At 46.0% G+C, this 71,926-nt stretch overlaps 1 protein-coding gene across 2 annotated transcripts; it reads right to left on the reverse strand.

Annotated features, from left to right (window-relative positions):
• Window positions 1–7,339: 7,339 nt before the first annotated feature.
• On the reverse strand, window positions 7,340–38,364 carry HEATR6 (HEAT repeat containing 6). 2 transcript variants are annotated; one of them, XM_075904787.1, is made up of 20 exons: window positions 38,122–38,364; window positions 32,474–32,581; window positions 31,937–32,077; window positions 29,868–29,983; window positions 25,924–26,038; window positions 25,498–25,599; window positions 24,778–24,915; window positions 23,393–23,688; window positions 22,806–22,983; window positions 20,331–20,537; window positions 19,665–19,764; window positions 18,636–18,988; window positions 17,775–17,897; window positions 15,615–15,701; window positions 14,604–14,738; window positions 13,101–13,223; window positions 11,677–11,801; window positions 10,448–10,544; window positions 9,380–9,584; window positions 7,340–8,216 (listed from the first exon to the last, which is right to left on the reverse strand). In XM_075904787.1, exons 1-20 carry the CDS (start codon window positions 38,332–38,334, stop codon window positions 7,669–7,671), a joined length of 3,510 nt encoding a protein of 1,169 aa, XP_075760902.1. In that variant the 5' UTR covers window positions 38,335–38,364; the 3' UTR covers window positions 7,340–7,668. The 2 variants fall into 2 exon arrangements, with proteins under 2 accessions (XP_075760902.1, XP_075760903.1); XM_075904788.1 differs by lacking the exons at window positions 31,937–32,077; window positions 32,474–32,581; window positions 38,122–38,364 and adding an exon at window positions 30,363–31,560.
• Between the last annotated feature and the right edge of the window lie 33,562 nt (window positions 38,365–71,926).

Raw genomic sequence — 71,926 nt, forward strand, 5'->3', positions numbered from 1 at the left:
TTAAAGGGGATACGTTATAAAAGTGTTGAGAGCAACTGGTGTAGCCAACATTCCTGCCGTCCTATAAAGTTTGTATACAGCCACCAGTGCTAGGTCTCAGTGTTTTCTGTGCTGTTATTTAGCTCTAATTTACCCCTAAAGCTGTGTCTACACTGGCACGTTCTTGCGCGAAAACGGCCGCTCTTGCGCAAAAACATGCCGCCTGTCTACACTGGTCACGTGTTCTTGCGCAAGTAAACTGACGTACTGTAGAAAATCAGGGCTCCTTGCGCGAGAACTCTGACGCTCCCTCTCAGGAAGAAGCCCTCTTGCACAAGAGCTCTTCCGGAAGAGGCCAGTGGACAGGCAACGTGAATTTCTTGCGCAAGAAGCCCCTATGGTTAAAAAGGCCATCAGAGCTTTCTTGCGCAAGAGAGCATCTACACTGCCATGGATGCTCCTGCGCAAAAGCACCTCTCTTGCACAAATGCACATGCCAGTGTAGACGCTCTCTCCACAAAAGAGTTCTTGTGCAAGAATCAGAGGGGTAGCCGTGTTAGTCTGAATCTGCAAAAGCGACGAGGAGTCCTGTGGCACCTTATAGACTAACTGAAGTGTAGGAGCATAAGCTTTCGTGGGCAAAGACCCACTTCGTCAGATGCATGTGCATCTGACGAAGTGGGTCTTTGCCCACGAAAGCTTATGCTCCTACACTTCAGTTAGTCTATAAGGTGCCACAGGACTCCTCGTCGCTTGTGCAAGAAGCTGCCAGTGTAGATGTAGCCTAAATGTCTTCTAAGAGGCCAGGAAGCAGTGGAAGTGTTGGTAATGCTGCTAGACAATGTTGACCTCTCATGATTCAGCAAATTCTCTAGTTCGGCACCCGTCAGGTCCTGAGGGTGCCAGACTAGTGAGGTTCAACCCGTGTTTTAGAAAAGCTCTCTTTTGAAGATAAAAATAAGCTTATCACTCGTATTGAGGACAATTAGCAGGTCCATAACCCCAGGGTACCATGTGTATTCTGGAAATAGGAAAAAATCTAGGCATGCTGAGAATAAAAACACTGCCGCCAAGTTTTTGCCATATCGGCTGCGCTGACCCAGATGATTAGCGAAGGGCTGCAAATGTTCTTTTGTGCTGGTTACTATCGTCTTTCCCCTGGCTCGCTTGTTTCGCTCAGCCACCTGTTACCTCTCATCATTTAGGCCTTGTGTATGCTGCTGGTGGTGTGGCGGGTGCGCTGCTGTATGCTGCAGCGAAATGCAAACTGCATCCCTGCTGCAGCGAGTCGTGACACGTGGCAATGAAAGGCTTTGGCGATGGGGAGGAAGAGGAAAAAGGCTTTGGCAGCAGCAGTTTGGCTGCTGCGCACCCTCTGCTCTTGTCTTTCCCTGCAGTGAGGAAAAGCTCCAGCACCGGAGAGGCAGCAAGACACTAGCTGTGGGATGCACAATTCAGGACATAGAGAACTGAGGAGCGTGCGTATGTCCTAAGGATCTCACGTATCTTTACCCTGCTAGTCTAAGCAACGCCTCCCCATCTACACTGTCATTTATACCCAGGCTAGTGGGTGAGCAGTATCTGTACTCAACCTGCCACTCAAAGCATAGAGTGCAAGGGCTGGATTTGTCTGGGTACGGAGGCACCTAAAGAAGTAGTGAGCCCCCTCTTGTGCTTTGCAAATGCCCCGAGGCACCCAACCAAGTGCACTCCCTGCCTTTGAAAATGTGGCCTGAAGCTCTATGGGGCAGGAGTGATCACTTACTGCAGGCATATGCAGCGTCTTGCACAAAGGGTTCCCATTCTGTGCAGTGCAGTGGTAAAGAGATACTGCTTCCAAAGGCTGAGGAAGGGTTGAGGAAGGAGGAAAACTAGGCACCGGTGGGCACATTCCAGAGGCATCTCTTACAGACACCTGCACAGAAATATGCAGCTCTGGATTAACGTTCCTCTGGGATTCGCTGGTACAACTTTTTCACCTGAAAGGGAACTGAAGCCCTGCCTCACCACCTTATTTTGAAAACAGGGGACGCTCCAAAGAGACCACTCACGTCTAGTTTGCAATCTGTGTAGATTCTTAGCACTACAGTAACAGCTCCTAGCTTCTAAAGGAAGCCAGTCATGGGCTTTTAAATAAGCTGTGGATGTTTCCTCTGGTCTCAAACTTGGCATGTAATGAAGTGGCAGTTCTCTAGCAGTTTTGGCCTCTCTCCCCAACACCAGGGCTGTGTCTACACTGGGCCACTTATTCCGGAAAATCAGCCGCTTTTCCAGAATAAGCTGCAAGCTGTCTACACTGGCCCTTGAATTTCCGGAAAAGCAACGATGCTCTACTGTACAAAATCAGCCGCTATTCCGGAAAAACTATTCTGCTCCCGCTCGGGCATAAGTCCTTATTCCGGAACACTGTTCCGGAAAAGGGCCAGTGTAGACAGCCCAGTAGTCTTTTCCGGAAAAAAGCCCCGATCGCGAAAATGGCTCTTTTCCGGAAAAGCGCGTCTACATTGGCCACAGATGCTTTTCCGGAAAAAGGGCTTTTCCGGAAAAGCAGCCTGCCAATGTAGACACTCCTTTTCCGGAAAAACTGAAAACGGAATAGTATTCCGTTTTAAGCATTTCCGGAAATTCATGCCAGTGTAGACACAGCCCAGGTGTTTAAGGTGTCCATAACTCCACCTATTTTTCTGCCTGAATCAATGCTGGTAGAGCAAGTCAAGGGAAAGATTCTGGAGGCAGGGATGTCTTATTCTACGTCCCGTACTGGTCTACTGCACTCAGCACTCAAAGGCTATGTCTACACTCGCAGCTTCTTGCACAAGTATGGCCATTCTTGCGCAAGAATCCACAGAGCGTCCACACTGCCCGCCCGCTCTTGCGCAAGATTTACAGTACGGCGTGGCAAGAGAGCTTCTTGCGCAAGAGCTATGCTCTTGTATAACAGGTGTAAGCCCTCTTGCACAGGAGCTCTTGCACAAGATGGCAGCGTGGAGGCTGGGCAGAAATTTCTTGTGCAAGAAAGCCCCATGGCTAAAATGGCCATCAGAGCTTTCTTGCGCAAGAGCGCGTCCACACTGCCATGAGCGCTCTTACGCAAAAGCACAGCTCACACATGGCAGTGTGGATGTTTTCTTGCGCAAGACCTCTTGCACAAGAACCCTTGCACAAGATGTTCTTGTGCAAGAAGCTGCCAGTGTAGACCTAGCCAAACAGGGTCAGCTCAACCATATAAGTGAACAAGGCGGTCACCTTGGGTGTCAGGCTTTAAGGGGTGCCAAAAACTGAGCCAATGGGAGTGGCAGGGGAAAAGTCTGCAGGCGAACGCTTCCCTGAACTGTTGTTCCCCCAGCTGGGCGGGAGAGGAGAGGGGGAACAGGAGGATGCAGAGCCTCTTCCTCTCCCCACCAGGAAGAGCTGGCCATACAGGCACTTTAGCCTTGGTTCCTCCATTGCTTTCCCCAAATTACTGAATGGGAGGGGTAGGACAAGTCATAGTTTGCCTTGGGTGCCAAAAACCCTTGGAGCCAACCCTGCACTCAAACCTCTAGTGGGGCTGAGTGGCTTTCGCCACATGCAAGTTGCAAGTACTTGGGATGTGTCCTGGAAGTTGTCTGTTCAGACACATGGTATGGGTCCCACTGTGAGCCTATAACTAATAAAATAGTTGAAATGTTTGTGCAGCTGTTTCGGGGGTGGGGGGGAGGTTAAGCCAATGGCTCCTTTGAAATACGACCTTTGATCAAACACTCACCTGTAGCTAAGTGTAAAAAACAGAGCAGCACTAATCTCAAGTCCTATTCTGGGTCTCCAGATTCTGCCCATGAGCCGAGGACCTGATCCAGGAGGTGTCCTGTGTCACACTGTACATTTCAACCCCCACAAATAAATAACGGTCTTTGAGCACAGAGGCCAGGATATTTTATGGATGTCATAATCTGATGCTATATTTCCACCCACCTTGAAGCTCTTATGCTGTCAAAGACGTGTAAAGGGCTTTACTGTTAATGCAACTGAGATTGTTGGTCAGCCTACTTTCTAGATTATCCCACTCTCTAGATTGAGGGCATGTCACACTGCATCTTTATCTTTGAAACAGTCACAAATCCTTCGTGGGTCTCAGTATAGCCCCCTGGCGTGTCCAATCGATTTTAAAAATAAACTAAATAGAGAGAGAACATAGGTTTCTACATGTGAGATGAGAATCCTACAGGCATACAGCCCAAAGTTTAGAGGGAAACTATGGAAAAAACAAGAATAAAACTTCATGCGTTTCCTGTAGGCTTGTCTACACTACCACAGACCATTGACCAAAATTACACAACTTCAACTACATGAATAATGTAGCTGAAGTCAGCATACTTAAGTCTGCTTACCGCAGTATCTTCACAGTGAAAATTCAACATCTGGTCTCCCACGACTCCACCTACTCTTCGCATTTTGATGGAGTACAAGAGTCGATGGGAGAGTGCTCGGTGGTCAATTTATCGTGTCTATGCTAGACGTTATAAATAAACCTACACTGGATCGATCACCACCCTCAATCCAGGAGGTAGTGAAGACATGCCCTCAATCTAGAGAGTGGGATAATCTAGAAAGTAGGCTGACCAACAATCTCAGTTGCATTAACAGTAAAGCCCTTTACACGTCTTTGACAGCATAAGAGCTTCAAGGTGGGTGGAAATATAGCATCAGATTATGACATCCATAAAATATCCTGGCCTCTGCGCTCAAAGACCATTATTTATTTGACCATTCTATCCTGGTGACTAAGGATTAATATGCTTCACAGAAATAATTTTTGGTCTGCAGCAGTGCAGTTTAACATACTCTTTCCCAGACATCTGCTGAGTATATCAATGCTTTTTCATCAACCATGAATGTAAACCAGCCACTGCAATGTTTGTTTCTGCTGCACCAGAGTCAGAGGGAGAAAATTCAGCAATTGCGATTGGGAATTTAAAATAAAATGAGCTTGTCAAAGCTGCCTAGAAGCTCTATATATCCAGTTCCATTCATATGAACAGGAACTGGGCATTCAAGTCACTTTAAGGCCGGCTGCTTTGAAAATAGTATAGATTCTATGAAGAGAAAAATGTTTTCACAGCTGTAATGAGGATGGTATAATGTACTCCCAAGGTATATAAAATATACATTGGTTAATGCATAGCCCCCCAACCTGTTTGAGACCTGCAAAAAGCTAGGTATTCGGTACTCTGAGGTGGGGAAAAAGAGGAATTATTTTGGGGAAGTTTTATGGCCTGAGTAATACAAGTCAGTGGCCATTGGAGATATATCTACTAGCAATTGAAGATTGCCTACAATGGTATGTAGCCTGTCTCATTATACCATTCCTGCCAAACACTTATCTTGAAACAAGTTAAGATTTTTGTCCCCACTGCTCCTCCCGGAAGGCTGTTCTAGAACTTCGCTCCTCTGACGGTTAGAAACCTTCATCTAATTTCAAGCCTAAACCTGTGGGTGGCCAAATTATACCCCTTTGTGCCTGCACTCACATTGGCATGTAACTTAAATAATTTCTCTCCCTTCCTGGTATTTATCCCGTGGGTGTATTTATAGACAGCAGTCCTCTCTCCCCTCAGACTTCTTTTGATTAGGCCAAACAAGCCAAGCTCTTTGAGTCTCCTCTGATAAAGTAAGTTTTCCCATTCCTCAGATCATCCTAGCAGCCCTTCTCCACACCTGTTCCAGTTTGAATTCACTGTGAAAATGAATATACAGAAAATATGAGGAGTTATATGTATATACTCTAAAAATGATGTTCTGTACGTAAAAAGCAAGTCACTCAAAAGTATCTTGTGTTGGACAAACTTATCCAGCCAGGAACTAGAAGTCACTTATCTGTATGGTGGACAATTGTATATTATTCAATAGGAGTCTATTTGCACATTAAGTCAAATGCTAATGAGTTGGCAGAGACTTCAGAAGGAAATTAACAGGAAGCAGTAAACAGGTGGGGAGGGGAACAGATCCTATTTTTAGATGTGCATCAAAGATTACTTCTGGTATATTTGGGGGCTGCAGAAAGACAGCCTTGTGTTCCTTCAGCCTATGAGGACAAGCCACCTGCAGGCTTGATCTTATGAGAAGGGATCTCAGCAATACTCGAAGAAGTTGGGCAAAGGGACTTGGAGTAAGCAATCTTAAAGACATGGAGGAATGTCTTGTTAGTTAAGTTTCGGCTCAAGAAATCGTGTTATGATTTTGTTTTCTATGGAGCCATTTGTTTCTTGTACTCTCACTATGCCTCCAATATCTGGTCTTTGACAAACTTATTCTTGTTTTCACCGTATCCAGGTGTGTGATGTGTTAAGAAATGTGAGTTAAATCTTAGAAGCTGATGTGTCCCATCCCTTTGGGAACAGTGTATCTAAGAGTTCTTGCGTGTTCACTGGAATATGGGCTGAACCTCCAGAGGGATGCCCGGGGGTGATGTTTGCCTATTGCTAGCCTGCAAAGGGAGCAGCCGTGTTGTGTTGCCAGAGGCTGGTGGTTTCAGGAAGCTGATCCACAGCAGGCACAGACAAGAAGGGTAGGTGGGGCTCATGTGCCTCACAGCCCTGGGTACACCTCTTCCCTTGGAAGCATCTCACACAGCTGTGCCCATCTAAAATACAGGTGATTAGCTAGCCAATGGGGAAGACAGTCAGTACAGCAGTCCAGTTCTAAGGTAGAGACCTGTACCTATTCTCCATACATACTCCATAATAAAAGTAACTAAATAATAATTGGTATTCAAGAGTTGATATGTCCTGTTAAATCACTGCATGGGAACAGAATCCGGAAGACAAAGTAACAGTGCTCAAGCACGCAACATGTACAGAGATTATACCTGGGGTTCTCAATACAGCCTAAAGGAGTTAGCCTCCCAAATCCTCTATGCCAAAACCTCAGCCCAGATTCTATGAACATGGTCACCCTTCAAGAAACCAGTTGCAGCTCTCAGGCAAGTAGGGTAGCATCTTGGCTGATGTACGGCATTATCAAACCTGGGACTACAAGTTCCAAACTCAGGTAGGAGTTATTTTGGGGGTATTGGTGAGATCAGTGTCTGTGCACAGGTGAAACAGTCCACTTGTGCAGGAAGAGGGTGAGTGTGTGAATTGATTTGCATCACGCTGCTATTCAAGTATTCCAACTGATATCTGAGTTTATTGCATGACTGTAATGAATGTGACAAAATATACCATGCTGAGAAAAGGCCATCAACTCTTTATATTTATGATCAGAGTTCCAGAAAAGTTAATGCAGACATTACCAATTCTGCCAGTGTCCTTTGTGGGCAAGCTTTTGAAGATAGCAGCCGACGGTGATAAAAGATTTTGGAAATAAGCTCATAAAAGGCTCTGTTCTTATAAAATATTCAGAGAGTAAAAAAGGCATTTGTTTTCAGAGTGATATCAGATCACTTACCAGCCAAAACAAATGGAGATAATTTACAATGAATTTAACAGTAGGGAAGTAAATGAGATTAAATGGGTTTTTTTCCTCAGCTTTGTAAAATTTTTCTCAAGAGTTTCAACTGATTCAAGTAAGTTTGAAATAAATGTTTTAATGTTGCCAATAGGAAACCTCTCTCCTGGACATCTTGCATACATGAAAGTGAGGTAGTCTACCTCTGTATATCATCAGAAGGCATAATTTACTGGTCATTAAAGCAATGGTTTTCTCTTCCTAAGCCTCTGTTAGTTCAGTGGAGTTGATGTGGTTTGTCAAGATACCTTCTAAATAAGCAGCTACTGCAACTCTAGTTTTGCCTTCTGACAGCTCCTCAATACCACAAATATGCTCAATAGCTGTTTTCAGCATTCTCTCTCTTTCCCGGGAGTTTGTGTGTATTCCTGCTTCATCTTCAACACCTGATTTCATATATTGCAAGATATAGGATCTGATCACATCCCCATTTTCTGCTATTGTTTTCCTAATGAATGGCAGGTCTGTGCTATTTGCCAAGCTTAACAAATGAATCAGGGCCTGGCAGATCTGCGTTCTTAGGCTGGCACTGTATTTGAACTCGAGAAAGTCCTCAGTATCTTCACTCTTCTGCAGAGCTATAACCAATGCACTCCAGATCTGGGAGAACTGGTCGGTGGTTCCGTAGCGCTCCCTTTTGGTTGGGATGGAGAGCGCCATGGCAGATTTGATTCGAACTTTGAAATTCTTGCATGACTTCACCACTGATGTAAGAGCATTATAGGCTTGTGCGGTCCAAGGAGCTTCTCCTAAGAAGCACGCAAAGTTGCAGTCAATAAAACATACCAAGTCAATGTTACAAAAGCCACTGTCAGAAAAGTTTACATTACACCTCACCAAACTTGTCTTCATTTGAAAACTCAAGATTTTTCCCATAAACATAAAACCTATCAACAGTTTTTTGATGTATTGAAATAAAAAAAGAAAATCTAGCTTTTTCCTCTATGTCTGAAAAATATACTTAAGGGACACTACACTGAGACTCCTGTTGTGTTGCTTTTATAGAACATTCTTCCAGCTAATTAGAACAATACTTTTTGAAGTTCAATTATTGAGTAGATGCCACTTATTACAAGGCAGAGACCTTAATTTGTTTTGTTTTAGTTTCTCTGAAGGACAAAATTTATTAGGAGTCCAACATTTTTTCCATTATCCTTAGTCACTAAACCTCATATGTAGCACCGCTATTGCCCAGATCTTTCAAACACACACTAACTTAAACTTTACTATTGTGAATACCCATATTTAAATTAAGGTAGTAAAGCTAAGCATATATGGAAGTGTTTTCAGGAACACGATCTATTTAAGTGCACACAGACATTCTGGGCCAGATTCTGCCTATGGGATGTGAGGGAAATTTCAAACACTTTGAGGTTATTTTTTAAAAAAAATATCAAACATGCATATGCTAGATCAGCCGTGGCCAACCCACAGCTCGCAAGCCACATTCGGCTCTTCTCCCCGCCCTCCCGAAAGTGTGGCTCATGAAGCTGCCCCCGTGGCTCGTGAAAAGCTGTCTCTGCACCCCTGAAAAAGACCCCTGACTCCCTGTGCTCACCAGGGCAGGGGAGCCATCCGGCACGGCCATTCAAAATTGCGTCTTCAAGATGGCGGCAGCTGGCAGGAGCCTCATGTGGCCAAAAAACCTTTAACCGTGTTTCTTAAAGGGGCAGTCCTTTTTTTCTTTTTTTTCTCTTGACAACATCCCCTCCCCCACCAGCTCTTTGAACTATATGCACAACTATTTTGGCTCTTTGCCTGTAACGGGTTGGCCACCCCCGTGCTAGATCTATTCTTAGTTTAAAAAAAAAAAAAAAAAAAAAACTCTTAAGATTCTCTTTTGCAAGCACATTGTGCATTCCCAGCCAAAGAGGTCTGTGAAAAAAAAAATTAAAAGTAAGATTTTACTTACCAAGTGGCAAGGCAGGGTTTTTAAATACGTTTCCTAGTGCATAACATGCATTCCACCGTACTTTCATGGTGGCCTCACCCTGGACAGTAGAAATAAGGGCCTGAATGGATTCCTTAATGGCTTCACTAAATCTGGGTTTTACTATGTGATATGGTTGAAGGAAATGAAGCAAATTTCCTAGGGCCCGGACTGCATTGCTCTTTACCTGAAAAACAAAGCAAAAATTATATTTTCAATGTATACACATACATCTGTCAAGATCTCTTGGTGCATATACAAAAGTAAATGCATGCATATGGTACTGAAATAAATTAATTTTAGTTATTTTAAAAAAAAAAAAAGCCAACTGTCCAAAAAACAACCCCTTAAACTGCCTCTTCAAAAAGTTCCTGGGAAAATAAGACAGGCTTTACAAAATGAGCAGAACTTTAACCAACTTAGGCTGTGTCCAACTGACAAGAAAAAGCTACACTTTGTACTTTACTCAGGGTATGTCTTCACTAGGGGGGAGGATTGATGCTGTGGTGATCGATCCACCGGGGTTTGATTTAGCAGGTTTGACCCACTAAATCAAACCTCTGATCATTTTCCCATCAACCTTGGAACTCCACCAGAACAGGATGAGTAAGGGGAATCAATAGGAGAGTTTCTTTTGTCATCCTGACATGGTGTGAACCCTGTGGAAAGTAGATCTAAGCTACGTCGATTTGAGTTATGCTACTAAAGTAACTCAAATTGCATACCTTAGACTGACTTGTCCCCACACTGTAAATAACTAGATGCCAGCAGTTTCTATCTTCAAATGAGACAGATTAATATAAAATAAAATAATGTAAATGGTGGATATGGATTATGGTAATAATGCCAGTGGAGTCTCAATAGGTTTTGCAGTAGCTTCTAGGATTTGTTTATATGTAAGTGCTACTGTCAACTTCCCCAGTTATGCCATTCTTAGAAATTACTCAAATGAAACACATTGTATTAAATAGTCAAAAGCAAGTAAAGAGTTGTTTTAACTTTTGCCTTTATGCTTAGATTTATTCCTTTCCCTGCCCCACTCCAGCGAACCTTGTCTTTGTCCTTGGTTGCTTCAGTTGCTGACCGTAACATTTTCAATAGCAGGAGATCTGAGAATTCCTCTTGGAAGCTCTGCCCCATCACTTCCCTAGCAAAATAAGGATCCAGGATCAGAGCAGGCAGAAACAGGAGAGACCACAACAGAGCAAAGATAAGATATAGTTCCCCTATATACGATAAATAACTAAGTTGATAATACTCTTGATTTTAACTAAAATGCTGTGATGGAGGATAAACACAATATAGTATATATCATCACTGCAGGAAAGCCTGCTGGTAGTGAAATAAGACTAATGAAATACAGACATCAATAACCTGCTATCTGAAAGACAGAAAACAGTGTAGGAATCAATGGTAAATTTTCAAGTGGTAAAAAGATAATTGCAAGCTGGTCCATCATTCAGCACGAAGATGAGTTGATTAAGAAATATATTTATGATCCTATTTATCATTTCAAGGAATATTCAATTAAATCAAAATGTAAAAAATACAAAAAGAATAAAAGGAAATCTCATTCTTATGCCATACAGAGGCTGTGGAACAAATTGCTCCAAGATATGAAACGAAGAGTTTAATGGTATTAAAAAATGGATTAGATCTGGATAATAAAGTCATCCACGAGTTACAGATGATAGGAATACAAACCCTCATGCTTTAAGGTACAAGACAACCTCTAATTAAGAGCATCTAGGAAGAAGAATCCAGTATAGGCACATTAATCTAGAATTGCCCTCAACCAGGTTCTTGCACCTTTCTCCAATATTTATGGTATGGAACAGTCAAATACAACTAGGGTAAGTCTAGACTGCAAGGCTATTTCGGGATACCAGAACTACCTGAAATAGCTACCCCACATCCAAGGAACGTGTCCGCTATTTTGAAATAATTTTTGAAATAACAGATGCACTATTTCGGTATTCCTGTAAACCTTGTTCCCTGAGGAATAAGGGATGTCCTGAAATAGTGCTTTATTTCGAAATTTGGCACCGTGTAGACGCACCAAATTTCGAAATAGCCTATTTCAAAATAAAATTAAAAAAAAAGATACACAATTTGCATATCTTATTTCGATTTTAGAGTGCAGTCTAGAGATACCCCTACACTGATCTATTTGGACCATTGGTCTAACCAGGTATGGCAATTCATATATTATTTGGAGACAAATAATAAAGCTCTCAAGCTATTTTTCAAGTTTTATTAGCCAAAATGTTGCTACCTACATGTTAACAATCAGCGTGTCTGTCAGGTTGCCTAAGGACCAGGCTGCTTTGGCACGGACGTTGGGAGACTTGTCATGGAGGGAATTCAGGACTGCATTTGCTGTGTCAGCAACAAACATCACATCCTAGAGAATTAGAAGTTTTGTCATTTTTTTATGCATAACATTTTTTTTTAAAATGGAGGATTTCCTTAGCTCTGTACATGTCATTGTATTTAGTCACAGTGAAATCTGCAAAGACCAGCTATATTAAAGCAAACTTCCATGCTAAATAAAAACTTGAGATACTTTTAATTTTTTTTATTTTATGTTCCCAGTACAGCTTTATTTGATCTCTAGTTAACAACCTACCTCTACAAGGTGTCCAAATTTGCTCCTCTCTTGAGTGATTGCTTCTACATGATTTCACTGCATATTTTAATTTCAATGGTACTTTGATTTAAGCATAATTACTTGGACTGCCAATCTCGTACTCATCAAATGCCATTGTTGAAAAAGTAATTGCTTCTCCAAACTCCCTGTTGAGATGTCTCTCTAATCTTCTCTTTTGTGGCATGTTATATTTCGTTTCCATTTCCTTGCCTGTGATTAAAGCTTTTCTTTCCAAATATTTTAACTAAAATTTCAACTTCAGCTACTATTCAAATTTGTCAAAATATTCACCCATCTAAGACTTTTCAACCATGTTGCAAAAATAATGGAACCGCCTATGGCAACCATGGCTCCATAATGTAGTTTAGTCCATCTGCACAGCTGCAAATTCACATACACTTCCCCCAGGTCCCCTGTAGGCTGTGCTGATGGGAGTCTGTATCAAACACAGCTTTACAGTACACAGGGACAGACTCGGGATGAGATGTGCTGTGCCTCTTAGAAACACAGCACAGAACTCACAGTCCTGTCAGGCGCTAGCATCACTTTTAACTAACTTTGCACCGTCCCCGTTCTGGGCTGCTCAAGACTTGTCTAAGTCACAACTAACTGTCCTCAGCTGCTCATGGGCCTCCACACCGCCTGAAAACTCTGTAGCACTATGTGCTGTGACCCTATTCCTGACATGCCCCTCTTGCTCCAGCCCCAAGCCCCCTACGCAAGGCCTTGTGTAGGAGTCGTCTGCCCTATAGCTGCCTTCTGCAGTTCCTGCTCTGAGGCAATCTCTCCCAGCCAGATGCAAGGCTTTTAAAGCTTCCTCATACCCCTTTCACCTGACAAAGGGGCTGGAGCGGGGGGCGAGGACTTTACACGGCACCTCCATGCCACATTTCACACAGAAATACTGGACAGGTTCAAATGCCTATAGTGCCCATAGAACAGAGTGCGCAGTGTTGGTAGAAGTTCCACAAAGAAACCTCATGTTCAACAGCTTGCTGCTCACCAAACACATTGTTAAAAGCTTGAGAAAGATCATAATGGCCCATCGCTAACCTGCCTAAGACACGAGAAGAGGATGTAGACTCCAAGGGCTCGTGCAGCGGCAGCTTTCACCAGTGGATTCTCACTGTGAGTCAGCCCCAAAAGTAGCGTGATGCACAGTATCTGCCGGTCATCCTGCAGTTAGCAACGGGAACAGAGACACATTCTTTAAAAGAGAACAGCGGTGACAATATCGTGCTGCAAAGCCCACTCTTGGGGGGGGGGGGGGGGGAAGAAAAGCTAAGAAATCATGTGTGTTTAAAAAAAATAAATACCAGGAGTCTACAGAAGCAATGAGAACTTCCTGCATTCCTGTACAGGAAATAAGCAGAAGAGCTGACTAGCATTTGGATGCCACACAGGAAACAGGAGTACTCCCAACTCTGAACATAAATTATATGGCTGGTAGACAGAGTACTGTTGATTTCACCAACCTGTATCTTTTGTTATACAATGACAACCGGCTACGGCCTGTGTGCTAGGAGGAAAAGAAGCAACAGAAAGGACTGGGGCACACATAGGTTCACTGCCCACCTGGATAGAACAGGAACTATTGTAATTGTAGGAGACCCAACATGCCATGAGACAGTGTCACTCTTCAGTGCAAAAACATTAAAGAAGGATCACAGAGCACATTAAAATTCACACTGTAGAGTTTGTGAGGATACAAGTCTGCAGCCAAGTCAACTGTACTGCACCCCAGCAGTAGGGCAATGACTGACACCAAAGTCTGAAAGGGAAGTGGGATCAAAGTACAGAGGTATGAGGTACACTCTGTGCTTGGAGAAGCCGGACCAACTGAATTCCAGGGACACTGCTGCATTAGCAGTTCCTCTTTAAGTGAGACCTGGCAGAGTTCTCTGAATCATGAAGGGCACAGTGACATGAATGGAGCTGCACAATACAGTGGCTATTTGCTGCCAAGGCTTTAAAGTACAGAAGCATATTTCACGGGGTAAAATGAGAGCAATGCCATCAGATTCAGTTGCAATGGAGAAAGCAAACATTATAGGTTCAGCTACATTTTGCTAGCCAGCCAAGTGGGGGGGGGGGGGGGGGCAGAGAAGTGTGTGAACAACATCAGTCTACTGCCTTCAGTTTAGCTGTCTGCATGCTTCGCTGAACTTTATCAGCAAAATAGCAATATCTTCCCCATCTCACCCACAGAATAAGATTCTAAAGGCCATTCTTCTCCATGCAACACAACTGAGCTATTCAACCATGTCATTAATATGCAAGGCCTTGAAACAGTCTAGTGCTTGCTTGTGTAGCCATCTCCTAAAATACCTTTACAATCAAACTTTTTGAATATTCCCAAGCAGGCCTTTTTCAATCTTAATTGTTCATGGTTTATACAGGGAACTTTAATGTGAAAAAATATGAAGACTGCATGACATTAAAAAAAAAGTAGTGACCATATGAATTTACCATCGTTTCAACAGTAATATAGTTAGCGGGATAAAACCAGAAGACATAATATTTAAAAAGACACAATCAAGAGAGGGCATTTGTTACCTGCAGAATGCTAAAAGCTTCTGGTAAAATAGAAGAAAGAGCATCACAGGCACTTGTCTGAAGCGTAGGATGTTGAGCATTCTGAAGGGCACCAGGTAAAGGGCCATTTAGCATCATAGTCCAAAAAGTTACAACCTGTGGTGGAGAAACTGTTTACCAACTGAAACTATTAAACCACTGATGCTGATGTCAGATGAGCTTGACAATATTGCCCACATCTCTGATCCTGAAATGGACTGTCTTTTCTAAGACCATCTTTGAAACACACCTAGTATCACAACAGTGGGTATAAACAAGCAGGAAATTTACTATTACGACAGTTGGAAATCTCAAAATAGTTATTATGCTCTATCCTGAAGTTGTACAAATAATGTTTTGACTCTCCCTGTTTGTTTCATTTGTTTTATTAACATTCCATAAAATATTTTTTAAATAGCCTTCAGTACACAGAAAGAGTATTTAACAGACATGCATTATTGCCAGAAGCACAATTTCTCAACTTCAATGAGCGTGTCAAAGAAATAGCCCAAATGGATTTTTCTGTGATCACACACACTTGGTATAGCCTCTTCAAGTTTAAAATATCTAATTCAAGTAATCACACAAGAGATGCCCGTAACTCGTCGTCACTTCCTTAAATTAGCTTGATATTTACCAGGAGGTTTACTCAGCTTTGACAAAGATTGTCATAACTGTCTTAGCATAGAACACACGAATACCATCTTAAAAGAATGAGTATGAACCACAGCAGTTCCTGTCAGCTCATTTTAATAGGAGCAAACAGCTTATCACAATAAAATCCTACAATCTATGCTTGTTTGTAGATTTTTACAGTATCATAGTTTGCTGCTCAGTGTATACCATACCAGTATCTAAAGATACTTTGTACTTCCCCTCTACCTCAGTTTTACATTAGATTGTTATATCTACATTCAGGGCCAATAAGTTTTCAGATTTCAAGACATGAATCTTCATTAAGTGTAATCCCATCTCAAAAGCCCATATACTTACCAAGTTAACAGGTACTCTCTGACTGACAGAAATGGTTGAATCTGGTTTATGCTGTTGTATTATGCCTGTGCCCAGCTCCTCCAGAAGCTGCCAAGAAAAAGAAAATGAACTGGCTCCTTATCAAAGCAAACTCCATTATTATTTGACTATAGAAATATTTAGCACAAACCTCCGTCATTTACACAATGAATGAAATCTGTAATTTAATGTTATTTTACATTACACTCTATGACTGCTAGCTCAAAGTTAGTGGAAAAGTTCTTCTTAAATAAAGTCTCCAAGGAGGGCAACATAGTAAACTTCTCTGCCGAGATAGAAATGTCTTATGGTTCCCGAACAAATGGAAACTTCCATATCTCCCACATCAGCTGTCGTGGGAGTAATAAATAAGGGTCCATTTCTGGATTGCTTCCACAGCTAGAGCTCCCACTGAATTCAATGGAATTATGAGTGTGAAAAGAATGATTTACTGGACAGAGTAGGGTTTTGCACAATACGCTGCTGTATGGAGAAAGGAAAGGTCTTGTCTGTGTGTACTGTATGAAGTAAACGCACAGAAGCACATTCAGAGTTCTCCCTCTATACCAGCGTTTCCCAAACTATGAGCCGCGGCCCAGTACTGGTCTGTGGCAAAAAAAAAAATACCAGGCCTCAGCATGGCTGCCGGGGTGTTCCAGGCTCCCAGAGTGCCCGTGCGGCACCAGATCCCCCAAATCCTGGGCTGGGCGGAGGATGCAGCCAGATGTTCTGGGCTCCTCGCAGAGGCATAGAGAGGGGGACCAATGGGAGCTCCCCAGGTGCCACACTAGGGGAGCTCCAGGCTGGGCTGCGGGGGAGGTGTGGGGTGCTGGGCTCACCTGGGCTGCAGGAAGAGAGAGGTACTGGGAACCCGGCACTGGGACTCAAGGGGAGGGACAGGGAATCAGTGCTGGGCTCAGCATGTCTGTGCGGTTTGGGGGGGAGGTGCAGGGAAACGGAGCTCAGCTGGGCTGCGAGAGTGAAGAGCTGCGGGGTGCTGGGCTGAGCTGCGGCAGGGGGGAGGTGCGGAGCTCAGAGATCAGTTTGGCTGCAGGAGGAGGGAGGTGCCAGGAGGCCGGGGCTAGACTCAAGGGGAGGGAGGGGCAGGAAATCAGAGCTGGGCTCAGCAGTTCTGCGGGGCTTGGGGGGAGGTTCAGGGAAACGGGGCTCAGCTGTGCTGTGGGGGAGGCACGCAAGGAACCAGTGCAGGGCTCAACTGGGCTGAGGTGGATGGGGGAAGGCATAGGGAACAGAAGGGCAGCTCAGCTGAGCTGTGAGGGGCTGCAAGAAACTGATGCTGCACTCCCTTGGTTTATGGGGGATGGTTTTGGGGGAGGTGCAGGGAACTAGAGGGGGTGGACAGCTCAGCTGGGTTGCAAAGAAGCCTAGTGGGGAGGAGAGGGAACCAGGAGCCCTGAAATGACCTCTCCTGGTCCAAAAAATCCCTCTTCTGGGACCAGTCAGGTCCAGAAGGTGCCAGACCAGAGAGGTCCAACTTCTACCTAAGTCCCCTCCTTGTACCCTCCCTTCTAGCCAGATACCCTACCCCCAATATGCTCCTGCTCCCACCTCCTGGAATGCCCATGCTGCGCTGGGTCCCCCAAGCCCTGGCCCAGGCTGGGCGGAGGATACAGCTGGGTGAAACAGTGAAAATGTATTCATTTTTAATTCTTTTTTTTATATGCGTTTATATTTTTGGACTGCAAAAAACAGCTCTGAAAAAAAAGGGTTCCAACTAAAGTAAAAAGTTTGGGAAATGCTGGTCTAGCCAGCTTTCTATACATTTTACAGTCCATTTATCCAATCTATATTTCCTTAACTTGCTGGCAAAAATATTGTGGGTGACCATATCAAAAGCTTTGCTAATGCTAGCACTGGGGGCTCTGGGAGGACCAGAAACAATTTGCATATTCACCATTTGCTTAATGAATATGCAAATCTGCAAATGAATGTTACCGGTCCTCCAAAAGCTCACGAATGGATTTACTGGTCCCAATGTCAAAAAGTTTGGGAACCCCTGCTATATACAATTCTCTTGGATTATAAAGATATTTTCACATCAAGCTTAACTACAAATACTTTAAAGCATGCGTACAGAGCAGCATTCAGTAAAAAGCTATCTGCATTTCTCCATGCTCTTACTTTGGCACCATGGAGCTGGATGGATGGATCTGTTTCTTCCATGCATTTGCAAGCCACCTCTCCAAGCTCTAATAAATAGCTCTGAGCCACAGGGAAATAACCCTTCACAAGAAGTGCCAAGACCTGCAGATAATGAAAAGGAAAAAATAAATACTGAATTCTAATTTACCAACATGAAAAAGAAAAAACAATATTTTAGTCAATACAGTAACCATACACTAAACTAACATGAGAGCTAGAAAGTACAACATAAACTAGTGAACACAAAAGATATTTGAACCCTAGGATCTTGTTTCATAGAACAAGACAAAAGCACTATCAAACAAGAACTTGCAATAAATTAATTATTCACATTTAAAGTAGCTCTCCTGAAGCTAACTACTACCTAAGCAAAAGAGAATCTGTGAAACTGACAAGCCCTGGCTCTCCTATAGTTTGGCTGTCCTGGTTAATGAAGCCAGCTATGACAAGCATCCATTTCTCTGGCAAGGAAATGAGGCAGCTTAATTTCCTTAGGATGGAAGTGACAAAATTATACTTTTCTGCACTGTTACATCAAGAAAAACCAAAGGTGAGTTCGTGAGTCTCAATCTTACATGGTGCTTCATTCAGGCCAAAGTCATCTTTTGCTATCATTTCACCGATAGATCTTTCTAGTCAAGATTTAACTTATATTCAACACCGGAAATAGAGGTTTACATAGAGAACACTCCCAATTCTTACTACATACATTCATGCCCCATCATCAGACAAGATAACTAAATGACGAGGGCAGCAGAACCAGCTGATACTGGTAAAATTTGATATTTATTCTTAGTTTCATACATTTAGTTAGCTCTTCTAGCACTTGTTCATTCCTACCTGTAAAGATTCCAGTCGAACAGGAGATGGTTCATAGACGGTACCAGCTGTGAAGCTAGCATCGCTATCGGAATAGGAATCCTCTCTGGGCAGAACAGCAGTGGAGATACAAAGACGTATGAGCCAGCAGGGTTCCAAAGATGAACTCTCCCAATTCCCTGTGGGTTCCCCTTGTGTGGGTGGTGCTCTTCTCCACCACTCAGAGGAACTTAAGCGATGAGGAGTTGCTGTACCGCTATTACTTAGCCCTGAAGAATTGGGTTGTTGCAGAAGTAACTGAACCTCTGGTGAAGGAGCTTGAGCGGACACAACAGCGCCCAACAACGTGAGACTAGAAACCCGAACGTTAACATCTGTTAAAGACAATATGGGGGAAAAAATTTGTAAAGGGTAAACATCACTAAGTGGTGATGTTACTTACACTGTTACCAATCATAAAATGTTGTTCTTTAAAAAAAATGCTAGTAATTAAGAATTTGAGCTGAGTTAAGATGCAGGTTCAAACTCTGTAAACTGGGATTCTCTGGTCCAGAAACTTCCAAAGTCCAGAATGGATGTTGCAAGACCATAGCGTCCCAGTGGAGCGCCAGCAGCGGGGAGCCCTGTGGGACCAGCAAGGTAGCAGGCTGACGGCAGTGCCACTCAGCACCTGGCATCAGGACTGCCCTGTGGGGCTGGGAGACCCAGCACATGGCTGCGTGGTGGAGCTGGGAGCCGTGGCAGTGGTGTGCGGTTGTCCAGAGAGGCCCGGAGCTGCAGTGCGTAGCTGCCTGGCAGGGCCGGAAACCACAGCAGCAGCAGCTGCCCAGGAGGGCAGCAGAGCCAACAGGAGGTGGGGAGCTAGTAGGCTAGGCTGGGGGGGGGGGGGGGGAAGAGGGCTGGGGGCAGGAGAGGCAGAAATGACCTCCCCTGGTCCGGCAAAATCCCTCATAAAGGACCAGTCAGAGGTACCAAGGGTGCCGGATCAGGAAGGTGCAACCAATGTAACATATACAGAGAGAAAAGGATCCACCCCAGTGCAATGCAAACCTTTATGATGAACATATGGCTTTATCTGGTTCCAAACTCTTGTCAATAGACCAGGTTTTAAACGGCTATACGGTGCATTCGATACCAAATTTGCAAGGCACTAAAACACATAAGAGATCACTGCATGAGAGGTGATAGAGGCCAAGCTGAAAATGATTTGTCCTATGATTTAGGTCATTTAGATAGCAATGTTGATTGTATTTGCAAATAACTGAAGACAGTTGCACAGTATTTGAAAATTTGACCCAAAAACTGTGCTTCGAAAATAATTACTATGATCACATATGACCAATCATAAAAATCGAGATATGGAAGGAATATTTTAAATTAAAAACTCAAATCAAAATTACCATTAAAAAAGAAACAAAACCTTTACAATTATTATTCGATAGTGAGTTCTACAGCATTATTTTGTACATCTGCTCAGCACAGAAGCCATAAGGGAAATACAGAAACAAGAAAACTGTGTTTGAGAGATACAATGAGACTTTCCAGGCAGAATCAATATGGCAAGCCTTGTAAGGATGAAAAACAACTGCTATTGTGAGCCAGGCAGATCTCTGGATTTCTGCATAATCACCCTGTCTCAGTCTTGTCTGTAAAGGACGAGGCCTGCTTTCAAGGTCATTAGAAAATTATAAGCATGTTCAAAGTAAGTGTAAGTACCTTGATGATTTGTGTAAGGGTTTGTGAGGAGGATTCTGCCACCAGGGCTAGCAGCAGACAGCGGTGCAACTCCCTGATGCTGGAAGCAATAGTTACAGAGAAAGGGGTAAAAGCTCTTTTATGGTCATGTGCATCTTCAGCAACAGAAAGAAACTGCTTAGAACCTTCCAAGATGGCTGAGAGAACTTGAAGAGCACAGGCACGAGTCTGAAATGATACAATAATTTCAATTCTGTTTCAATCAAAGAAACAATGGGAAAATGTCAACCCTTCCTTTTCCTGCTTCTTCTCACTGTGTGTGTGTGTGTTACGCAGCAGCTTTCTCCTCACTAGGAAAAAAAGACACTATGTGTGTACGGACCACAGGATATGCTAAAATCAGGGGACTCGGCTCTCTGAAGCATGACAGTCTTTTGCAACTCACTAAAGACAGAATGTCCTTAGTCTCTTCCCAAAAAAAGCACATTAGTATGCAGAGTACATACTCTGTTAACAGCACAAATATTATGACTGCAGGTCAACAGCAGATATTCACAGGCATGGCTTTGCAACTCACTTATCCACCATTCCTTTTCATTACTGGGGTATTAGGATTCAACACCTTATCTGCTGAGGTTTCCTTGGATTCTCCTATCAAAAGCTTTTAAATGTTCGGCTCTTTACCATTCAGCATCATCACAGACCTTCACATCTGGAATTCAGGGCACCTTAAAATGCATAATTCTCGACCTAGAACTTTTCCATGCATCAACTATTGGGTTGTAATCACTATGGAAAAGTGCCCATCCATCACAATATGCCTGTCTTTTTAAGGGGTTGTTTTAATATCAGTACTTTCCAGCTCTTCTAAGCTCCTCCTCTAGAAACAAACTGAGATACAGGCAGTCCCCGGGTTACGTACAAGATAGGGACTATAGGTTTGTTCTTAAGTTGAATTTGTATGTAAGTCGGAACTGGCTCCAGATTCAGCCGCTGCTGAAACTGATCAGCGGCTGACTACAGGAAGCCCTAGGCAGAGTTGCTCTGCCCCCGGCTTCCTGGAATCAGCCGCTGATCAGTTTCAACAGCGGCTGAATCTGGACTCCTGGGACAGAACAGCTAGGGTGCTGCCGGGTAGGTCCCCGCAGGACCAACCCGGCAGCACCCCAGCTGCTCTACCCCAGGCGTCCCGCAACAAAAGCCTGGTCTGCTGGGGGGGGGGGGGCGCACTAGCTGCGCCCCCTCCTCCCCCAGCAGACCAGGGAGACCCGAGCCAAGCGGCGGAGGCACAGAGATCCCGCCGCCTCTGCGGCTTTGCTCCTGTCTCCCTGCAGTGCTGGGGGGGAGTCCCCCCCAGCACAGCAGGGAGACCCGAGGAAAGCCGCACAGGCGGCAGACCCCGGAGCAAAGCTGCACAGGCGGCGGGGTCCCCCAGCTCTGCGGCTTTGCTCCTGTCTCCCTGCTGCGCATTAGCTGTGCACAGCAGGGAGACAGGAGCAAAGCCGTAGAGGCGGGGGATCCCGCCGCCTGTGTAGCTTTGCTCTGGGGCAAAGGAGCAAAGCCGCGCGGGCAGCGGGGTCCCGCCGCCTGTGTGGCTTTGCTCAGGTATCCCTGCTGTGCACAGCTAATGCACAGCGGGGAGACAGGAGCAAAGCCGCAGAGCCGGGGGACCCCCCAGCACACCAGGGAGACCCGGAGCAGCTTTTCTTGCCCCGGAGGACACGGTGGCAGGACCGCTGCGCTCTGGGCGGTCCCGCCGCCCGCAAGCTCCGGGGCGAGAAAAGCCCCGTTCGTAAGTGCGGATCCAACTTATGTAAGTCGGGGACTGCCTGTATTTGAAATTCATTTCTATTCCATTTCAGTTGCCTTCCTTTGTATAGCATTCCATTTATTTATCCTGTGTGAGTAAAGTGTCGTCATTTCTCAACTGGAAGGAACCATCACCACTTTTTGAACCACTTAGGGCTTGTCTATTCCACATTATTGGACATTCCACATTATTTCCCCACGTGGACTTTTTGAGTATACGGTAAGAGTGCATACTAGCTTAATGCATTTTGAAAGTGTATGACACTAAACCTCCAGAGGGCAGTCTTAGTGTGCAAAAAGACTGTCCACATGTAGAACTAGTGCAGAGCAGCTACTGAGCTTTAAATTCATACTTTAATGCACACTTTCCTGTATAGACAAATTCTTAACATAGTGTGAAATTTTTTCTTTATCTCTTCCAATTTGATCAACCCTTTTCATACATTTTGGAAACTCTTTGGTCACCTCAATGACTCTTCTGTAAGAAAAATAAGTTTAACGCCAATAATCTGATCTCATAATTTTAGAGTCTATATACATACCAGATCCTTTGTTATGCTAACAATGCACCCTCTCTTAGTCCTGTGGTACACTGAGAAAGGCCATAAAGATCAGGGAAGGCAAATCTGAAGACTAGAACTTGAAATAAAATAAAATAAAAGCTTTCAGGACAAAAAATTCCCTTACCTTTGGAGAGGGATCCTTCAAAGCAATAGTCATCAAGGATACAGACTGTGGGCTGCCTATGCCAGGTGTGTCAGGAACAAATGCTGACCAGTAGCCATAAAGAACTTTTTTTTCTATTGATTTGATAGTGGAAAGCAAACAGGCTAAAGCCCCTTGACGAACTTTGGCTTGATATGACCTTTAATGAAATAAAAAGACGAATTAATAGCAGCTCTGAAAAATAACTAATTTGACTTCATTTATTCAGGTTATTGACTAGCTATAAGAACTCCAAGTAGAACAGCTAAGTCCAAAAAGAAAAAGAGAAAAGAGAGCATCAGTTTACTTACAGACTACTACTAATTACCACTTTTCAATTGTCTTAGTTAATAAATATATAAATCACATTAAATAATTTCTCTAAGAGTTTCAAGACTCCAGTGCTGGGACTGTGTGAGTGGGGAAGGGAGTAAAACACTGCACATGTGCTAAACTGGTGCCTTATCTAAAAAAAGGACAAAAACTATCATTTAACATGCCACACAATCATGAGTGTTATGAACAACATATGATTTGCTTCATTGCTTTACGTTTACATGAACAATAACCTCATTTTGCTTTGTATTCCACCTTCAGCATCAGAATACTCCGACTCACTGCTGCTGATCCTTTTCCAGGTGGGACAGCATGATGATAAGTGACCCTTTCCAGCAGGCATATATGCAGCATCTAATGTACGATTCCAGGGATTTAGACAAGAACTGCTTTGTGCATTGCCTGAATGTAACTGAAATACGCCCATTCCATGGATTGCTCCATCTCCTACATCACCTTCCAATTCTTCTTTCACTTCTTCCCCCAACTGTCCTTTCTTTTGTTTCCCCTTGGACTTTTTTCTTCTGGTCTGTGTCAAGAGGAGGGAAAAACCACAAAGGACAGATTAAAGTAAGAATTTTGCCACCAGAAAACATTTTATTATCCTGCAAATCCAGATCACATTTGAGAAACAGAGAGACACTAAAATCCCCAAAAGTAGCATGAATGAATAAACTTTAGCATGTTTATTACTTAAGTTCACCAATATGGAGTTGCACATTTTATAAGTAGCTAGATGGCTTATTTGAGATAGACAGATTAACTTTAGCCAGTCAAAGAAAAAGTTTGGGTCTCTGGTATTTAGTTACTGTTATGAAATAGTGTTAAATAAATGAATTATACATAGATTAAGATCTGATTGTTTCAATGCATTTCAGCTTGCATACTCGGTTTATTAATAAAGAAAAAATAAATGTAATATTAACAATTTAATGTCCAAGAGGTACATGTTATAAGACATTTTTGTTTAGAAAAAAGTATTTTATATTAAGATACTTAGCAGGAGGATATCTTTTCAAGTGATTTATGTAAGGGTTCCTGTATCTCGTTTAGATTTATAGGAGATACTCATTAACTTTAAAAGATTACAAGCTAACAAAATGACTCTATAGCTTTATTTTCTATAATGTCTTTCATGTAATCTATAACCCAAAATACTTTACAAAGTAAAAAAATAAACAAAGGGAAAGAGAAATGGATACACACAAACAAGAAAGAAACATTTTTAGATAAGCTTAACTTCTCCAGGAAGACGTGATTGTGTGTTAGAAAAGAAGTAGTGTAACTTGCGATACAAAGTGCCACAGCTAGTATGCCACCATCAGTCCCACATTTGCAGGTCACAAATTCTTGACTACAAATGCATAACTAATGCACACAACGAAAGTCTATCAAATCAATCTCCGCAAAACCCTCTGTTCTAATCATTTGACTTTGCAGAGCAATTTATTATTCAGCACAGAGATTTATAATCAATACCATTAAGGTAAGCAATGTGAAATACACCACATGCTGAGAAGAGGAAGAAACTTTCAGCCATTAACACTATAACAGGAAATACATAGTCAAAACAGATAGACATAAACAAAAATCAACACATTGTGTAATTTACGTTTACCCCTGTTTGCTTAATGGTGCTCAATTCCAACTGTTCCTGTTTGACAGGCGATCTTCCATCATACTGAGGAAGTGGAGTTGGGTACAAGACTGCAGGCACTTCCACGTTCAGTCCAGGAAGCCCATAGTATATGCATTTCTAGAAGAGTAACAAAAAACAGCCTTCTGGTCCATTTGCATGTGCAAAGAATTGTCATATATTCAAGCAGTCACCAATTGTTTTCCGTTTACTTTACAACTTTCTTTTCTGTATCTTGTCTCCCTAAGCTCACACCCAAGCTGCTAATGGCAGATAAATAAGCATGAGGAGAATCTACTAGCCTAATAAAATACCTCAACAGTAATTCTGATTCTCCAAGTGGACATATTTTGGCAACTGAATTGAATTATTTCTAGAAGGATTTTAACAAGGGTCCATCACTGAAGCTAATGGGAGACTTGCCTTTTAACCATCAAGGCATTGCCATCACTTTCTTTGTGAGAGGAAATACGAGTGAGAGAACTGATGGCTTTATTATACTCTAGAGAGAACTTTTTCACTTTCTCCAATGTCTTTCATTTCCTTTTCTATATTATCCTCCTAAACCACACATCAGCTTGCCATGTGATTTTTTTTTCCCTGTCTTCTCTCTTATCTGTTTCCATGTAAAGTGGGATAGGAGGAGCATACACTATACAGTCCATCTCTCTATAAGTGGATTTAAACCAAGAAACCATTCACCTTTAATACAGCAAGAAGAGACCCAAGCTCATCAATCTGAATTAGCTTCATCTTCCCACCATTTAAGAGTGACTGGATACCTTTCAGAGCATTCTGTAACAACTGAAAATAACATAGAATTAGCCAACCACACAAATATAGCATATTTCAACTTATGAATTTCACACTTTATACAGTCCAAAACAACATAACTGTTTAGCACCACTGAGGTATTTGGAACAACCAACTAGAGCTGAAAGATATTAGTGAAGTCTCAGCTGACAATATTGCAAATCACAAGGCATGTACATCCTTTGCCAAACAGGAAGTCTTTTGATTTGCAGTAAGTCTTTTATAATCAATTTTAAAAGTTGTCTAGATGTCGCACTGCAAGACGTAGTATAACTTTATAATTAGCGTATTTCAGCAGGTTAGACTCAAACATACCATACAAAAGGTGATGTCATCTATATCGGAGGCTTTTGAAGACTGTAACACGTTTAGGAAAGTTTGAAAGCACAGACTTCTGTAAGAGTCATCTAAGTATGGCTGTCCAGGCACACTAAAATGAAAGCAGATATATGGCTCTCAATAAATGTTAGCCAAGCTCAGATCTATGCCTCCCTAGCATAGCAGAGACATGGAATAGATCTGCATTTTGGCACCTATGAAGGATGAAACTCTGGTGCTAGAAAAACCATCTGGAAACACTGGTTACTAAAATCTCAGTACACCTGCTTACATTTATTCTAACTTCTAGCTTTTCCTGTCTTATTAAAGTGAATTCCTATGCTTGGTTTTTCAGGCCGCAAGGATGTGCAGGATGATATCAATAGAAGCAGTGTCACAATTCTGCTGGGAATGTCCTCAGACACGGGTGCATTGATCCCACTGAATTAATGAATCTGCATGTGTATATACTGGGATACAATTTAGCCCTCAATATGATCTTGACTTTTCCATTTTCTTTCATTTCCGCAAAAACATAGCCAGCCTTAATGCAGTGAAAAATTGACCTTTTTTATTTACATTGTTATTTTCATTACTAAATGAATACGAGGAAGGTGATCACTACACCAATTCAACCTGAGCTACCTAAATATCAGCTTACCATCTCATGACCATTCCTGTAGTTGCTCTAGATTCATTAAACAATTTTTTTTGTGCTGGATCCCTAACAAGCTGGTGCCCCTATGTTTAATTACCTCAATTCAGCTGTGTGCAAGTTTGATAATGTTCAGAATAAGATTCAAATATTGCAAGTGATTTTCCCAAGAGTAGAATCCAATTAGAAAAATCACATTCAAAACTGCCAGATGCTGCACTTTGCTCTGGTCTAAGTAAGTCTTTTGACTTCATGCAGGACCTCAGAACACTCTTCCTTTTTAAAGATCCCATTCAGTGACACGTCATATCTTCCTAACTGCAAAACTCTTTAGAGCAGGTCCAAATTCCTGCTGGCTTAGATTGAGTGTTTATTCAGTTTAAGTTTGTCATAGACAAACAAGAAAAAGCTTCCTTCTTTATCTGAATAGTTTAGTGAAGGTTTTTGGATGCACAGTAAAACTCCAATAGTCCGGCATCCAACTTTACGGCTCTCCCGATAGTCCGGCATCAAAATGGCAAGGATCCAGGACAAGCCAGCTGTTCTGCATGTGACTCAGTCACAGCTCTCCTCTCTACCCATCCTACATGCCGGGCTTGAACCACTCTTCTGAGAGCCCCTCTCATGCATGGCAGGCAGGGAAGTGGCCAAGGCTGCCTGGTGCTGGGCCAGGAGCCGAGGGCTGAAGCCTGGGTGGATGGAGCACTGAGGCCAGGAAAGCTTGGCGCTCGCAGGCTGGGCTCAGGGAAATGCAAGCTCGCCACACTGGCTGGGCTGGCAACGTTCCACAGGTGGGTCTCCTGTGAAGAGCTGGGCCGATGCTGGGGAGCGGAGGAGTAGAGGTGAGTCAGGGAGGCACCTGGTGAGAGGGGAAGGGGGGTCGGCGAGTGCAAGGGGGCAAGCGTGGGGAGTGTGGGGGGCACGGCACAGGTGGGGGTTGGGAGTCAGATACTAAAACTCGCCAAAACCAGCGCGCTGCACAAGGCAGGCGTGGCTACAGGGATCTTGCGCTTCAGCTGCAGCAGGGCGGCACTGCGCTGAACCTCAGGCCAGGGCTGGTGGCGCTCAGGGCTCTGTGTGGGATGGGAAGGTGGGGGCAGCACCTCTGGCTGGGCTGGGTGCTTGGGGAACCTGGCTGCACACCACAGGCTGGTGTGGCTGGGCTCCTTGCACAACTGGAGCAAGCCCACACTGAGAGCTGCGCACTGGCAGCAGCAAACCGCTTGGCTCACGGGCAGGGACTGAAGCTGTTATAACAGTACCTCCCAATAATCCAGCACCACCTAGGTCCCTCAAGTGCCAGATTAGCAGAAGTGTACTGTACTAAGATCTTAGAATAGTGATAGAAATGTAGCCGTGTTAGTCTGGGGTATTTGAAGCAAAATGCAGGACAATGTAGCACTTTAAAGACTAACAAGATGGTTTATTAGATGATGAGCTTTCGTGGGCCAGACCCACTTCCTCAGATCAAATAGTGGAAGAAAGTAGTCACAACCATATATACCAAAGGATACAATTAAAAAAAATGAACAAATATGAAAAGGACAAATCACATTGCAGAACAGGAGGGGGATGCAGGCGCGGGGAGGGAGGGGGGAGGAAGGAAGGTAAGTGTCTGTGAATTGATGATATTAGAGGTAGGGAGAGTGGGATGTTTGTGAGTTAATGGTATTAGAGGTGATAATTGGGGAAACTGTCTTGGTAATGGGTGAGATAGTTCAAATGTTTGTTAAGTCCTTGTTGGCAAGTGTCGAATTTTAACATGAATGACAGTTCAGAGGATTCCCTTTCAAGTGCAGATGTAAAAGGTCTTTGTAGCAGAATGCAGGTGGTTAAGGCATTGAGAGAGTGTCCTTTCTGGTTAAAATGGCAAGAAACTGTTTTCTCTTTGTGATCTTGTCTGATATCTGTTTTGTGGGCATTAATCCTTTGGCGAAGTGTCTGAGATGTTTGTCCAATGTACATAGCAGACGGACACTTTCGGCACATGATAGCATAGATTATATTTCTGGATGCGCAGGAATATGTGTTCTTGAGTTATAAGATCAAGAACACATATTCCTGCGCATCCAGAAATATAATCTATGCTATCATGTGCCGAAAGTGTCCGTCTGCTATGTACATTGGACAAACATCTCAGACACTTCGCCAAAGGATTAATGCCCACAAAACAGATATCAGACAAGATCACAAAGAGAAAACAGTTTCTTGCCATTTTAACCAGAAAGGACACTCTCTCAATGACTTAACCACCTGCATTCTGCTACAAAGACCTTTTACATCTGCACTTGAAAGGGAATCCTCTGAACTGTCATTCATGTTAAAATTCGACACTTGCCAACAAGGACTTAAACATTTGAACTATCTCACCCATTACCAAGACAGTTTCCCCAATTATCACCTCTAATACCATTAACTCACAAACATCCCACTCTCCCAACCTCTAATATCATCAATTCACAGACACTTACCTTCCTTCCTCCCCCCTCCCCCCCCCCCCCGCGCCTGCATCCCCCTCCTGTTCTGCAATGTGATTTGTCCTTTTCATATTTGTTCATTTTTTTTAATTGTATCCTTTGGTATATATGGTTGTGACTACTTTCTTCCACTATTTGATCTGAGGAAGTGGGTCTGGCCCACGAAAGCTCATCATCTAATAAACCATCTTGTTAGTCTTTAAAGTGCTACATTGTCCTGTACTAAGATCTTGTTCTGCTACCAACTTATTAATTCTTGGAATCTTATAACAAACCTTTCATAGACCAACCATTCCAGTGCCATAGATAATCCCAATGCAAGATGCAATCAATTATTTCATAAACATTAACCACCACCACCTTAACTCACTGATTATGGTTGCACAGACCAGGTAGCACAATATACCCATCTTTCCCTCCCTCCTTCGATTAAATGTCCTTGGAAATCATTTTAGTTTTTGGAAACTGAGAATTCCGAGTTTTCCCCAAATGAGTATAACAATACCTAGGAGCACTGCAAGTTTCTACTTTCACACCCAGAAGTCATGTTTATAATACCCAGGGTGTAACACAACACAAAGCTGCAAGGGGGGAAAAAAACTCCTTTTGGCTTTCATCAAAAGGCACAGTCCCACTAGAGTCAATGGGACTACTCAAGGAAATGGAACCCATTTACATGGCCCTGAAACCATCAGGTTGATCTTGCTTTTACTGTGTTTAGCAGGAATGAACAGGCTGGTTGTCAGCATTTTCAGACACCCACTTTAAAAGCACCCATAGAAACCTCTTGAAAAAACTTTATGTAATACCTCAGACATAGATTTGCCATGCTGTGTACTGATGCCCTCCTGAGTTCCACATCAGGCTGAGCAGGATCACTGAACTGTACCAAGAGTCCGCTCTTCCCCAACAAATCCGGGAGATACTAAAATAAACCATCAACAGTTACTATGTGGCAACCAGATACACAGTCAGGTCTGGTGAATGCAAATCAATTGGCAAATTCCCTTTTTACTTCAGAAATAGCCAATGTGATATAAATCAAGCTACTCCTTATCTCTTATAGCTAGATATAAATATAGCAACTATACAGTAGGTTGGACAGATATTCAAACAGAACTAAGATTTAAATGCCCTCCGATTAGAAATTATGTTAATTGGCAAAGTTGTCATTCATTATTACACAGACATTGGTCACGATTCTATAGTTAAGACGGAGCTCCATTTTGTATTTAAGCAGGGATTCAACCTCCTTGTTTTGTATGACAAATATTCAGCACCCTTCCCCAACTTACAGCACTTGCCTTTTGGGTACAGAATGAATTTTTGAGCATTTAAAAGTAAATCCATTAGTTTATAAAGTAAAATTAATTTTAAAATGTGTTAAGAAATTTAGTGTAAATCAGTCTTTTCTCTGTCCCAAAAGATCTTAACAATGGAACAACACAGACTTCACATTTTGCAGTTAATTAAAGTTACTTAATAACTTGTACACTGTTTATATTTGAAGACACTAGGTTGTAATTAAACTAAGTTATTATCGATGGCTGTACTTAATTGCTAAGATTATACAGGCTATACACAGCTCAAGCCAACTGTTCAGGAACTCAGAGGTATCATTGTGACATCACAGGTAATGTGCCCCATCAATGCCTTTTTTCTACAGTTAGTTTGCCAGCAAAAATGCTATTGGTTGTAATGAGTCACTGGTGTCAAAGGGTAAGACTACACTTGCCTACATTTGCATCCCTAGTTCGAACTAGGGTACAAGTGTAGACATACCCAAGGAGATTGCACGGGTGTCAGGTGTTCAGTGGTAGGCAACTTGGTGCAGCTGTCGCTGCTCTTTAAAGAATCCATAACTTCATGCTAACTTTGGCACCAGTGCTAGAAAGGCTGTCATAGCACTGCTATTCTTACTCCATTGTACACTGAGGGTTTGATCCTGCTGCTGCGTGAATCTCAGGTTGCCGCTGAGTGCACGGAGCCCCAAGTGAGCATGCTGAACACCCTGCAGATAAGTGCATAATCCAAAAATCAAGTCTGCACCGGAATCTGCCCTGGTAGCAAGAAATGGGCTTTTACAGGGAGGCGATATGCATGCTGCAGACAGGCATACGGCTCCAGTGCAAGAAGGACACTTCTGTCTAGGATCAGCTCTCCATCTGGCTGAGATAGTGACACCATCAGCCAGCCAGACATGCCTGTTTCACACAGCACTGGTCTCATCAACACAATGCTCTAAAACAATACGTCAGTTGCAAATTAAGGCCCAGGTTCACTGGTGCGCTGAAACTGCTTTGTGCTACACAAGCAGATTAATTGGCTTGTGTGCTCTGGCTGCTTTGGAGTTACTTTGCCCTACAGTGATGCAAAAACTAGAAAAAACATGAACAAAATCTAAAGCATATGTTTAAATAATTTAATCTAATCTAGAACAACAAACAGCAAAACATAATCCTATGGTTACTGCATAGCCTCACTAAAGGGCAAAGTTAAAGTTCTTTGGCACCTACAAAGGATGAAACTCAAGCACTATAAACACCACCTGGAAATACTAGTTACTAAAATCTCAGTACACATGCGCGCCAGCTCCCACCTGCCCTCCCACACAACCCCCTGCACTGCTGCCTCTCATACAGAGGCAGCAGCCATGTGGGAGGGAGGGGTGCATTTAACCATGCACGTTCACAAATGAGCCCAGGCTCTTTGGTTAACCATGTAAACAATTACACTTTCACAACCCTAGCAGAGTGTTTGCGCCTGGGAACAGGATATATTTTTCTTTTGGAAAAAAGGAAGGGGATGAGACTGCAGGGATCTGAGGTTTTGAAGATCACTTTCTCTTAGCAAACATTCAGCACATTTTTCATCCTACCTTCTGACAATTAGGTCCATTGTTGTAAACAAGAGCTGCTAAGGCTTGCAAAATTTCAGTGTGTGTCCAAGAGCTGCATTGTTTGAGAGCAGAGATGGAATAGGATAGAAGAAAATCCAAATTCTTTTCATCAACCACTACCTGTCATCATGTAAAGAAACAGAATTTATAAAAGCTTCCAAAAAGCATTTTATTATATTGCACATTCCTCTAGATGGATTGTTTTAGCTGTTAGAAATTCACGCTGCTTACAGAAAGAGCCTACATTTAGGAAGATGTAGGTGAAGGCATAATGCACAAGCTCTTCAGTCTCTTGTGAGAGGGTCAGCACATGTAGTTCTTACAACAGCCAATCATTTAGCAATGCACAGCAAAGACTGTAGATCAGAAGAATGGTAGGATGAATAGGAAGGTGAAAATACAGGCACATTCATATTAGGTCCTCTGTATAGTTTCTGCATCATGGAGGCATGAGCTGTTTTGGCTCACATCCATATCCATGAAAGGGTATGGACAGAACCATCAAATTTTCCATACCTGGAATCTGTTAAGGAGATGATGAATGAGCTGACAAACTTTGTTGACAAGATGTTCCTGGTTGAGATGAACCAGTTGACAAGCTTGAACAAGTAGAGCACAAACATCCTGAGGAGAAAAAAAAACCGTTGAAGAAAAAAAGGGCCAAAAGCCTTAATAATGATTTATCACTGAGACAATACAATATTTTGGCTCCAGAATAGAGACTAACCCACCAGCAAAGGTCTCAATTGTACAAATGATTTGCATGGGCAGAATACCCAGATCCATGTGGAGCACAAATGAAATCAGTAGACTGCCCCACTGATTATTCATGACGACACCTGCTGGATCTGCTACTAAATATGTAAATTACCACTTAATAAACCATCTCTGCGAAACAAAATATTTCAATACAGGGCACAACATAAGCAATCCCCCCCCCCTCGCCACGGTGATGCCTCTCTATCAGAGGCAGCGGCTTCAACAGGAGCCAAAATGTGTGGGGAGCCAGCTTAAAATAATAACAAAAAGAAGAGTAAGGAAAGCAAGGAACAGAGGAAAGAAAAAAAAGGAGCAATGTCTATATATTAAGGTGAAAGGAGAAGATTAACCTAAGCATGTCCCACAAAAGAAAAGAAAAGCTGGGAGTCGTTTGTGAAAAACAAATAGGAAGAATAATGGGTAATTAAAGAATGTTACTGGTTTAGTGTGAAAGTAGCATGCTACAAACAACGTACCCCCAATAAAATATGTTCATTTTTCCATAGTTAATTTATTTCCCCTACAAAACAATTACTAAGATGTGCAATAATTGAGAACTGAAATGCTGCGGAGACAGGAAATTCTCAAATAAAGTGCTAACAATCATCTTCATTATTAGGGATGTCAGAATGAGTTTACACGTTGGGTGGAGGGGAGGCGGAAGCTGGTGCTTAAAGCCGGCTCCTTCCCCGTAAGCATCAGCTCCTGTTTCCACTGCCCCTGCTGCCTCTATCAGAGGCAGGGGGGACAGATGGCTTAGCGGCAGCCAGTATGCACAGGAAGCGGACTTCAAAGCCAGCTCCCTGTGTGTACTGGCTCCTACTTTCCCACCACCACCACCACCACATGCTGCTGCCTCTCTATCAGAGGCAGCAGGGGAGGAAGCCAAAATGTGTGGGGAGACCGCTTAAAAGTTGGATTGCCACGGGCACCGGCTCCTGCGTCCCCCTTCCCTTGCTGCCCTCTGATATAGAGGCAGCAGAGAGGAGGGGATGCATGTAGTCATTAGGATTAATCAATAAGCCGAGGTTTATTGATTAATCATGTAAACAACTACATGCTGACATCCCTATTCATTATTCCCATCATGTTCTCCTACTCACAGCATATAAACCAGAGATGTCTGCTACCACTGACACTACCACACCTCTTACAACAGTGGTTCCTGACCAATGCCAGGCTGTGTTGCAGCCAGCAGTTCACACTGCCACACCATGACCATGGCTTGACAGGCCTATACGCAGGGGGGTGCGAATGCACCTCCCCATGGTTCCTATGCTGGTCTCTCCAGCGGCCCAATGGGGGTGTCAGGCCCTTGGCCACATCTCCCCCTTTGCCCAGCTCAGCGGGGGGTAGGAGCTGCTGGGGGAAGCAAGCAGGAGGCCACCTTGCAGCGCCTTGACTCCCCACGGAGCACTAGCTACTGCAGCTCTGCCCCTGCGGTCGACTGGAGAGCAGCAGCGCAGTCAGGGTGGGATGGACCCAACTGTGGCTGGGGGAGCCACCAAGGGACCACGGGGGGAAGGGGGCACTGGCTGCTGACAGAGGCCCCCTGCTGACACCTGAGACCTTCCTGCCTGCCCCATGTGCATCACCCGGTCCTAGAGGTGGATGGGAGCATCCTGGCTTCTAACGTTGCAGCTACTCCTGTCTTCCCCAGGGGTGCCCAGTAGGCTAGAGCTGCTCTGCTGAGTTCAAATGTGGGGTATGCAGGCTGGGGGGACCCACCTTTGCACATCTCCCTCTCTCCAGGAGTGGGGACTAGTGCAGTGAGGTGGGGACAGAGGGGAGTCTGGAGTGTCTAACTTTTGTTTCCTTCTAGGTTGCAGGCAAAACAAAAGGCCTAGCTCATGACATTTGCAAGATTACATTTCAAACAAAAGCGGCGAGGAGTCCTGTGGCACCTTATAGACTAACTGAAGTGTAGGAGCATAAGCTTTCGTGGGCAAAGACCCACTTCATTCTAACGAAGTGGGTCTTTGCCCACAAAAGCTTATGCTCCTACACTTCAGTTAGTCTATAAGGTGCCACAGGACTCCTCGCCGCTTTTGCAGATTCAGACTAACACGGCTACTCCTCTGATATTTCAAACAAAGTTTACATAGGTGTTAATGGCTCAAGATAAAAAAGGAAAACATTCTTTTAGCAGAAACAAAGAACAGGACTATGTAGCACTTTAAAGACTAACAAGATGGTTTATTAGGTTTATTGGCTTTTGTGGCCCAGACCCACTTCCTCAGATCAAATAGTGGAAGAAAATTGTTACAACCATTCTTTTAGCAGAATTTTTGTTAGTGTTGTAGATTTGCAATATCTGCAAACTCTGATCCCTTACAACAACATGCATTATGTGCTTACAGACCGATGTAAAAGAACACATGACCTCTCAAAATTAATTACGATAATGAATATGCTAATAAAATGTTAATAGTCTGCCAAAAGTCTGACTGGGTTTGCCAGTCCATGGTTAAAAAAAATTTGGGAACCACTGTATTGCAACACAACTCAGCCATGGCTTCCAGGCTCCCTGCTGCAAGAGGTGGAAGCATGGAACTCTTAATAGCCCCAGCTCAAGCCATGACTCTCAGGCTATGACTTTGTGGCAGCTGGGAGGGTGCTAATCAAGGTGGATAGACACACTTGAGCTAGAGTATTAAAAACTGAATGGCTTGGGTTAGGTTCTTGAGAATGTAAAAAGTCAGTTTAAAAAGGTAACCATCTGCCTGCTGAAAATCTCAGCAGTTACATGATTACATTCGCTGCAGGTTCTGCCGTATAAATCTTAAATAAGCTTTATACTGCAGAACCCACAATGAAGTCTTCCCGGGAGTGGGGCCATAAGCATCTGCCAGCCCAGGTTCCGGGGAGATAGCTTCTCTGTGGCAGGGAAGCCTACTCCCTGGTACCCAGGCAGGCAGGGGCTACCAGCTCCACTTCTAGGGAGACTTTACTGCTGCAATTAAGCCACTTCCCTGGGAGTGGAGCCAGCAAGAGCTACTGGCCCCACTCCCGGGAAGGAGGCTTCACTGCCACAGTGAAGCTACCTCCCCGCCACAGTGAAGCTACCTCCCCGTGAGTGGGGCTGGCAGGGGCTGTTGACCCCACTCCTGGGGAGGCTCCTCTGCAGCATCTCTGCAGGGACCAATAAGCATTCCTCATTTAGGGTGATGCTTACTGTTTAGCCTGTTAATCTTACACATCCCCAGTTCACACCTGTGTTACCATGGCTTCACCGCTATTTTCTGAGCAATAGCTGTCCACACTTGGGGTACGTTTAGACTACAAGCCTCTTTCGAAAGAGAGCATCTAGACTACAAGCCACGTTTTCAAAAAAGTCTAGATGCTCTCTTTCGAAAAAGCAAGTTTGCATTCAATAGTGCCTTTTTTCAAAAGAGTACTTTCGAAAAAAGGGTTATTCCTCGTAAAATGAGGTTTACTGGGATTGAAAAAACTGCTGCGTTCTTTCGATTTATTTTTGAAAGAACACGGCTGCAGTCTAGACATAGGTGATGTTTTTTTGAACAAAGGCTACTTTTTTCAATAAAACCCTGTAGTCTAGACACACCCTAGTCTAGGGGTTGCATCACTATCTCTGCCATAATAGCAAGAAAGCAACACAACTTTCTAGTGCAGACATGGCCATTCTGAACAGGTGTATCCTACAGGCAGGCTGAGAACGTACTACGCTCAAGTGGGACAACACTCACCTCCCTCCGTGTGACAGTTTAAATTGTGATTAGTCTCCGGGGCGGGTGGCATCCCCACGTGAGGAGAAAACCTGGGGTGGTGGCGAGGCAGCACCTTCAGTTGTACTCTGGGCTGGCTGCGTCACTCTTCCCTACCCCCAGCTTCCTTTTAATCCCTCCTCCCCCCAACCCTTCAGAGCTGCCCCTCCCGAACCTCCCCCCCAACTTTATCCTGCTCCCCCGCTTGTATCTGGCACAAAGCGGCCCCGCCCCGCCCCCAGGGCCAAGCTCGGCCCCGTCCCACGGGCTCGGCTCCCCCAAAGCCCCCAGTTACCCACGAGCTCGGCCCCCCCCCGACCAGGCTCGGCCCCCGGTTACCCACGAGCTCGCCCCCCCCTGCGAGGCTCGGCCCCCGGTTACCCACGAGCTCGCCCCCCCCGCCAGGCTCGGCCCCCGGTTACCCACGAGCTCGCCCCCCCCGCGAGGCTCGGCCCCCGGTTACCCACGAGCTCGCCCCCCCCCACAAGGCTCGGCCCCCGTTACCCACGAGCTCGCCCCCCCCCGCGAGGCTCGACCCCCGTAACCCACGAGCTTGCCCCCCCCGAGAGGCTTGACCCCCATTACCCACGAGCTCCCCCCCCCCGCGAGGCTCGACCCCCGTTACCCACGAGCTCGCCCCCCCCGCGAGGCTCGACCCCCGTTACCCACGAGCTCGACCCCCCCCCCCGCGAGGCTCGACCCCCGTTACCCACGAGCTCGGCCCCCCCCCCGCCAGGCTCGGCCCCCCGTTACCCACGAGCTCAGCCCCCCTGCCAGGCTCGGCCCCCGGTTACCCACGAGCTCGCCCCCCCCCCCCGCCAGGCTCGGCCCCCGGTTACCCACGAGCTCGCCCCCCCCCCCGCCAGGCTCGGCCCCCGGTTACCCACGAGCTCGCCCCCCCCGCCAGGCTCGGCCCCCGGTTACCCACGAGCTCGCCCCCCCTGCCAGGCTCGGCCCCCGTTACCCACGAGCTCGACCCCCCCCCGCGAGGCTCGACCCCCGTTACCCACGAGCTCGACCCCCCCCCCCGCCAGGCTCGACCCCCGTTACCCACGAGCTCGCTCCCCCCCCCCCCGGCCAGGCTCGGCCCCCCCCCGGCCAGGCTCGGCCCCCGGTTACCCACGAGCTCGCCCCCCCCCCCCCGCCAGGCTCGGCCCCCGGTTACCCACGAGCTCGCCCCCCCCCCCCGCCAGGCTCGGCCCCCGGTTACCCACGAGCTCGCCCCCCCCCCCGCCAGGCTCGGCCCCCGGTTACCCACGAGCTCGCCCCCCCCCCCCGCCAGGCTCGGCCCCCGGTTACCCACGAGCTCGCCCCCCCCCCGCCAGGCTCGGCCCCCGGTTACCCACGAGCTCGCCCCCCCCCCCCCCCCGCCAGGCTCGGCCCCCGGTTACCCACGAGCTCGCCCCCCCCCCCCGCCAGGCTCGGCCCCCGGTTACCCACGAGCTCGCCCCCCCCCCCCCCGCCAGGCTCGGCCCCCGGTTACCCACGAGCTCGCCCCCCCCCCCGCCAGGCTCGGCCCCCGGTTACCCACGAGCTCGCCCCCCCCCCCCGCCAGGCTCGGCCCCCGGTTACCCACGAGCTCGCCCCCCCCCCCGCCAGGCTCGACCCCCCCCCCCCGCCAGGCTCGGCCCCCGGTTACCCACGAGCTCGCCCCCCCCCGCCAGGCTCGGCCCCGGTTACCTGCAGGCTCGGCGCCCCCGTGGGCCCCGGCGCGCCCGGGCCGCAGGTCTCGGAGATGAGCTGGTCGAACAGCAAGTGCAGCTCGGTGCGGCGGCCGCTCTCGCCCTCCCGATCCGGGCCGGGCAGGGGCCGCAGCGCGCCGAGCCGGGCCAGGCAGCGCCGGATGGAGCCGCTGGGCTCGAGCTCGGCCTCGGCCCCCGCCACGGCCGCCATCTTCCCCGGCGCCAGCGCTATGGCAACCGGGGAGCACTTCCGGGTCGGGTGCCTGGGGGGGGCGGGGGGGGCTCCTGCTGCTTTGCCCCCAGGGGCCCCATCACTGTTGCACCCGGGGCCCCAGCACCCAGCTCCAAGGCCCCGCAGGGGCCCCACGTGCCCCAGCCCCACTCAGACACCCAGCCCCATGGCAAGCCCCTGGGCGGGGTGAGCCTGTTTCCCAAAGCCTGGGACTGGCCTCTCTGCCCCCCAGGCCTCTGCCTGGCCCTGCCCCCCACAGCCACGCGCCTGCCCCCGGCTGTCCCTCCGCACCCGGCTTTTTGACACAAGTGGCCATTTGGCCCCTTTGCTCTTGCCAACTTCATCAGCTGGCAAGAGCAAGCGGGACGACGATGCCCGCTTTTGCCAGGAACGTCGGCATGGCTGGGACAGCTCTTAAAAAAGGGATTGTGCTGAGCAAAATGAGCTATATGGTCACCCTACCCAGGGGCCACCGCCCCGCTATTGCTCCCCTCACTGGACACATGGCCAGTGGGGGTCAACCCCAATTCTACATGTGGACCTCTCACTTAGGTGCCTTCAATTTAGGGGACCCATCATTTGTGATGATTAAGATCTGGAGCATCCATAATTTTGTTCAACAGAATCCCTGGTCTGGGCACACCACGGGTTTGGTCCCTAACTCAGTTGTTCTCCACCTTTTCTGTTCTGTGGCTCCATTATAGTGCAGAAAAAACTATGGGACCCTCCTAAGGTTACCAACCCTCCAGAATTGGCCCAAGATTTTCCTGGAATCAGCATCAATCACCCAGTGACTACTGAAAGGAATCCTGGAGATTTTAAGTGGCTATTTTAAGAAAATGACAGTAGGTCATGTTGGGGGGAAAAAACTCTCACGGAATAGCTTCATCAGAGTTGGCAACCCCTATACCTCCCATCCAATTTGGCTGTGCTGAGAACTGCCTAACTAACACATCAAATAAATTTCTATTTTATTGGAAATCCAATGACAAACAAGGAATACAATCCTAGACCTTTAATAAAGTCATCCATGTACAAACATAGGCTCTAATCCTGCAAGGAATTCCTCAAACACAGGAATACGCAACCCCCTTCCTTACACAGCTCACAGTTTTATGCTCGGATGAGTGACTATTTCTTGTTGAAACACACAGTCAAAATGTATTAGTTTATCATATAAAAAGAAAAACTCAAATGCACAAATAGAAAATGGGAAGCAATTCTCTACACAATAATACTGCAGAAAATGACCTCAGGGTTACAGTGGATCAAAAATTGAACATGGGACAACACTATAGCGCAGTAGCAAAAGGGATTTTGTATCACTGGGGACCAATAACCAGGAGTGTTGTATATATAAAATAAGGAATGTAACTGTCCCACTTCACTTGGCAGTAGTGAGGCCCTGCCAAGGTACCATGTTTAGTCCTGCTCCCTTCCCCTTTGGCCAGACACGCTGCCCCCCAACCCGTTCCTGCCTCCTCCCCCCAGCCAGACACTCTGCCCCCAGCCCGCTCCTGCACCCTCCCCTGCTCCAGAACCCTCCCCCTGGCCAGGCACCTTACCCAATCAGGGCCCAGCCCCCATCTGGCCACAGAAGCCTGTCCTCAGTCCCGATCCTGGGGCAGACCCCATGGTCTAGCCCCCATCTGGCTTCAGGAAGGGCTGGACGCAGGAAGGGCTGCGGCATGGGTAGGAAGGGAAGTGATGATCCAGCAGTGGTGGACAGATGGGGGTTTGGTGAGCATAGCAAGGTTAGTGTACTCCCTAGTACATTTTTATCACTGACTTTCTTGGGAGGAGCAAGGGTAAGCCCAAGATTAGCAAGAATTTTTTTCTATGTTGCAGCAAACATATGCCTCTTTTTTAAAAGATGTCTTAACATTTCCATCTGTCTTCAAGAAAGGAAAGCAAAAACATTCTTTTGCTATTCCAGTTTGGAGGAAAAAGTGCTCTGGAGTGTAAAATACTCTTTTCCTGTAGTGTGACTTATGTCAAAGGCAATGTTTCTGCTTCCTGATTACAGTATTTCAAGCACACACAAAGAGCTTTCAGGATGGTCATGTGAATGCTTTATCTGATGTGTTGTGCTAATACATGTTTGCACAGGAAATCAAAACAACATCTTCCCTTTCCTCAGACAATCTAATGAACAAAATTTTGCTCACACAAATTATTTAGCAATGATATTATAACATCCCAAGTCCCCCGTCATGACCAGAGCTTCAAAGACTCTGTATAAATACATACAAAGTCACCGATTTTTCATATAAAGCAAACAACAGTAGACAGTGATGTTAGTCTAGCAAATCTGCAGTTAGAGACAAGTGTTTGCAAACACTTTTACTCAGCATTTGCCCAGCTCTAGTACAAATGTATGTATAGCACTTACATCTAATTTAGTGAAACATCTTGGAGGGAATAGCATCCAACTGTTTGCTTCTTTATTTGGAAAAAAATAATGTCGTTAGCCTCACAGAGAGTGATTTTTAGGGCCAACAGATGTTTAGAGGATTAGATGATGAGATTATAGTCTAACATTCACAGTGCTTTTCTCAATTGGGTGTTTGATGTTGTAATTTTCAAGGATATTAAAAAAGCATATGACATGTTGTGAGGACAAAGGGCCTTTTAGTTAATATGCCTGTTTCTGGTTGTATTTGCTAGTTGGATTAGAAATATCCCTAATGAAATGATTTTCAGCCCAGCACTAGCTTCATATCAGGGAAGCTGTGTTAGGAGTTTTCTGGTGGATATTACAGTGGCTCTGGTTGGGGATCTGTCTTTGTAGTTTCTGTGCATTTTTGGAACATCAGTGTGTTGATTTATTTATCTATTCCAATCTAGGACAACTACCAGGAGTCATATGATTAAGCCAGACCATCAAACATTGCTTAAAAGAACAAACTTTTGCCAACTGTACACCCAGAGACATTGGGTGGTAGCATAAAAGCCCACAAAGCAATCTGCTCACCTCAGCAAAAAGTCAGTTCAAGAGAAAGAACAAACAAATGAAGATCTTACAGTAAATGATATGGAACAAAAGGTGTTCCTCAAAGTCAGCCAGCAAAGGACTCAATTTCCTTCCACAAGTTTAGAAGCACAGTGCATGTGTCATTTTGTACAGGCATCGACAGGGTTGGAAGGATTAGATTTTTATCAATTAATGGTTAGTAAACATCTATTTCACCATCCACACACAAAATGGGGAAATGATCTCACTGATAATTGAACTATACAGCTGGACAAACTAATAAAAATGCTGCTTGAGAACTTATTAGAGTCAAGACCCAGTGATATAGACATTTGAATTAGGCCTATTACTAACAGACTAGTGAATGAATAGAAAAACAGGTATGGATTTAAGGATATTTACTTTGTATACTTTGACATATGATACTGATCGTTCTTGTTAATTGTTTATAAAGTTTTAACTTTTTAAATCTTAGGACTTAGTCTCATTAAACAATTGTCCCACTAATAATTTCCCCACCACTATGAAAATGTAAATCTATACAAATCTTTAAAAAAGCATCAATATCTGTCAAAATTATAAAAAAATAAAATCAAATTCTGCCAAGCCTAGACATAAGTGACATTTTTATGTCCTTGTCAGAATTCTATTTCATTTCATTGTTAAACAGTACTGTTTAGCAACAGGTATTTGTCTTGTTTCACAGCTGTGGTTTTATAGATGAAAATGAAACAGACCAGATCTGGAACTGAATGGGGTGTGGTGGTAGGTGGGAACCATCTGGAAGCCACAGAGATGAACAAAACAATGGCTTGGTCATGCAGTGCTGTTCATGTACCTCTCATAATGCAGCTCATGTGGTTTATATAGAACCAAAGAATCTGAGCTTTAAACATGACACAATTTATAAAATACCACTTTGAGGTATTAAATCTTTATTAGACCCGCTACTGGAACTCCGGAAGATCGACTGCAGCAGAGTCTATCTTCACCGTAGTGTAGACAAGCCCCTGTAGAACAAGCCATTGATAACTGTGAAATAGCAACAAATTTCCCACCCACGCTTAGCTGTCCCTACAGCTTCACTCCAGGACTTTGTCTACCATAGTTTCCTCTAGCTCAAAGAGCCTCTCCCTCCCTCTTCATATCCTGGTTAAATCCAAATGGACCCACCTGCAAAGTGATTCAGCAGTAAGGCACCATGAACCTTAATGTAAGGTTTATCACCTAAAGCCTAAGCTAGGAAGATGCAACAAAAGAGCCCTACATTCCTATACAAGGTCTTGGAATCAGCCGCCCCGTTTCCAGCCAATGTAATAATATCCAATATCACAAAGTGTCTTGATCTCAAAGTGTTTATCAATGGCTCTACAAACTACATAAGGATCACTTCATGCACCACCAAAAGACTGTCCCATCTAGGATGAAACCCAGCAGCTGTTTAACTGTGCATAATTATATTGCCTAGTAGTTTAGGAAAGTGCACAAAGAAGAATTCTTTATCCGGGAAACAGGAGGGAGAATATAGGGTGGAAGAGTCCTTATTAAAGTAAGTACTTGAACTGCAGTGTAACTATGATGTTAGGACTAAACTTCTTTATTATCACAAAAGGTTCCAGTGGATTTTTTAAATGCAGTCGAATGATCAGGATCTTGGTTTTACTTCTAAATGGAAACATGGTGATTCCCTTTGGGATTCTCAGAGTAACGGAAAGAACACAATACTGAACGATTTGCAGGGCATTTCCACCGCTTGCCAAGTACCAAAGAGTTAATGGCTGATAGGTGGAGTAGGTTCAAGCATCTGCAGAAAAATCTACAGTAGGTGGCACTCACTGACTAGATTTCCAGTCTGTTTTGTCACAAAGCCCAGGTGAGTAAGCCCTACAATCTGCAGGAAAAAAAATAACAAATGGTCTGGCAGCACTTTATAGACTAACAAAACATGTAGCTGGGATCATGAGCAGTGTGATTTCAGTCAGAAAGGCAAAGTGGAGCAGTGGCAAGTGTTGCCTTTCGCTGCGTAACAGGATGACACGAGTCTAAGATCAACTGTTTAGGAAAGGATCACATGGCTATTGATCACAGATAGGAATTTTGTATAGTCTTTTTTTATATTTAATTGGAGGGAAAGGGGAATTTACAAAACTAGGTAACAGGTTCTACATATTAGGTCAGGAAATAAGGCAACAGTTCATAGTTGTTGGCTTTCAGCCCTCACAAAGTTGCATAAGTTACCCACCTGATGCCCTTATTTTATATCTGACTTGACTATATTCATAAAAAGCTGATGGATACACAGCACTGGAAAGTCAAGGAACTTGGAGCTTGAATCTTTTCTCTCTTACACTAGAGTGGAAAGTCAACTTAAGATATGCAACTCCAGCTATGTTAATTGCGTAGCTAGAGTTGCTGTGTCTTAAATCACCATCCACTCAGCGGGAGGTCAACGGGAGCAAACACTCCCGTCGGCTTCCCTTACTCCTTGTGAGGAGCAGGAGTACCGGCACCAACAAGGGCACCCTCTGGCTACATCTACACTACTTGTAGATGTAAAACAAACATCTACTTGTAGATGTTCGCAAAAACAAGCAGTGTGGACGTTTTCTTTTTGCGCAAAAAAACCTTTTTCCGCAAGATCGGAATACCTCCTTTTTTGGAGCATAAGGATCTTGCAGAAAAAGGGGTTTTTGCACAAAAACCCCAGCGCAAAAATGGATCGGCAGAAAATATGCAAATGAGATTGCAACTCATGCAAATGAGACCCTCCTTAGCATATTTTTTGCCAAAAAAACTCTTAGTGTAGACATAGCCTCTGAGTTCAATTTAGTGGGTCTTCACTAGACCCGCTAAATCAAACCCTGGAAGATCAATTGCGGCATCGTCCATATTCCATGTAGTGTAGGCACAATCTTGGTGTAGATTTGGCCTAGACACACATTGACTAAAAGTCATTCCTTTTTTGATGGCTGTTTGATGGGTTACATTGAAGGCATTGGGTGTCTCCTGCCAGGGCCTAGGGTATAAGAAATGTCAGCAGGAAGCTGAGGAATTGAAAGGGTGGGGTGTCATCCCTCTAGATCAAAAAGCATGTTAGAGCAAAGCTTGGGCTTGTTACAATCATGCTGTACCTGCTCTGTGAATAGAGTAATCCAAGCAGAGGTAGAACTAGACAGCTTGCAGTGGTCTACTGAGCTGGTGGGAGGTAGGGGTTGGTAGTAGCCACTATCTCATGCGCCAGCTCATGGTAAACTTTAATTTGGGGAAAAAGCGTGTCTCCAACCCTCCTAGTTGCAAACAGAACCTTCCAAATGTGAATAGAGCATAAAGCAATGAACCCAGGACTTCCTGAATCTGCAGACAGCCCGAAACACCAGCTCTGAGAGTTGTGAACTGTTCCCATTCATTTCAATGGGATGGCAGCTCTAGCTCTATTTTCCCACCACTGGAACTAAGAAAGAAGAGGGACATGTGAATTGTGACAATCTATGGTTTTATACAGAGCTTGGGAAATGATCCCGATTTTGTTATTTTCCCCTTCTTGGTTCAACCCCTGGATTTACAGATGCAAATTCAGTGGCTTTTAACTGCCTTGAATTCACCACAGATCTTAAGCAGCCCAGAAATGGGGCATGGTTTTCTTATATGTTCTTGCCCTTTTATTTTGGAAGGAGAGTTGTTTGGTCTCTTTGTTAATTACCTTTGTGATTATAATTGTTATTTATTATTTGGACTGCAGTAGCAGCCAAAGGCTCTGATGGGGGCCCGAGGGTACTAAAGACTGTACAACACGTTGTGAAAACCATCCTCTGTTGCAGGAGCTACCTTACTATTAAAGTGTTATACTAAGGCAAACTGAGTGGGCTTTTCTTACCTTCCCACTTAGGCTGTTGCTCTAGGTGTAGCATCTGCTCCATAAATACACTGGGAGGAGGAGGACTAGAAACCAGAGCATATGGCCACCTCCGCCATTGTGCAGACTTTGTCTCAGGCTAATTTTAATCATTTTCAATACAAATACACAGGTAGGCTCAGTTCTTTTTATTTTGAAGCCTTTAAAATCTCTTGTGCTTCAGTTGCATCACCACATTTCTAAAGGGTGCATGGAAGACAGCATGCACCCTCATTGGTCTAACTCCAGAAAGCAACCACATATTTATTGTAAAACAGAGCTATATTTATATTTTAGTGCTCAAGGATTGTTTCTGGAAATTGCTGATGGTTTTTTTCAGTCAGATACCGCTCTGCAAATGCTATTTTTCTGTGGCCAGAGATCAGGGCAATTTCTAGTACAACTGGAAATGGAAACTTATAGGGCTTACCATGTTACCGTAAAACACTTTTAAGCGTTTAACACCAAAGCATGTGTTGTTCCTTTCCTCCTTTTCAGAGTATTTGAGTCCCATATGCCATGCATGCAGGAATTTAGCCATGCAACCTCTAACACCAAAGGGAGTTAATTAAGTTGCTTTATTCCCTGCATGCTACTTTGAATTAGAGCCCCATTTCCCCATGACTTATGCCATGGCTTTCAGGGTAATTAAGAGAGATTTTAAAGTGAAAGTTTTACTCAAATGACACACAATCAGTATGTTGCCAGCTGGAAAATTAGACACATCCTGAACTATGTTCAAGTAAATAAAAGTGGGACTAGATAGTGGCAGAGCTCTGGCTATGGGTCTTATGCTTCTGGCGGATAATGTTCAGCCTCAGTAGCTTGCTGTGTCCCACCAGACAGCCTCTTTTCCTAGAGACAAGGGTCAGAGCCTACTGAGACATGCTCATCATAGACTAGTCTATAGTAAGGGGTGAAACTCCTCTATAGTCCTGCTCTCCCTACACAGGGACAGACTCTGTAGTGGCATGGGAAGGGTTGGGGGGGGAACCCAGACCCATCCACTATTCCAGGTTCTGGCCCAGAGACCCTAAGGCAGTGGCAACAGACAGGGCTTGTTCTACTCCCAGCCTGGCAACTACTTTCTCAGGCCTGCTCCTCCACAGCACTCTGCCCTACTTGCAGTCCCCAGCTCTCGCTCAGACACCTCTCACTCACAGATCTTTGTCTCCTTCCTGCCTCCAAACTCCTCATGAACCACTGAGCCAACAGAAGACAAGTCCTTTTAAACTAGTCTCAACTGGTTCTTGATTGGCCCCAGGTGTTCTGATTAGCCTAACTCCTACTTGGCTCCAAGTGTTCTAACTAGCCTGATTGTCCAGACTGTGCCCACAAAAGCTCACGATACCATCTACATGTTTTGTTCGTCTTTAAAGTGCTACCAGATCATTTGTTGTTTTTTTAAGTTTATTCTGTACAGACTAACTCAGCTACCCCTGAAACAATTCTGGAAAGTTCCTGCTGGTTCTAAGCCAACCCCTGCCAGTTTACCCAGGAAACAGAGACCTACTTCCATATAAGAAGGGGTTCTTCTGTCTGTGCTCAGTATCTGAGTTAAGGAACCACCTTAAGGAACCACCTGATAAGTATTTTATACAAGAAACAGAAAAACATCAAGAATTACATCTCTAACTTAGAGAGTCTCATCTCAAGACAAACATCCACACCGACTAACACCTTACAAGACTTTTGTTCTACCAGACAAGAAATCTACTATACACACTTCTATTCCCTACAACAAAGAAAAGACAATAAACTTTCTAAACTGCCCCACACCACAGGCTACAACAGCAACTACCTCAACCCACCGGATAATATTGTTAACCTCTCCAGCTACAAACTCATCCCAGCAGAAGAGTCTGTCTTATCCCGGGGTCTCTCTTTCTGCCCCACCTCCCCCACAAACTGGATAAATTTTGTGGTGACCTTGAGGCTTTTTTTCGCCGCCTCCGCCTCCGAGAATATTTCCAAACCACCAATGAACATCAGTCCGACCTACCAGATCCCCCCTATCAACACCAAAGGAAAAATAATTATATATGGACTCCCCCTGACGGTCGGAATTACAATCTGGATTTCTATATACAAAGTTTCCGCAACAATGCACAGACTGACATTATTCACAAACGACAACAAGCGACACAATCTCAACTGCGCTATAAGGCTGACTATAACCAGGAGGCAACCAGACAACTCTCCAACACCACATTTTACAAACCTCTCTCCTATGATCCCACCTCGGAATACCAAAAGAAACGACACTGTCTCCTTAAAAGCCTCCCTACAGCTACTCGGGAACAAATCCACACAGAAACACCTTCTGAACCCCGACCAGGATTGTTCTATCTGCTTCCCAAAAATCCATAAACCTGGACACCCCGGACGTCCCATCATCTCAGGTATCGGCACGCTCACTACTGGTTTATCCAGCTATGTAGGCTCTCTTCTCAAACCCTTCACAACCAACACCCCCAGCTATCTCCGAGACACTACTGACTTCCTAAGGAAACTACAAAACATCGATAACCTCCCCGATAACACCATCCTTGCTACCATGGACGTAGAAGCTCTATACACCAACATCCCACATGAAGACGGATTACAAGCAATTAGAAACACTATCCCAGAGGACACCACTGCCAATCTGACAGCAGACCTATGTAACTTTGTTCTCACCCACAATTATTTCCAGTTTGAGAACAACTTATACCTCCAGATCAGTGGCACAGCCATGGGTAAACACATGGCCCCACAGTACGCTAACATCTTTATGGCTGACTTAGAACAACGTTTCCTCAGCTCCCGTCCCCTTTTACACCTTCTCTACTTACGCTACATCAATGACATCTTTATGATCTGGATGCATGGCCAAGAAACACTGGAGACATTCCACAGAGATTTTAACAACCTACAACCCACCATCAATCTCAGCCTGGACCATTCTACATGAGAGATCCATTTCCTGGACACCACAGTACAAATCACCAATGGAAAATTAGACACCACTCTCTACAGAAAACCCACCGACTCATACAGTTACCTACATGCCTCCAGCTCCCTGCCAGAACTCACCATATGATCCATCATCTATAGCCAAGCCCTTCGATACAACCGCATCTGCTCTAATCCCACTGACAGAGACCAGAAACTTCAGGATCTCTACCAAGCATTTATAAACCTCAACTACCCACCCAGAGAAATAAAAAAAAAATTGAAAGAGCCAGACGAATACCTAGAAATCACCTACTTCAAGACAGACCCAAGAAAACCAACACTAGAACACCACTTGTCATCGCCTATAGCCCCCAACTTAAACCTGTCCAACACATTATAAATAAACTACAACCTATGCTAGAACAGGATACTAAACTCCAAGAGGCTCTGGGAGACAGACCCATAGTCTCCTATAGACAATCTCCTAACCTCAAGATGATTCTTACCAACAACCACAGGACATACCACACTAATACCAACCCTGGAACCTTCCCTTGCAACAAACCCCGTTGCCAGCTTTGTCCACATATTCACTCTGCTGATACCATTATTGTACCTAACCAATTGAGTTATAAGATCAAGAACACATATTCCTGCGCATCCAGAAATATAATTTATGCTATCATGTGCCGAAAGTGTCCATCTGCTATGTACATTGGACAAACGTCTCAGACACTTTGCCAAAGAATCAATGCCCACAAAACAGATACAAGACAGGATCACAAAGAAAAAACAGTTTCTTGCCATTTCAACCAGAAAGGGCATTGTCTCAACGACTTGATTACCTGCATCCTGCTTCAAAGACCTTTTCACACCAGACTTGAAAGAGAATCCTCTGCTTATTAAGTTTGCAGATGACACTAAACTGGGTGGGGTTGCAACTTCTTTGGAGGATAGGGACATAATTCAAAATGACCTTAGCAAGTTAGAGAAATGGTCAGAGGTAAACAGGATGAGGTTTAATAAAGAGAAATGCAAAGTGCTCCACTTAGGAAGGAACAATCAGTTCCATACATACAAGATGGGAAGCGACTGTCTAGGAAGGAGCATGGCGGAAAGGGATCTAGGGGTCATAGTGGACCACAAGTTGAATATGAGTCAACAGTGTGATGCTGTTGCAAAAAAAGCAAACATGATTCTAGGTTGTAGCAACAGGTGTGTTGTAAGCAAAACTCGTGAAGTCATTCTGCCGCTCTACTCTGCACTAGTTAGGCCTCAGCTGGAGTACTGTGTCCAGTTCTGGGCGCCACATTTCAAGAAAGATGTGGAGAAATTGGAAAGGGTACAGAGAAGAGCGACAAGAATGATTAAAGGTTTAGAGAACATGACCTATGAAGCCAGGCTTCATGAACTGGGCTTGTTTAGTTTGGAAAAAAGAAGATTAAGGGGGGACATGATAGCGGTTTTCAAATATCTAAAAGGGTGTCACAAGGAGGAAGGAGAAAATTTGTTCCTCTTGGTTTCTGAGGACAGGACAAGGAGTAATGGGCTTAAAGTGCAGCAGGGGAGGTTTAGATTGGACATTAGGAAAAAATTCCTAACTGTCAGGGTGGTCAAATATTGGACTAAATTGCCAAGGAAGGTGGTGGAATCTCCCTCTCTGGAGATATTTAAGAACAGGTTAGATAGACATCTGTCAGGGATGGTGTAGGTGGAGCTTGGTCCTGCCTTGAGGGCGGGGGGCTGGACTCGATGACCTCTTGAGGTCCCTTCCAGTCCTATGATTCTATGATTCTATGACCAGGGACCCCTAACCTTTCCATACACTGGGTCACAGCTTTGTTTTCAGGTTTATTATTTTTAAAACTTTATATTTATGGCCTTTTTCATTGTCCTTCCTTATTTTTACTACAGGGCCAAAATATTCCTTTTGACTGAAAACCCCTTTTGTACGATTCCCTTTGAGCACAAGACTGAAACATTCTGTGGACTCGTGAAACATACAAAACCAGACAGCTTGCCATAGAAAGGCATTGATTCAAATTCATTCCAGGTGTAACACCACTGAAGCCAGTGAGGTTGCAGCAGAGATGAATTTGCACCGACATCTGCTAGATCAGTCAATGTTTGCTCTCCCCTCCAAGACCAAAAAACCAGAACAAACATTACACAATATCCAGTAGTGGGGGTGGGGGAACAGGAGAAGTTTGTAATTGCTGAATAAGCTCTGCTACTCCCATGCAAATACATCTGGTTCAGCAGCAGAGAAGCAGACTTCAAAGGACATATAAGTTTCACAGTTATTAGACTCACAGTTCAAAGAAAAAAGGGAGCAGCTGGTTTAAGCCATCTGGTAGGGGACATAAAATGGTCTCTTTCTTCCCCAGTCAGTCTATGAAATTTTAATTAATTGTATGAACCTCTTCCAGTATCAACCGCTATAACATTGTTAAAAAGGAAAGTCTTAATAAATCATCAAAACTCCTCTCTCAGGAGAGCAAAGAATTGACAATCCAAAGCCTGTGGGTTCTTTACACATCTATCACACTGGGCTATCATTAACATTTTAGTTTGGGATTTTCGAAGAAGCCTAAATCAATGGGATGTCTCATTCCCATCAGATCCCTTGAAACTCCCACCCGTAGATTTGAGTATAGATTAGGTAGATAATTACCCACACTGATTCCATACTGCATAAAGGAACACTTTTTGACTGAAAAAGCTATATGTAACGGTAATGTTTTTACCTGGCTTATTGCACAATAGATGAATACAATTATGTATTACCAGTAGCATCTACAGACTTCCATCAAAATTGAGGTCCCATTAGGCCAGCTCAGAGCTGGCCAAGATGCAGGCTAGGGGCTCGATCAGGCCCACCTAACATGTTGATCTGACCTGTGGGCTGCATCTGGCCGCTTTCTATTTATATCCTGCTGCCCGTGCCATGGAATTTCCAGGCAGTGGCTCAGGCAGCAGGATCCTATTTTAATGGCTCCTGGCTTCCGATAGCAGCCCTACTCTGGCAGGGGCTGGAGCTGCAAGCCCGTTATATAGCCTCAGCAACCCCAGGCAGCTGCCAGGCAACACGGTAGCAGTGGGATCAGGAGCCGTGAGCCCTTTGCTGTGTTTTTAATTCAAAATCTTTGGTCCCAGACCACTCTGGGGTGAAGGTAGGTCCCAGTCCTGCCCCTTCCATCCCAGGCTCCTCCCCTTCCTGGGGAGTGGAGCCAGCCTGTGACCATGTACCAAAATTAAGTGCCTCCCCCTGTGAAAATTATTTCCCACCCAGGCTAGCTCCTCCGAGATAGAGCTTACAAACGAAAAAGACAAGACCGGCAAAGTAAATTGTGAATCTTTAACTGAGCCAGGAAACAAAGGTTGAAATCCTGGCCCCAATGAAATCAAAGGACATCAATGGCATGGGCACCATTTGGGGGGGCTGAGGGAGCAGTCGCTTCCCCCTCTCAAATTTGAACCCCTGGATTTCATACTGAGGTTTGCTTAAAGCTGCATGCCCTAGATCCAGAGGCAGGTCTTAAATGCAACAGAGTTTGAGCTGCTGGCAGCTTTGCTTTTGGGGCAGGAGTTTGTTTTAAAAAGAGGGAGGCGGGTGATTAAGAAAAGACTGCACAGTCCAGTAATTAAAGGATCATTAGATCATCATGAAAACATTGCCAGGTACTTAAAAATTGGGGGGGGGAGAGAAAAGAGTAACAACGAGTATTGTGCTGCAGAGATTTGAATTTGAACCAGTGCTGCTCAACATTTTAATGTTTTTGAAAAATGGGTAAATAGTGAAGTGCTAACATTTGCAGATACTACAAAATTACTCAAAATAGTTAAGTCCAAAGCTGAGTGCAAAGAGTTACAAAGAGATCTCACAAAACTGGGTGATTGCACAACGCAAAGGCAAATGGATTTCTATGTTGAGAAATGCAAAGTAATGCACATGGAAAAATATAATCCCAACTGTACACACAAAAAATGAAGGGATGTAATATCTGTTACCACACAAGAAAGAGATCTTGGAATCATTGTGGATAGTTCCCTGAAAACATCTGCTCACTGTGCAGTAGCAGTCTAAAACCAAAAAAACTAACAGAATATTGGGAATTATTAGGAAAGGAATAGATAGTAAAACAGAAAATATCATATTGCCTCTATATAAAGTCATGGTATGCCCACATCTTGAATACTGTATGCAGAGTTGGTCACCCCATCTGAAAAAAGGTATATTGGATTTGGAAAAGGTACAGAAAGGGCAACAGAAATGTTTAGGAGTAAGGAACAGCTTCCATATGAGGCGAGATTAACAGGACTGGGACTTTTCAGCTTGGAAAAGAAATGACTAGAGGATGGGGAGATGTGTTAGATGAGAGGTCTAGAACAGCGTTTCTCAACCTTTCTTTTATAAAGTAACAAAAATTAGAAGTACCCCCAGTACCTACAGTTTTCAGACACACCAATTTTTTTCTATCATTGCAACACATTTGTTTAAACAACTTAATCGTAGCTGGGCGGGTGATGAAATTTTTGGGTGTAAAAAGTACAAAAATAATAAAGCGCTGTAAAACTTAAAACAAACATTCAATTTTCTTCTAATTTCAGTTGTGTTGATGTACCCCCAGACTTCTCTTGAGTGCCCCTCGGGGTACTCATACCACTGGTTGAGAAACGCGGGTCTAGAAAATAATGAATGGTGTGGGAAAATAGAATCAGGAAATGTTATTTACTCCTTCGCTAACATAACACAAGAATTAAATTAAAATGTATAGGCAGCAGTTTTAAAATAAATTATTTCTTCACAGTCAACTTGTGGAATTCTTTACCAGGAGATGATGGAAAGGCCTGAACTGTAACAGGGTTCCAGTAAGAACAAAATAAATTCAAGGAGGATAGGTCCATCAATAACTACTAGCCAGAATGGGCAGAAACAGTGTCCTTAGCTTCTGTTTGCCAGACGCTGGGAATGGGCGACAGGGGATCATGAGGATTCACCTCTTCTGTTCATGCCTTGTGAAGCACTTGGCATTAGCCACTGTCAGAAAACAGGACACTGGGCTAGATGGACCATTGGTCTGATCCAGTATAGCCGTTCTGATCTTATATAGAGCCCAAATGTACCTGCCCCCCTGCTGTAACCCACTAGACTTCTCTCTCTCTCTGCAGTTCAACAAAAAGTAAAACTATATATTAACAATTTAAAGCTAACCAGTGTCCCTTATGTGACTTGCCATAAGATGTCAGAACATGTTAATATTAGCACTGAGTGAGTCTATTTATTTAAATTTTCTTTCTTTTATACAGGAATTCTGAGTTCTCTGCCAAAAAACTAGAATTTTCCAGTGTCTTAGTAGCCCTAGAAAGAAGTGATGTGTGTGTGAGAGGAGGGCAAATGGAATCAGTTCCCTTCCCCACCCCCATTTGCTGCTTGGCTTGTATTGAGCATGCCCAGGAACACTGCTGAAGCCGCTTTCCTCATCTGCCCCCCATGCTCTCCATCTCTTCCCCCTCCCCATCAGGGCATGCACAGGTCACCAACCGTCCCCCTCCCCCCACCACCCAAATCTGAAATGGTGCCCCTGGATCAATGGAGCTGGGATTTTGCCCTTGGAGTCTAAACACAGGGTTCTACTCTAGGTTCTGCCTCTCATACACTGTCTGCAAGTCACTTAGGGTATGTCTACACTACCCCGCTAGTTCGAACTAGCGGGGTAATGTATGCATACCGCACTTGCTAATGAAGCCCGGGATTTGAATTTCCCGGGCTTCATTAGCATAAGCGGGGAGCCGCCATTTTTAAATCCCCGCTGCTTCGAACCCCGTGTAGCGCGGCTACACGGGGCTCGAACTAGGTAGTTCGGACTAGGGTGCCTATTCCGAACTACCGGTACACCTCGTTTCACGAGGAGTAACGGTAGTTCGGAATAGGACCCTAGTCCGAACTACCTAGTTCGAGCCCCGTGTAGCCGCGCTACACGGGGTTCGAAGCAGCGGGGATTTAAAAATGGCGGCTCCCCGCTTATGCTAATGAAGCCCGGGAAATTCAAATCCCGGGCTTCATTAGCAAGTGCGGTATGCATACATTACCCCGCTAGTTCGAACTAGCGGGGTAGTGTAGACATACCCTTACACCTTAAATCTGCAAAAGCAGCTTTTCATTTTGAGCCTCTCCATTTGGGAGATTCCCTCTCTTGATGGCAGCTGAGATTTTCAGAACTGTCAAACTCAGGCTTTTTTTTTTTTTTCCTCTTTCTTTTGAGTCAGGAAATCAAATTCTCTCTGAACAAAAGCATCTGATTGGCAGACCCCTGGGCTCTTCTTGTGGAACTCTTTCACAAGCTCATAAGAATAGCTCTGGGTACAGTACACGGCATTAATCTCTCCCTGAGGTTGCCTCTTGATTCAATGAATGTCCTATGCCGGTGGTGGGCAATGACTGGGCCCACGGGGCAGGATGCGGTTCACCAGGGTGAGCCCCTGGCGGACCACCAGCGCTTTATTTACCTGCACCTCCACAGGGACAGGTAAGGTGAGGAAATACAGATAATGAGAAGAGGAAACATCCCCTACAGAAGATGCATACGTCAGCATCACAGAATATAAAAGTGGCATCCCAGTTGGGGTGTGTGTGACTGTGCTAAATCTATTAATACACTAGATTTGTAAACACAGAGTCCTTATAGCGTGAGTGTACACGCTATACATCAGGGTGCACAGAATAATTAAATAATCACAGAATTAAATACTGGGCCTGATCCTGGGACACCGTAAAGGTGGTAACTGGAAATTCATAAGTAATCTAAGATCAGGCAACACCCCATTCGCCCAGTGCAGGGGGCCTGCAGAGACGTGCCAGCAGCCGGCTGCTTCTTGGAGCGGTGTAGAACCACAGCATGCACACAGCCTGCCTCCGCCCTGCTGCACCGCCGGCCGGGTGCCACCTGTGGTAAGTGCCTCTTGGCCATAGCCTTCACCTCTTGCCCCCTCCTGTACCCCAAAACTTCAGCCCGGGTCAGAATCCCCTCCTGCAGCCAACTCCCACCCAGAGCATGCACCTCTCACCCTCTCCTGCACACCAACCTTCTGCCCTAGTCTGATGCCCCTTCCTGCGCCCGAACTCCCTCCCAGAAAGATAATAATAGAACCGCTGCTCTAGGCTATTTTGAATTAACTTAACGACATGCTCCATGTTTTAAGACTGAAACGAAACCCCAGAATGGCTTTATGTAATTAAAAAGCAAGTTTAGTGCCGCACTAATAGCCTCCCTGTCATCACTGTGATCATTTTGTTTTAAAATAGGAAAAAGACTTGTAAACAGGGGCCCCACAAAATCTAATATAGCATGGGCCCAGAGGAGAGTTCATCTAGCCCTGTCTCACCCACATGCTAGTATTGATACAGCCTCTCGAATCCTAGCAGATATCAGGTGGGACCTCCCTAGTCTGGCATCCTCGGGTCCTAAACCACGGAGTTTGCTGGACCAGGGGAGGTTGAGGCTCCTCACCTGGCTGTAGGTGCTACTTCCAGCTAGGACTGCACTCCCTGCCACCAGCCCCCAACAGCACTAGCCCCTGCCCTATCTATATACCCCACTGGGACTGCACTTCTGAACCTGACCAGCCAGGGCTCACTGGTCGTGCCAGACCACGGTTGTTGCCTGACCAGAGAGTTCAGGATTTTAGAGGTTCAACCTGTAAGAGAAAATTTCAGCTCTGATACATGAGTGTGGATCAGCAGGAATTCCATTGTGTGACATTCCTGTCCCAGAGACTCAGATAGGCTCTGGAAATTGTATGTTCTGCCAGTTGAATATATTGAAAAGCTCCTTGAAATGTTGGCCGTTGATTTCATAATACAAGGAGGGTGCCAGCCTGCCAAGGGGAAATTAAACTAAACCGTGATGGGCATCAATGCCAGGTATTGATTTTGACAAAATGATGACCTTGGACCATTTCTATCCATCTTCTTGCATTTCATATTTTTCAGCCATGTTTGATTTTATGAAATAGGGATGTAGAAAGAATTCAACCTCATCATGTCTATCTTTTCAAGGCCTTATAAAGAGAATTGCCCAGGGGAAAAATTCAAATCAGATTAATTTTTAGTCCAGGGATCTCCTGGCCTTACATACTTACTCTTTTCATCAATTCCTCCTTCAGTTCTTTATTGCCTTGTACGGAGGGCACAGGGAGTCACTGAAGCTCCTCTCCCCCACTTTGTATGGGGACACTGCTGGCTGTCAGGGAGTGAGGGGAAAGTGCAGAGTTTGCTGCATTCCTCACTCTGGGTGGAGAGCACAGGGGGCAGAGGAACTTAGACCTGCCCCAGCTGGGGGACATGCACCCCTCCCACAGCTGTGCCTGCTAGAACTGCAGGGATCACGGATAGACATTTCTCACCTGGCCCCAAGCTGCTGTGGTGACAGAGGGCTGGGGGAGTCCTCTCTTCCTAGGGCAGTCTGCACCCCACCCCAGAGCAATCATTTATTTAAATGAAGCCTGGACATTTTCATTGTATTGTCCAAAAAGCAAAAAATAGAGTCAAGTGGACCCTAGCAATGGTGGGTAAATCTTCTACTTATAAATATTAAAGGGGGCATTTCCCAAACTGTGTCTGTGGATGCAGCTGAACAAGGTAGCGTGAGCGCCACAGAACTTCGGTTACTTGTGTTTCTCAACCTGCAGCCTGTTGCTGGATGGTCAAATAGCTCCTGTTTGTTTTCAGGTATTACATCCCATTACAAGACAGATACTTTCAATAATGCCCTCATCTTATTTTCTCATGTAAGCAATTGTGAGCCTTGCCAATGCCTGGGGAATGTTATGCAATTGCAGCGGGGCTAGGAGATGGTCTAGACAAGTGTCAGCAGGTGAGCTAGCGCTCTGTGATATTGTGAGTGGGAAGGGTGGGGTCCACAGGAAAGAATGTTTGAAAGAACTTCATCTCCCTTTTCGGACAGTGGAGTTTTCTAGCAATGTCCTCCTGAACGGCACGTCATGCTCTCACTCAGCAATAATGCTGTGTACGTCCATTGCGTGATTGTTTGAGGGAGCCCCATATGTACACCTGGACTGCCGACTGACCCATGTGACAGCCTCAGGGCCATATAGGTTGTGAATGGACTGTGTGGATTCAGTCCCCCTGATACATAGAGAGCTGCATAGGTGGCCCACAATGGTAACAGGTGGAGAACTCTTGTTCTAGACCTAGATTTCCTGTAAGTGGCACAGCCAACCCACAGCCTATTTAATGCCATCCAGGTGCTCAAGGAAGCTGCACAGGGCAGGTTCGTGAGGCAGCTGGGGGAAGGCTGCCCCATCCTCCGCCCCAACCTCACATGCCCTCCAACCTGCTGCAGCTGGGACTCCCACTCTTACCTGCCACAGCTGTCACATGGCCCTGATCCTGCCACAAACGTGGCAGCCCGGCCCCAGAGCTGTCAGGGTGGGGAGAAGGGCCCATTCCCCTCTAGTCCAGGTCTGCTGCAAAGAGAAAGCTGGGAGGGCGGGGGGGAGGAGTCCTCGCTCCTTGCAGTATCCCCAAAGCATCCTCTTTCACCCCAAACTCAGCCCTAGCCCATAGCCTGGAACCTTCCCACCCCTGCACCCCAACCGTCTGCCCTCACCCGGAACCCCCTTCCACACCCAAAACCCACCACATTTTGAACCATCATCCTTGCGAACCAGGTAAGCATGGGGGCTGGGATCAGGAGGCTGGGGATGTTGGGGGTCAGAGGGGAACGGGGAGGCCAGGCACTGAGTGTTTGTAGGGTTGCCAGGTGCCCGGCATTTTCACCTCCTGGTCGGGGAAAAAAATTCAGAGAATACCAGCCATCTCAGGTGTCCGGTATTCTCTGGATTTTTTTTACCGGACAGGAGCCAGAAATACCAGACTGTCCGGGTGAATACTGGACACCTGGCAACCCTAGCAGGGAGGGTGTTTGTCAGTCTCCGTACTCCAGGGTCCTCTCCTCCCAGGGGGCACCCAGTTCCCCTGTATCTTCCTTGCCTCAGTGACCCACTGCTAGTCTTGATCTAACCCAGGCCTGGGCAAAATACAACCCACCAGCCTGCCAAGCACCAGATCCAGCCCACGGAGGCAGCGAGGAGACTCAGGCAGACTCCCCAGCTTGCCCCGTGCGCCAGGCAGAACACGGCTGCAGGGCCCCGCTTCTGTTTTGAAACTGGAGGGGGGTGGGGGGGGGGAGTTTTACGAGCCACCCCACACATTCCCATTGGCTGGTTTCTGGCAGAAGCCAGCCAATGGGAGCTGCTTGTTGGAGTAACAGGCAGCTAAGAAGAATCATGCCCCATGAATTACTGGGCTCAGTTATTCATGAAGCACGTGGCCAGGCGGACTGGCTGGGAAACATTTTAAGCTCTGTACGCTGGCAGGCTGATTTGGCAGCTGGCAAGTAGGTCTCTTGGCCACAGCCTGCTTCTGGCACCCCAGCCCTTTCCTGCCCCCCCCCCCCCCAACATATCCAAACCTTCTGTCCCCCTCTTACACCCATACCCCTTCCCAGATCTGGCACCCCCTCCCAGATCTGGCACCCCAATCTCCTGCCCCAGATCACAAATCTCTTCTACCTTAGGTCACATCCCAAACCCCTGCACTCCAGTCCCCTGCCCTAGATCACAACCGTCTCCTTCACCCAAACTCCCTCCCAGACTCCAGTCCCTTTCCCCAAGCTCCCTTCTGCACCCAACCTCCATCCCAGACCTTGCATCCCCTCCATTAATATCATGGAAGAATGCGGCCCTCGACCGCTTTCCAAATTCTTGGAGTGGCCCCCCCATAAAAAATGATTGCCCACCCCGATGTAGCCCTTGCCTCAGGGGCAAACTGCAGCCTGAACTAGCCACTTGGGATTGGCCAGGGGGTGTGGACCTGCTGCCTTTGCCCACCCCGGCTGGCTCTCTGAAGCCCTAGTACCCCGAGGCCTTGCTTCAGGCTCTGCAGCCTGGGAGCAAGCAAGCGAGCAAGCCTGCCGGCACACTGCTCTACCTCCAGGAGTAGGGCTGCCAGTATTCAAGCGGACAGTCTGGTTTTTGGGCCCGCTGTCTGGTAAAAAAATTCAGAAAATACCAGACATGTGCAGTGTCCAGTATTTCCTGGTTTTCCAGCTGGGCACCCGAGGGAAGGGAGCTGGGAGCCTCTGGGTGCATGGGACACCTTGGGGAGGAGGGGAAGCCCTGTACATGCTCCTGAGCGTTGTTCCAGCACGTTGCAGAGCTGCACCCAGACTCACTTGTGCTTCACCGGGACCATGTGCGGGACAGGCAGCACCCTGGGATCTGCACGTGTCCAGGTCAGTCCCGCTCCCCACAGATTGATTCACTCGCTTCCGTCCCCGCTTGGCCAGTTCTCCCCCACTTCTCCTCCCGATCTTCCCTAACCAGCCCCGCTACCCCTGCCAGCCCTGCTTCGGACAGCCAGTTCCCCCTCCTCCCAATCTCCTCCGGCCAGCCCCACTGCCTCTGATGCCCCACAATTCCCCCGGCCAGCCCTGCTGCCCCCGACCCACCAGCCCTGCTTCCTGCAGGCCGGTTCCCCGCCCAATCTCCCCCAGCCAGCCCCACAGCCCACGATGACACCCCCCCCCCCAATCTCTCCCAGCCAGCCCCACCTCCTGGCTGGCCCTGCCCACCTCTGTCTACACCCATCTGAGATCAAGTGTGTCCAATATATATATATTTTTAATTCACCTGGTAACCCTATCCAGGAGGCCTCCTGCTTCCCAGGCAACCAGATTCCCCCCCCCCCCCGCAGCTAGAGCAAGCCTGAGCTCTCTTTTTTACTCCCTCCTGTAGCCCTTATTTAGGTAGCCCCAGCTGGGCCCTAATTGGGCCACTATCTGCCACAGCTGTGGGCTTTGCGCCCAGCCCTCTCCCTGGGCTAGGTTTTTACACTTAAAGGGCCGGTGCGGGGCAGACCCCATCACAGGTGGGCTGAGCGCTAGCCCCTCCCCCCACCAGCCCTTCTGTTCTTCCCAGCCTGTGCAGCCCGAGTCTCTGGCAGTGATTTAAAAGGGTCCAGGATGCTGGTTGCTGCCTTGGTTGTGGCAGCTGAGAACCTGGAGCCCTGTTAAATCTCTGGGTCTCAGGGCAGCTGTATCTCTTCCCCCCCCCCCCCCCCACAAGTGGCACCCCTGGTAGGAAGTATCTGCCTAAAAGCATTGAGTATTTTTTCCCAAGTGTATTATTGCACCTAAATCTTTTTCTCTCTGCTGCATGTATTTTGGTTGGTGCGTCTGTTTGTTTGGCAGGCGCATCACAAACTGAGGCAGCAAAATCATTTGCTCGAGGTCTGAAATCAGCCGGGGAACATAAGATGTCACCTTTAATAATATTTTTGTTTTCCAGGAGCTGATATTCCATCTGAGGCTTTTGCCCACACAAAAGATATAGTCAGTGAAATGTGGCAGTTTGCAGCCATTACCACTGAAATTACTGTGGGCTGGTAGCATTCACAGAGAATGTTCAGCTGGCTACAGGACATATAGGAATTCACTGAGGATTAACCAAACATGATCTAATCCCTAGCAAAAGTAGAAGTGAAATCATCATTCATATGCATTATTCATGTGCATAATTTTATCTTTGCTATATATTCTCCAAGGATGTAAGATAGAAAGTGTTTTTTCCCCTCCTTCCTGCCCTTCCAAAAAGAGCCATAGCTGCAAATCACTGGAGATGGCAAGAGATACTAGCTTTGCTAGGTTTCTAAATAAATGCTAAACTTGTCTGAATTTCTAGCCTACATGCTGTCAAGTTATGCAGATGAATGTACACCCATATTTGAACATACACACAGATTTGCAACCATTGCTGCATTTTAATTGCTTTCCTTGTGATTCCTGGCTTCTGATTGCATCTGCATGGAAAACGGTAACAGTTTGCGCTTGTAAATGTTAAACAATAATGGCAATTAAAGATAATTATAGTTATTCTGAAATAAGGATTTAAGTTAGATTCCAGGAAGACAGCTGAGAAAAAAATGGAATTGCTGCTCAGTTTACCATACAACCTGCAGGCTGCTTTTTGTTTGTGGAGAGATCTGCCAGATTTAATTATTTAGTGGTTTTCAATACATTATTTTATGGAATGTAATATTTTAAGCCAGCCCAGTCTGTTCTTGCCTAGCATGTGTGTCACTTCTGCTGAAGTATAATCAGAGAACCATAAAAAAAACGGCTTGGCTTTGAGCATCTGCTGAGTCACAACATATTTTTCTTTTTTCATGCTAATGATTGTTTACAAAAAGATATGTGGCCTTTCAAGCTCTCTTGCACTCCCTCCTTGCCAGCATGGTGCGGCCTCTGCAATGCAAGGAAGCATCCCTAGAGACTGAGTGACACGCTGAGTTCTGATGATCCATCTAGTCTCACCTCTCTCTTAAAAAGTCCAGGTCTGGCGATAGTTTTACAATGTGAAAACCTATGGTGCTAGATGAAAATCCACCAAACCCAGTTCACGTGATGTGATGATTTGGGAAGGTCTAGTTGATTTTGTGAAGTCGTTCTTAGGAAAATTGCAACATCATTGAATAGTTCTTTGTTTGTCATAGGCTGACAAAGGCTGTACCACATCCCTTAATCCTAACCCTAACCCTACAATGGGAAGTCATTAAAACTTGGTGACCATCTAAGCTACTCAGATGGAAGTATCTTGAGATCATCGGTTAGCAGAAGCTTGGAAAACCAGTTTTATCCAACTTGTCTTCCAGCATTCGGAGAATGGAAAAATCCCAAACAAGACAAAAAGTCAGCGGTGACAAAATCGGAGTTTTAAAAGGACTCACAAGGGGTAGACTCAGAGAGCCACACAGAAAATCTTAGGACAGGAGAGAAGAGACAGACAGGTTTTCTTGCAGGGCAGGGATGGTTCAGCTGAAGACCAACTAAAGTCAGAGGAAGCAAGCTGAACTAGAGGGAGAAATAGAAGTAGCCGTGTTAGTCTGTTTCAGCAAAAACAACCGGAAGTCTGTCCCGTGGCACCGTAAAGACTAAAACATGTATTATGGCTTATGAAGTCTGTAAGGTGCCACTTGGGGTTTTTTAGAGGGAAAGAGACACTCCAAGGCTCAGAAGTCCAGGCATGAGCTAGAGCAGAAGGGTCCTGGACATACCCCGAGGACCTGAATCCCAGCCTGAAGAATACTCTCAAGTGGCGAGGAAACTGAGGCAGAGACATGTATATACAGTTCCTTATTTTTTTAAAGTCTGTGCATGTCTTGTGCTATTATAGCCCAAGCAGTGGTGTTCTAGAATGCTATGAAAAGTTTGCATGTGTGTACACCTGACAGATACCAGCTGCCTCTTGGAAGAGTTGGCCAGTGAATCCAGAATACCCATGTGGCAACATATCTTGGAGAGGGCTTGTTGGAGCTATGGGAGGGCCTGACAGGTCAGCAAAGGATCAGCACCTTGAGACTCTAACCAGGAGCAGTACCCAAGATCAGATCAGACTCCAGGGCTACGTCTAGACTGGCATGATTTTCCACAAATGCTTTCAACTGAAAAGTTTTCCGTTAAAAGCATTTGCGGAAAAGAGCGTCTAGATTGGCACGGACACTTTTCCACAAAAGTACTTTTTGCGGAAAAGCGTCCATGCCAATCTAGACGCGCTTTTGCGCAAGAAAGCCCCGATCGCCATTTTCGCGATCGGGGCTTTTTGCGCAAAACAATACCGCGTTGTCTACACTGGCCCTCTTGCACAAAAGCATTTACGCAAGAGGGCTTTTGCCCGAACGGGAGCAGCATAGTATTTCCACAAGAACACTGACAATCTTACATGAGATCGTCAGTGTTCTTGCGGAAATTCAAGCGGCCAGTGTAGACAGCTGGCAACTTTTTCCACAAAAGCAGCTGCTTTTGCGGAAAAACTTGCCAGTCTAGATGCAGCCCAGAGGTTTAGTTTCCTGGGAATTCAACTGCTGCAACTAGATTTGCTGTGCCCCAAAATTGGAGCAAACAAATCTATGGGCTACAATCTTTCCTCCCCTTTCGGTGTGTGAGATCACTGCCATTCTACTGTAAGGTACTGGTGCAAATGGGGATAACTCAGTCACTCGTAGTGACTATACCCACAATCAGTTTTCTAGCTTTTAGGCTGTCTTCAGTGCAGAGATAACTCGAGTTATCTACACTGCAGTTAACTCAGTTCAAGTTAGCCGAGCTCAAGCAAGAGCAGCCATGCTGCCAGATAACTTTCAAGCTGCACAGGGCGGTTGTGCTAGCACCAGCCTATTCTTCTAGCCAGACCGACCAAATCAAGTTATGGGTGTGTGTGGATGGGACTTGGTTTAGGGGCAATACTTAAGCAAACTCAGTAATAAAGACAAGCACTTCACTCAACTCAGGCATTGAGCCCTGACCTCCTGTATCCCTTGTGATCCCCTGTAGCCCATGTTCACCACCTTACATATATGGTTAGGCTATATTTTAGAGCAGTGGTCACCAACCAGTAGATTGGGATCTACTGGTAGATCTCGGAGCCTGGTGATCCTGGTGATCCTGACTGGTTTGGCCAAGAAGCTATCAAGTGCAGCTCCTGTGCATCTCCTGCCCTTTGCCTTGGAGCGTTCTTCCCCCCATCTCCGGGAGCCTCCTGCTTGCTGTGCAGGGGAGGGAGAGGCGGGGCGCTGATGTCAAGGTGCCCCCTTCCCCACTCTATCATGTCTCCACAGAGCACAGAGGGGGCACAGCAGGGTTTGGGATGACGGGAGTTTGCTGGCTGCTTTTGAGAAAGGTGCAGGGCCGTAGCCCCACTGCACCACCACCCAGGAGCCACCTGAGGTAAGCGGTGCCCAGCTGGAGCCTACATCCCAAACCCCTACCCTAGTCATGAATTCCCTCCTGCACCCCAAGCCCCTGCCCTAGCTCCAAGCACTCCTGCATCAAAATGCCCTCTCAGAGCCTGCACCTAGAACTCCCTCCAGCACCCCAACTGCCTGCCCCAAGCTCAGCTCAGAGCCCCTTTCACACTCCAAATCCCTTAGCCCAAGACCCGCTTGCACCCCAACCCGCTGCCCCAGCCTGGTGAAAGTGAGGGAGGCTGGGGGAGGGAGGGAGGAGTGAGCAGGGTTGGGCCTCAGAGAAGGGGCACAGAGGAGGCAGGGCAAGGGTATTTGGGTTTCAGGTAGATCTTGGATTGCACTTAAATTCAAAAAGCGATCTCATGCTTAAAAAGGTTGGAGACCCCTGTTTTAGAGCAAATTCTGCAGTGAAGACATAACAGTGGCTGGACTTTTATCTGTTCTTAGCTCCTTTCTCATCAGCAGGGTGCATGGGCATCTGGTAACCTAGGTGGGGGAAGGTTCTGCCTTCCCAAACCGCCAGCTTGCCCCGCCCAACCCCCAGAATGCCTGCTGTAGATGTACTGGGGGCAGAGTATTGCTGTCCCTAGTGCCTGCCCTCCCTGATGCTCTGGGACTGTGGAGGTTGGAGCCATGCACCTTCCTCCCTCCCCATGCCCCGGGGCTGGGAAGACTGGGGCATACACACCCATCTGCCCTCCTCCGCTCCCCATGATGGTGGGGGGTGCATGCTGCGTGCTGCCCCGCCTCCCTGGGGAGGGCGGGGAGGCAGCTGGGTTGCCATGGGGGTGGGGCCTCAGTTGAAGGGGCAGAGCTGGGGATGCCCATGGCAGAGTGTTCTCACCATGACAGATATCAGGGCAAGTTGACTGGGTAACAGAACAGCCTGGTAGCATTTGGACTAGGTGGGCATGGTATTAAGCACTCCATTTTTTAGAACATGCAATCAAATGCTTGACATCTTGCCAAGTGCAAAACTTGTGTTTCACATGGGATGTCAGCTCCTCTGATCTTGTTTATGGAGGATCATGTTAGATCTCTGTTGATTGAACATCATCTTGAACCGTCCAATGTTGCCAGCTAAACTATTTCCATTTATATTATCATGGCTTGGCATAAATCTGCTTAACCTTGATGCTGAGTTGTAAAGAGCCAATGTTTGCAATTTAATTTCATCTTGACTTTGCAGACTCTTTTTCATGGTGGGATTGTTTTGTGAGTCGCTGGCACAGAACAGTGATTAATACATGCAGTTATTATATTAATAGTGATACCTCCCGTGCTGCCTCACTTTGCATCTCTAAAGTACTTTCCCAAGTCTGGGCCATATTCTGCTCTTCGGAACACCAGCAGCAATCCAATTCGACTCCACCGAAGCCAGCAGAGTTCTTCATTGATACTCAGACTCGGATCCTTGGCTCAATTGATTTTTATTGTTCTTCATTTGAATCCTGGCTCTGAGATGGGGGTGCGGAGGAGGGGTTCAGTATGCAGGCTGTCCCGGGGAGAGAGGACAACCCCAGCAGTGTGGGGCCAGGTGAGAAGTGCCTCTCCATGGCCACTGCAGCTGCAGGAGGCATAGCTGGGGGAGTGATGCATGTCCCCCCCGCTGGGGGACAGATGGACACATAGACACACAAACGCTCTCAAATGTATAGTAAAACGCTGTCCCTTTCTTCACCCCCTCCCCCTGCTGCCCAAGGGCGTTATAGCTGTCCTGTTCCCTTAGCTGCCCCCTTGTGGTCATTATAGAGTATAACTGTCCCAGCTTTCCCTCTCATGTTCCCTGGTGCCCCCATGTGGTCATTATATAGCAGAACCCTCCCTTTCCGTTTTATGAGAAGCAATCCCATTCCAGGCACATCCCATTGTCCTGGCACCAGCATTCCCACTAAACTGTGGGGCAGCACCAGCTTCACAGGAGATGAATCAGCCCCACTCAGTCAGTCAGCTCCATGCAAGGAGCTCTGCGCGGGGCTGATGAATCACCTGTGAAGCTGTGCTGCCCCACAGCTTAGAGGGAACACTGCCTGGCACAACCAAACTCTGATCTTACTCTAAGTTATGATAAGAGGAAGCTGCATACCAAATTTGGTAGTCCTAACTTTTACCATTTAGGAGGAGTTCTTGGACGAACAGACAGAGGGACAGACAGACACACTCACAGACAGACAAATTGTCTCCAATAAATAGTAGATAAAAATAGGGGCAGAATTTGGAATGCTAAGCAAGATTTGGTCTACACGTGCTTTTCAAACGGGTTTTGATTGGGGGGTGATATTTTTTTTTATACAAACAGTTAAACCTCCCATACAAAGAGGACACAGTTATAGCAGGAAAAAGATGCCTTACAGCTTATTCCCGTCTCCTGCTAATAGCTATAGCAGACTAAAGCATATTTATACCAGAGTAAGTGTGGGCACACTGAAGAAGTTTGACCACTCTAGATATACGAGCATTGTTAGAGCAGAACAACTTCACCATGTCTAGACTGGCCACTTTTTCCGGAAAAGCAGCTGCTTTTGTGGAAAAACTTGCCAGCTGTCTACACTGGCCGCTTGAATTTCCGCAAAAGCACTGATGATCTCATATAAGATTGTCAGTGCTTTTGCGGAAATACTATGCTGCTCCCGTTCGGGCAAAAGTCTTTTTCTGAAAAACTTTTGCGCAAAAGGGCCAGTGTAGACAGCAGAGATTTATTTTCCGCAAAAAAGCCCCGATCGCGAAAATGGCGATCGGGGCTTTTTTGCGGAAAAGCGCATCTAGATTGGCCACAGACGCTTTTCTGCAAAAAGTGCTTTTGCGGAAAAGCGTCCTGCCAATCTAGACGCGCTTTTCCGAAAATGCTTTTTAAGGAAAACTTTTCTGTTAAAAGCATTTCCGGAAAATCATGCCAGTGTAGACATAGCCCTTTTGTGTGTAGGCCTCATAGCATCTCAATAAAGTAACCAGGTACCTTGAACTCCAATTTTACAGATGGGGAAATTGAGGCAGTATTGTTCTGATAAATTGAACAAAGAAACCTGGACTCCGATACTAACTCTCCCTCTGTACTGCAACAGGATTGTGGGCAACTCACTCAGCCTGTCAGGGCCTTTTTTTGTCTACATACAGACTGGTTATCCTTTGGCAAGGGGACTGTTTCTCCCCAGGTAGAGCATTACACAGTGGGGCCCCAAGGCCGGTAGGACTGACAATAATAACAAAGGTTCAGAGGCATTTTCACGGCTACTAGAGGTGTTGGTGTCAATGCAAGAATTAGAGCTCAGAAGCTAATCCAGCATGGGAAGATCTTAATGCTACTTGTCATCACTGGCTTTGGGTTCCAGGGCCAGGTCTATACTAGACCTAGAAGGTCGGCTTACAGTACGCAACTCCAGCTATGTAAATAATGTAGCTGGAGTTGACATACCTCAAGCCAAGCTTGGTGCCATCTTCACAGTGGGAGGTTGACTAGGAGCAAACACTCCTGTCAACTTCCTTTATTCCTTGCAACTGCCAGGAGTACTGGCGCCAACTGGGGGTGCCCTGAGCATTCAAGTTAGTGGGTCTTTACTAGACCTGCTAAATCAAATGCCAGAAGATTGATCTCCAGCACGGCAAGTGGAGACGTGGCCTTAAAGTTCTTAGCTCTAGGCATATCTAGAAAACACTCCCTATTACCTATTAGACCAGGGCTACTCAACTTTGGAAATCCCGGGGGCCACAATGATACTCCCAGCACATGCTGAGGGCCGCGACTTAAGTGTGGTTGCATATACATGCAAACATACATGCAAATATATGCAAATAGCTTCTTTCACACACTGCCCCCGTGCTCCCAGCACCTCCTCCCTGGGAGCTAGAAACACTGACACCCTGTACCCGCCTGTTCCACCCAGTCCATCCGCTTGCGTCTTTCAGTGCTCACCCTGCCTGGGAGATGCCTCGCCATTGTGGAGCATGTTCCCAGTGTAGGCCATGTTCAAAGGCTCCCACCTGCGGGCCGCATGTTGAGCCCTGTGTAATCCCAAACTGCACCATGGGCTGCAAACAAACGGGCCGTGGGCTGCATGTGGCCATGCGTTGAGTAGCCCTGTATTAGACAAATACTTGTCAGGGAAGGTCTAGAATGATACTTAGTCTTCCTGCCAGGAAGACAGGAGTGCAGGAGACTGGACTAGACTAGACTGTCATCATCCCTCCAGTCCTACGAGTCTATGATCCTACAACTGACTATCCCTTAAGAAAAGACCAGGGAAAGGGTGTTGGAATTTACTTGTATGGCTCAGAAGACTAAATAAACTGCTTGATTAATGCTTACAAAGGGCTTTCAGGACTGAAAGCACGGTAGAGATGCTGACTGTGATAATTACACACTGTGGCACCAGGACCTAAAGCTGGCTTTCAATGAAGCCGAGGAAGTTTCAGGAAGAATGGGAGCTAGGAATTGCCATGGTGAATTCCTTGGATGCTTTGATGGGTCATAGACAGTGGCAGGACACAGCAACTCTGGAGGAGCTGTTCCCACTCTGAAATCATTCCATTCAAAGACCAGTGAGAGGGAGGAAAGTCAGAGGCAAAACAAAAGGCCACATGCATATTTACATTCCAAAAAGAGGCTGCAACGGGGGCATTTTTATGTACTTATGCTTGGACTGTCGGTCCTTTCTACACAGTTGGCAAATAGGGAGAAAAATGTGGACAAGTCCTTGTAATGCTGCGGCACAGCTGTGGAGCAGAGCCTAGCAGGCAATATAGGAAGGCAGGTGACCTGTACTCTGGATAGCAAAGTAACAGCTGTTAATCTGCCACTGTGACTTGCCTCCACTGGAGGCAACCCAGGAAGTGGAAGGATGCCACTGCATCTGGTGCGGGGCCAGGAAGAAGCAAGCTGTGTAGCAGCTAGAGAGAAAGTTTTCACGAGGTTGGTGGGAGACAAGAGCAGACTGGGGAAGACATGTAAGGAGGCCAGGGGTGTTACAAAGCATATTATAAGGAGGTCTGTGATGGACCGAGGAATGGGAACTGTGGAAGTGCTCAGATTCACTGAGAATCAGATTCTCCTCCAATTAGCCCCACATTCCCAAGCGGTTTCAAACTGGCCACCTGGAACTGGGATGGAGGCTTTTTGCCCAACAAGGGAGACTCTTGAGACACATGCGAGGGGGGAGGTAGCCTTGCTGCTGTATAGCATGTGACTTTGGGAACCTGAAGCAGAAATCCGTTTTCCTGAGCAAGCGTGCTCTGTTGGTGCATCACTAGCACCCTTAGGCTCTCTCACTGTTTGGCTACATCTACACTACGAGTTTTCTCGGCAAAAAAATATGCTAATGAGGGACTCATTTGCATGAGACGTGATTCATTTGCATATTTTCTGCATATTTCCGTTTTTGCGCTGAGGTTTTTTTCGCAAAAACAAGCAGTGTGGATGTTTTCTTTTTGTGCAAAAAAACTTTTTTCCACAAGATCGGTATACCTCCTTTTTTGTGGCATAGGGATCTTGCGGAAAAAGGGGTTTTTGTGCAAAAAGAAAACATCTACACTGCTTGTTTTTATGAAAAAAACCTCAGCACAAAAATGGAAATACTCAGTAAAACTCCGATGGTCCGGCATCTGATGGTCCGGCACCATCAGGAACCCGGAAGTGCTCCGGGCAGCCCAACCATTGGAGCTGCTCTGCCCCCGGCTTCCCTGATTCAGCTGCTGCTAAAACTGATCAGCAGCTGAATCGGGAAGCCGGGGGCAGAGCAGCTGGGGTGCTGCCAGGTAGGTCCTGTAGCACTGCCCCTCGGGGCTGCAGGACCAACCCGGCAGCACCCCAGCTGTCCCTGGTTCAGCCGCTGCTGAAACTGACCAGCGGCTGACTCCGGGAAGCCAGAGGCAGAGCTGCTCTGCCCCGGGCTTCCTGGAATCAGCCCCTGATCAGTTTCAGCAGCAACTGACTTGGGGACACCTGGGGTAGAGCAGCTGGGGTGCTGCCGGGTTGGTCTCGCAGCGCCAAGGGTTGGTGCTACCAGACCAACCCGGCAGCACTCCAGCTGCTCTGCTGCAGGCGTCCAGATTCAGCCGCTGCTGAAACTGACCAGCAGTGGCTGAATCAGGGACGCCTGGGGCAGAGCCGGACTATTGGAAGGGGGGGCTATGAGGAGTCTGGGGTGGCATCCTCCCCACCCCAGACCCCTCATAGCCCCCCCTTCTGATAGTCCAGCAAATCTGATAATCCGGCACCCCCTGGGTCCTAAAGGTGCCGGATTATCGGAAGTTTACTGTATGCAGAAAATATGCAAATGAATCACAACTCATGCAAATGAGTCTCTCATTAGCATATTTTTGCCGAGAAAACTCGTAGTGTAGATGTAGGCTTTGTTTTTTGCGGAAGAGGAAATGCAAACGAAGCGCCCATTTGCAAATCTTGTGCTCTATCATTTGCATATTCTCTTCCAATCCTGTAAACCTCATTTTTGGAGGAATAAGGGATTTTGCGCAAAAGGGTTTTTTTCTGAAAAACAGCTCTGTCTACACTGCGGGGTTTTTTCACAACAACCTCTTTCGCAAAAAGGATCGGAAGAAACTATGCAAATGAGAGCACGAGAGTTGCAAATGAGCGCTTCATTTGCATGTCCTCTTCCGCAAAAAACAAACTGTGTAGACAGAGCCTTAGTGACAAAGACTTGGGACAGCAGGATGCACTGATCCAGCTTAGCTGAAAACACCCAGCATTGGGGTTTGTTGGTTTTTATTTCCCACCTCTCCTGTCCAAGGTGAGGAAGCAAAACACATGCACTCGCTGCACAAACGCACAAGGGCTCAGGCCTCAGTTATCCATAGCACCGTTAAGCCAATCACCTTTCTTCCCATGTTCAATACGTAGCCCCCACACCCAAGCTCTGCAGCCCCACGCTAACAGCCTTCAAGAGGACCCTTGACTCTCTATAATCAGGAGTCCAGAGCAGTCCTGCTCAGGCGCACTCACCTGTCTCAAGGTTTCCATGGCAGCAGGATAACCAGACCTAGGATGCATCTGTAGAGCTACATGAACTTGGCAACCACAACGTACAGGAAACTGTGGCTCAGATCCTGAGCATTACTGGGCTGAACAGTTGTTACCCTTTCCTTTGAGAGCATCTGGATGCTGGAAGCCAGCTGAAGAGTAAAAAGACGCCGTGATATCCTTGGACAAAACTTCCCCTTTGCCCAAAAAGGGGCTCAGGTTCATAAACAAGCCTCAGGTGGGCGATCCCATATGTCCATACGTTTCTGGCGGGGAGGCCGTTTAAGAAGCTGACAGCTTGAATGAGACAAACATTTGAAAAGTCTCTTACCGACCTAGCGGCCCAAAGCCAGACCGGCTCCCCGAGACGCCTGGGTCCTAGTCCAAGTAGCGGCAGGGGCTAAAGGCCAGCTGGCTGTTAACAAAGGCTGTGGAGCAGACTCATTATTCTCTCTGCAAGTGGTCTCAGGGCCACTAGTTGGCACAGCACGCCACCCCCAGCCGGTGCTTGGGTTACACGTAAGATGGGGGTGAGGTTACCGGCTGCCCAGGAGCATGAGGACGCTGAGTTTGCAAAGGGCTCGAAAGGGCAGAAATGTGAGGTGAGTTGGAAGGCTAATGAGCGTAAGCTCCACCGGTGAGCTTTGGAACACATAACCCCAGCTCCTCACTGCTATTTAGGCACCAAATTCCCATTCAAATCTCCTCCGATTGTAAGCAGTGGGGTGCCCAGGAGGTGCCTACAGACCTTGATGGATTTGATAACTCCCTAGGGCTGGTGATGGTTGCCACCTGCCACACACACACGGCTCCAAAAGAGCAAGAGGAGGCTTAGGAAGCCACTGCAGGAGAGTCACCACCCTGGCCAAGAGGAGGGGCACAGCAGGAGGAGTGGATTTGAAATTGTCCTTTGAGCATTACGGCCGGCAAATCCAAACCCATGAGGGAAGCTGCTTCGCTGCCTTCCAT

Source organism: Pelodiscus sinensis, chromosome 21 (assembly GCF_049634645.1).
Source record: "Pelodiscus sinensis isolate JC-2024 chromosome 21, ASM4963464v1, whole genome shotgun sequence".
Lineage (NCBI taxonomy): Eukaryota > Metazoa > Chordata > Testudines > Trionychidae > Pelodiscus > Pelodiscus sinensis.

Bases quoted from the DNA above. Each gene is read 5' to 3' on its own strand.
- HEATR6 (XM_075904787.1), bottom strand. From the start codon at position 38,334: ATGGCGGCCGTGGCGGGGGCCGAGGCCGAGCTCGAGCCCAGCGGCTCC. The intron at 25,600-25,923 runs GTATGTTTGAGT...TGTTATTTTCAG, and splicing joins ATGACATCACCTTTTGTATG to TTGTTACAGAATGCTCTGAA. The intron at 8,217-9,379 runs GTAAGTAAAATC...CGTGCTTCTTAG, and splicing joins AAACCCTGCCTTGCCACTTG to GAGAAGCTCCTTGGACCGCA.